Source organism: Abrus precatorius, unplaced genomic scaffold, assembly GCF_003935025.1.
Source record: "Abrus precatorius isolate BTA unplaced genomic scaffold, Abrus_2018 Scaffold10, whole genome shotgun sequence".
NCBI lineage: Eukaryota > Viridiplantae > Streptophyta > Magnoliopsida > Fabales > Fabaceae > Abrus > Abrus precatorius.
The window spans coordinates 2,504,936-2,577,024 of NW_020874292.1; the positions used below are offsets into that span (position 1 = coordinate 2,504,936).

The 72,089-nt window shown below is 30.0% G+C and overlaps 6 protein-coding genes and 1 pseudogene across 7 annotated transcripts; 3 read left to right on the forward strand and 4 right to left on the reverse strand.

Moving 5' to 3' along the window:
* Window positions 1-7,226: 7,226 nt before the first annotated feature.
* On the forward strand, window positions 7,227-8,404 carry LOC113853226. The gene has a single exon (XM_027483727.1). The coding sequence runs from the start codon at window positions 7,410-7,412 to the stop codon at window positions 8,391-8,393; it is 984 nt and encodes a 327-aa protein (XP_027339528.1). The 5' UTR covers window positions 7,227-7,409; the 3' UTR covers window positions 8,394-8,404.
* An 11,843-nt stretch (window positions 8,405-20,247) lies between these two features.
* On the forward strand, window positions 20,248-36,675 carry LOC113847679 (protein POLLEN DEFECTIVE IN GUIDANCE 1-like). 2 transcript variants are annotated; one of them, XM_027476921.1, is made up of 11 exons: window positions 20,248-20,259; window positions 29,941-30,731; window positions 31,305-31,456; window positions 31,726-31,829; window positions 32,309-32,397; window positions 32,512-32,585; window positions 33,267-33,417; window positions 33,536-33,703; window positions 35,076-35,173; window positions 35,270-35,392; window positions 35,879-36,592. In XM_027476921.1, exons 2-11 carry the CDS (start codon window positions 30,146-30,148, stop codon window positions 36,212-36,214), a joined length of 1,881 nt encoding a protein of 626 aa, XP_027332722.1. In that variant the 5' UTR covers window positions 20,248-20,259; window positions 29,941-30,145; the 3' UTR covers window positions 36,215-36,592. The 2 variants fall into 2 exon arrangements, with proteins under 2 accessions (XP_027332722.1, XP_027332730.1); XM_027476929.1 differs by lacking the exon at window positions 20,248-20,259 and having other exon boundaries at window positions 29,902-30,731; window positions 35,879-35,947; window positions 36,048-36,675.
* On the forward strand, window positions 20,417-22,150 carry LOC113847704 (high-affinity nitrate transporter 3.1-like). Its single transcript, XM_027476951.1, has 2 exons — window positions 20,417-20,841; window positions 21,243-22,150. The coding sequence occupies exons 1-2, from the start codon at window positions 20,712-20,714 to the stop codon at window positions 21,740-21,742; spliced, it is 630 nt and encodes a 209-aa protein (XP_027332752.1). The 5' UTR covers window positions 20,417-20,711; the 3' UTR covers window positions 21,743-22,150.
* LOC113847696 (manganese-dependent ADP-ribose/CDP-alcohol diphosphatase-like) lies at window positions 22,836-26,444 on the reverse strand. The gene is made up of 2 exons (XM_027476940.1): window positions 26,222-26,444; window positions 22,836-24,221 (listed from the first exon to the last, which is right to left on the reverse strand). The coding sequence occupies exon 2, from the start codon at window positions 24,198-24,200 to the stop codon at window positions 23,235-23,237; it is 966 nt and encodes a 321-aa protein (XP_027332741.1). The 5' UTR covers window positions 24,201-24,221; window positions 26,222-26,444; the 3' UTR covers window positions 22,836-23,234.
* Window positions 36,676-37,173: 498 nt separating the features above from the next.
* Window positions 37,174-39,256, reverse strand: LOC113867468 (annotated as a pseudogene).
* Window positions 39,257-43,968: 4,712 nt separating this feature from the next.
* On the reverse strand, window positions 43,969-44,706 carry LOC113867477 (putative B3 domain-containing protein At2g27410). The gene has a single exon (XM_027502838.1). It carries the CDS (start codon window positions 44,704-44,706, stop codon window positions 43,969-43,971), a length of 738 nt encoding a protein of 245 aa, XP_027358639.1.
* An 11,820-nt stretch (window positions 44,707-56,526) lies between these two features.
* Window positions 56,527-66,243, reverse strand: LOC113848986 (mediator-associated protein 2). The gene is made up of 5 exons (XM_027478478.1): window positions 65,971-66,243; window positions 65,301-65,438; window positions 64,623-64,707; window positions 64,389-64,472; window positions 56,527-57,102 (listed from the first exon to the last, which is right to left on the reverse strand). The coding sequence occupies exons 2-5, from the start codon at window positions 65,427-65,429 to the stop codon at window positions 56,708-56,710; spliced, it is 693 nt and encodes a 230-aa protein (XP_027334279.1). The 5' UTR covers window positions 65,430-65,438; window positions 65,971-66,243; the 3' UTR covers window positions 56,527-56,707.
* Window positions 66,244-72,089: the final 5,846 nt, after the last annotated feature.

A 72,089-nucleotide genomic window follows, 5' to 3' on the forward strand; every position in this document is an offset into this window, starting at 1 on the left:
TAATTTTGATATAAAAAATTAATTTTATCATTTAAATATATTTTATATTTTATTTTATTATTCTTTATTTATCGCAAAATTTAACAAGATGATATAATATTACATTTTATTATTTTAATATATACTAAATATAAAATAGAATAAGAATTCATCCTACTTTTATCGTATCATATAAGTTTGTATCTCATAGTATTCGTCAATGAATCCTAAAATATAAAGTAATAATGAGAATTGAAAAAATCTTTTAATTTTTAAATAAAATTTTGGTAGATTAAACTTTTTTTTTTCCTAAAAGAGAATGATCTAACTATAATTATTAATGTAAAGTAATTTTACTATTATTTATCTTTTTACAGAACAAATAAAAAAAGAAAATAAAAGTTATTTCTTTTCTTTATGCTCAAACTTCTCTTCTCTCCAATATTTTGTTAATTTTTTCTTAATTTAAACCCAATAATAGATATACATAACTTATACTTAAAATCTTTATCTATTCATTCTTCGACCACCGTCTATGTGTTTTCCCTCTTCCTATACTCAAAGTCCCACATCGCTTCCACCACCTATCCCTTTCTCTATTTCTCTCAACCGTCACCATTTACTCAAGATCTCTGCCATGTCCCACATTGCAACACCAAAATCATCGAACCCCAACAATCTTAACCTTAACCTTCTCCCTCCATGTTGCCACAACTTCACTTCCCCACAATCTCTTCCTGATTGGCTCAAACCTCGTTTACCCTTTTATTCCTTTGCAACAAGGGGAGTCAAACCAAACATAAAAAAGTTCACAACCTCTAGTTAGAGCACTACGAAGTTGAAACCTTCCTTGCCAATTCAAACTACTCAGGTTCTTTCAGTTCGAATAACCGAAAAGGATAGAATATTCGTGGTAGAGTCGCAATAGGAGTTGTCAATGTGAGGAAGTAGGGAAGACCTTTGTCAAAGAAGATGAAGCTCGATGAGGATCCTGAATCTACTATTGTTAGGGCCATTAGGGAAGAACTTAAGTATGTTATTGGGGGCTAAAACAGATTTTGATTTGGGTGACATTGTAACCATTGATCTCAATTTGTATCAAATGAGAATGGATGAGCTAGATTCCACTTCTTATCCAAGCTTGCCCGGTTGTTGCGTTTTGCTCAAGTTGAAAGCCACAGTGCATGTTAGTGGTAATGGTGGATTTTGGCAATAAAAGTGTTAAAAGGAAAAAATGAAGAAGAAGAAGAAAAAAAAATATGGGTAGATGAAATGTTTAAATAATCGGAGATCAAAATAAAGAAAAAACATATATCTGATTATTGATAATGATGTAGTATTTATCATGTAGTTAATTATACACATGACATCTTAGTATTATGTTATTATTTATTAGGCGTAGATAGTTAAAAAGACTTTAATAGATGTAGATAGATTTACTATTGAAAGCATTTTAAGATATAAGGAGTTTAAATGTTTAATACTAATAATTTCAAAAACTAAATAAAAAGTTTAGTTTAAATAAAAAAATTATTTCATATACTAATTATACATTATTTAAATAAATTCAAATTAAAGTTAAAAAAATAAATTAATATTACACAGTATAAAATACTCAATCAATTTAAATATCTTCAAATTTAACATAACGAAATTATATATATATATATATATATATATATATATAATTTATAGAGTTAAAAAAGAATAAATTTGACTTTTTTTGTTTAAACGGGGTAATGGAGAATAATTCTCCATTAAGGGTGATTGGAAAAGATATTTTCTATCACGAATAAAAATAATAAAATATTATAAAATTTACAGTTGACACAATTATTTTTTATTGTTAGTGTTGGCTTAATAAATGATGTAACAAATTTTTAATTATTAAAACAAGAGTGTCAGATAGATAAAAATCGACATTAAATTTGTTATCACGTGTTAATTATGTTGGACAAATAACTTTCCATACTTAAGTGTTGATTGATAAAAGTTTGACACTTATGTATTAATTTATTAATTTTTGACATATTTGTACCGGCATATTAATTTCTGATACCTATGTGTCAATCAATAAAATCCATGCTTTGTACCTTGCAATTAAAAAATGCATACACACCTTTACCCACAGGTTTTTTGCCCAATATGAATTGTACATGTATTTAAATTGAGTGTGCGTTCTCTATAGATTAGGGGAAAAGTTTAATTTGTAGAAGTAACAAAAGAGACTTTTAGGTTAGAAGTTTTAATTTTTTGAATTTTGCAATTAAGATTTGGATTATTATGAATATTTTAAAATAAAAAATATTTATAATTATTATAATATAAAAAATAAATTATATTGTATTTAAATTTGTATTTAGATTAAAAATAATTAATTTTATGTTATTATAATTTTTGAAATTAACAACATTTGTTGTGTTATGAAAATTTATTTAGTATAAGTATAATATTTAAAATGTAAATATAATTCTCTTTTAATTTAATTTATTTTTAATATTTTATTAGTGTTTGTTTAAGTAATTAATCTATTATTATTATTATTGTTATTATTATTAAAATTTTGATATGCAGGATGACTGAATATTGGAATGAATGAAGAAAATAAGGAAATAATATTTGAAAGAAATAAAAGATGATTAAAATAGAATGTGAAATTACCTTCGACGTGTTGAAAAGAAAGATACGTACAAAATTGATATTGTTGTAGTAATGTAATTTCTAGATGAATCCTTAGGTCAAATGATTAGGATATGCATCTTGAAAGTGACTTACAGTAGGACCTTTGGGAAGATCGATTAATGATCCTTTGACATGTATTGTTAATTTCTTTTAGAGTTGTAACGAATTAAAGTACTCCTTCTATTTTAAATTTATTCTTAATAAAATGTTGATATTTAGCAAAAAAAAAAAGAAGAAGTAATTTCTAGACTAATTTCACGAATTTCAATTGATATAAGGAGTGAAAACTACACAGTTTTAAATGTATGTAATAAAGAAGATATTAATTACAAGATAAGTGCATGTTAATAACTATATCAAAAGAAATATAATCGAGTTATATGTAAATACTGTGGTTAGTCAAACTTCTCATGTTTGTTACACAATCATTAGCTTTAAATTTATTATTCTAACTTGACAATGTTATTGACAACAAAGAAGCGCAATTGAAAGAGATAATATATACTATTTTATTAAATAATATTATGTTTAAAATTTATTAATTTATTAATAAATCATGTAAATGTAAAATTTGCATATGTAGAATATCACTATGATTGTTTCTAATAAATGTTTCCTTTAATTGCAGGATGCACTAGGCCGTCTAAAATAATTTCTAATCAAGTAAAATAGCAACGTTTTAGCACACCACCTCTCTTTATATTATTGATAGGGAAGATGCAACTTTTCACTAAGAAACTTAAATACTATGTTAACTCACTTTTAAGACTTATCATTTTTAAGACCAAAGACATCCACCCGTTTCATTCCTTTCATGACTTGCACAAAATTAACCTTTACTCCTGAGTGCTTCCAACTGCTGGTTTCACAAAAAAAGGAATGGAGGCAACATCCCCCAACATGTCACAATAGCTTTATAATCCATTACCATAACAACAAGTGACCTCTTGACCCTTAATGTCCTATATAAATAATACATGTACGAACACACCACAATTTGACACTCAACAACTCCTACCTGCTTTGCATCTGTTTTCCCCTCCCTGTATCTCTCTTTTTCAATCACCATGATTTTGCATTCAACTCTCACTTCTTTTGCTTCCATTTTCTACAACCTTCTTCCCACTCATTCACCATGAAACATGTTTGAATGAAAGCTCCATTAAAAATCAACTACATCAAGAACTGAGCGCAATCATTAAGAACAATGAAAATGCATTGATTCTTCCTCATTTCATCCTTCTTTGAGAACCGTAGATAATCCATTCGTTTCTTGTAAAGCCGTATGCATTAGAACTTTTCCCCTTCTCTATTGTTACACACCTATCTTTTTCAGATTTGTATAGAAACAATTAACAAACACTCAAAGCTTCAAACAAAATTTATTATTTTTAGGTTTTAATATTTAGACGCGTTATCACGTATTTCTAACATATCATGTTACGCATCTTTGCGAACTGTCTAGCTTTTCATTGTCCCAATCAGCAAAATTTTATCAAATTTACTGCTGAGAATTGTGTTAGCTACCATGATGAAAACTTGGTAGTCGAGTGCTTGTCGCCTAGTGAAAAGATATATACTAGTTAAGAGATGTAAGTTTAACCCTTGAAGAGCACCAGCATAGGAGTGTGCTGAGACACTGTGTGAACCATGCATGTGTGGTGGAGGTGAATGAGCCCTGGGCAGACCCAGGCTGAACGTGCAAAATCAAGATGTGGCCCATAACATTAGTGGTCCCAAGTATGGCTTTTTATTTTTGGTCAGATGCCAAGTATGGCTGGAAACCATTTACTATTTCTGAAGTAGTGGGCCTAGATTCGGAGCCTGGGGCAAGAGGATTTAAGGATTTTCTGAGTTAGTACTTACCTCAGAGGTTAGGGCTGGACATTGATTTAATGTGAACTCAATCAAAATGAAAAAGTACGAATTGATTTGAGTACTTAGGTTGGATTGAATTATATACTGTAGCTTGATCATTATCACATTGGATATTAGATTATACATTTTCAAACTTAATGAATTTTAACTAATTCAAATTAGCTTAATATTATTTCTATTATTGTTTTATTTTTTTAAAATCTTTTTACATGTATAATATGAATTGTTCAATTTTAAATGTTATTTTATTATAAATATTTTTTAAAAAATAAATAACGATAGTATATTGACTTAATATTCAATCTAATCCATTTAGTCTAGTTCACAAATATTTTCTATTAAAGAGAGTGAGAAACTTGTTTAAGTGGAATAGTATTATTATAAGCGGCAAAATTTTCACATTAAGTATTTGTAATAATTACATTAATTAAAATTCAAACTTGAAACTAGAAAATCCACCACTTATTTAGTAGTGCCTAATTCAATATATTTGACTAAAATTAGTTTATTTAAGTCGATTTTTTTATTAAACCCAACCCCTAACATAGGCAGATCATTGCCACTAACAGGTTTCATATATCGTTGCATTTGCTTTTCTTAGCCAATTGAATTAAGTAAAGATACAAGGACTAATAAAATAAATGGAAGAATTCTGTGTTTCTGTTTATAATAACACGGTGAATTATTTGTTTAAAAATTAATAATAAATTTTATCAAAATGATAATTAAATTGATGTCATGTTTTTATTTGCTGACATGATATTAATTGTAAATTAAAAATTTAGAATAAAACTATAAAGGTTATATCGGTAAAACTACCAATAAATAATGTTTCGACCATATTAGGTAAGCATTATTGCGGTAGCGACGGGAAAGATTAGACAATGGGAAGCCATTGAAAAGTTTTGGTTAACATAGGCCATCGGTTCTTTCAATGCTGATTTATCTGCACTCTACTTATATGCTGTTCTAAGATCCATTCCAAGGCATAGGGATGTCTTATCTTGTCTGGGACCATGCTTTCAACAATTACTTATGATTTTTTACTTTAATTCCCCCCACAATCCAAAAATCATGTTCAAATTAACGTATATAAATAATTATTATCTCTTACAATTTTCAAATAAAAATAAATTTTTCTATTAAAATAGCCATATGCAAGTGATAGCTGAACTCTTAACATCAAATACAAAAGTTTCTTGAATATAAATACAATTTCAAAACTTTCACAGATGCCCTATTTTTTTTTACTTCTTCTCTTGTGATGTTTTTACACTAGAATATATATATATTTTTTATCTACAGCAACACTGAACAATCATTACCAAAAGTTAGAAATTTGTTACTAAAAAAAGTAATGTTATTCAAATTAAATTCATATTAAATTGACTCACAATTCAGCTCGTTCACGCCATTAGTTGGAACGTTATCCAATTGCATGTGGACGGTTCAGGTTGCTGAATTGCCTAAGCTAAGGCATAAGTCAAATTACGTCACTATAAAGCTCTTGAGGATTGATGGTTTGAAACAAAAACTGTCTTGAAGAAAAATGTTGAATAAATGTAAATTTTTTAAGATCAGATATATGGCATGCAACTATGTCGATAGATTCCTCATATTTTTCTCTCAATTATCATTCTCTTCTTTGAAGTTGAGGTTTTAAAGATCGAATACAAATTAACTTGAGAAAAATGCTAGCTTGGTCACAAACATTAAGTGGGAACAATGCTGAGATAGAATATTTAATGCATTTTTATACGAAGTAATCAAAATTACTGTAACTACCATAAGGTCTTATATATTAAATTATGGGAGATATTTTAAGACAAGGAAGAAAGTGGAAATATCAACAAAGAAAGTTGAAATAGTATCAATGGAAAGCCAACCCTTTAAACATAATTTTTTTTTCTTCCTTATAGTTTTGACGGCTTATTCATGACCCTCTTATAGCCCTGTTTGATGTGCTGTCATGAATAGATTATAGATGATTCCTGTCCTTAGCTTGTTAACATCAAGACACCAAATGCGGTGAAATGGCATCCCTGCTTCTAACTCTGCCTGGAAGTATGCACTTTAGAATATACCCAATCAAAACCACCTAGGATTCAAGAAACCAAGAAAACTAAGATAGTTTATACTTTCAACTTCTTAAGGTAAATTAGCAAAAAAAAAGTAATGGAGGACAAAAAAAAAGTAATAGAATAACCCTTACATATAAAAAATATTAAATAGTGACCCTCTAAATAAGAAAAATAATTAGTTAGTGTACCTTGTAATTTTAGTAAAAATTATTATAAGGTCAGGGATCAACTGTCGATAATGTCGATCATTCATCGGGCGACATGTGATTGAATTTAATAACTTTTGTTAAAATTTGAAAATATTATCATACGATACTAGATAAGTGATCGAGATCATGAACAATGGTAATTTTGGGCCATATAATAATTTCTTGATTTTTGAAAACAAAAGTAAAATTTTGCTATTAAAAACAAATCTGCCATCCATCAAATTTTTCGGAAACAGTTTTGGAGGTTCAATTTAAAATATAAAATCTTGAAAGAGGCTACTGGTAAGAGATTATAGACAGTTGTGTAAAATATTAAAAGGGTTGTTCTTCAGTCTTCACTAACTCTCACTCACTGCCAGTCCATATATGCCAGCCAGTTTGGAAATTAAATATATAATTTTCTTTCCCAAATACCATTAATGCTACCAATAACACTTTCTGGCAGCACCAAGCTTTCAATTCTAGATACAGCTTGTCACTGAGATCTCCATCATTCTTCTCCCACTTTTCCTATCCTTTCTCATCGCATTTTCATCATCCATCATTCATCATATTGTGCACTCAAAGTTCGTCATTGACAATGCAAGACTCAATTGGGATCCCAGCTTGCTTTTCTTCTGCAGTTAAATCAATCGATGATCATCACACAGCAGTGACACGTTCAGGTCAAAGCGTGCACGTGTCTGTATATAGAACAAAGATCGCTGATCACTGCCGCTTGATAACCATCACATGGTGCAAAAACTTGATGCTTCATGGTTTATCAGTGTCAGTGGAAGGCCCAGAAGGAGAAAGCGAAACCCAATATAGCTGCAAGGTTGAGCTAAAGCCGTGGTACTTTTGGAGAAAACATGGTTCTAAGCGCTTCATGGTAGATGGTAACAAAGCGGTTGACATATTCTGGGACCTTAAAGCTGCAAAGTTTAACGGTGAAACAGAACCAACCTCGGAGTACTATGTAGCAGTGGTTTGTGATGAAGAGGTTGTCTTGCTTCTCGGTGATCTAAAGAAAGAAGCCTATAGAAGAACTGGGTGCAGGCCAGCTCTTATAGACCCAATTTTGGTTTCAAAAAAAGAACACATTTTTGGGAAGAGAAAGTTCTCTACTAGAGCCAAGTTCCACGAGAAGGGTAGGTGCCATGAGATCCAAATTGAGTGCAAGAACAAGGGTATTAACGGAGGAGATTCTTCAAGTGAGGTTCAGCCAGAGATGGAGATAAGATTTGATGGGCACTTGGTGATCCACGTCAAGCACTTGCAATGGAAATTCAGAGGGAACGAGTCAATTCATCTCCACAAAATGAGAGTGGAGGTATATTGGGATGTTCATGATTGGCTCTTTAGTCCTGGTTTGAAACATGCTTTGTTCATTTTTAAGCCTAGTTTATCCTGCACCACATCAATGTCATCATATAATTCACTATCATCATCGTCATCACCACCGTTATCATCTTCATCCACACCATTATCAACTCAAACGGGTAGTTCTGGGTCAGTGGAGGGGTTTACTGTCAGTGAGTCCTCGGAATTTTGTTTGTTTCTATACGCTTGGAAGGTTGAATGAAAAAGTATCATATTCATGTCAGCCTAACGGTATTATCATATCATATATCATGAATCATCAAAAATAACTTTGGAAAAAGACTTGGGTAGACCACCAAGTGATTATGGAACTGAATGCAAATACAACGATGATGATGATTATTATTGAGATTGAGATTAATTGGTTTGAGACTTGAAAGAGAGAGAGAGAGATCGAAATTGGTATTTGGAAAGTGGGCCCAGAAAGAAGCGATTTTGTTATATGTTACAGCTGGGTTTGAACAATTGCGCGTAATGGACAAAAGGGATCGAGTCACACACACATGTCCAATAATTCTCCGTCCAGAGGCATCTTCTTCCACATCTATCTACATCTGTCATCTACCACATTCGATTCCAAACCCCCTTTTCTCTCTCTTGATCTCATCTTGAGAAGCGAGCTGTATATGTTTCTTTTAAATTTTATCAACCAAATGTGTATTTTTTTTTAAAGGGAGAAGAATCTACTTATACCAAGATTAAAAATTCTTACGTTAAACTTGAATTTTTTATTTATAATTTTTTATTTTATTAATCATTAAATATAAGTTAAATAAAATATTCAAATTTAATATAAAATTTTTTAAACATATATATCAGTGTAAAAGAATATAAATATAATATATATAGCAGAAATATAGGCAATGGATTGTTGAACTGAATGTCTGTATTTGCCCGTATAAAGCTCTTGCATGTGACTAAAAGGTGGTTTCCCGGGAAGAACGGGTGTTTGGTGGTGATATTGAAATTTAGAAAGATGAGTGCAAAATCCCAATGTAAGGAACGTTTATTAGGGCCGATTAAAATAAAAAAAGGAAGGTTGATTAGGAAGGACAAAAGTCACAAACTTATGACTGTTTTTAGGTTATTTTAATTTTATCTTTTAATTAAAATTAGAATATTATTTTGGTAATTAATCTTGATTGTATATATTAGATTTGAATTGTTCATCTTCGTTATTAATATACGATTCCGTTGAAAAGAAAAAAAAAATTATATTAAATTTAATTAACAAATTTTATAAATAATTATGATGGATCATTGTTACCATATCTTGTTAGTTAATAATATAAGAAAATTCAAATTGATAAATATTAACTTTTATTGCATTGATTATTAAAAAAGTTAATTTAAAAAACATTTAAGAAATTATAGTTAAATTTAATTCAATTAAAAATATAGTAAAAAGTTAACATTTTTATTAATTTTGAAAATTAAATAATTTTTCCAAGACCTTGCAGTAGCTTCCTTCATGCTTAATTGATTATGTATGATAAACTTTTGCAGTAACTTTCCTAACGTTTTATTGCTTTTTTATATAGAAATATATTTTCAACTGCAATTTCACATCTTCTAAAACAGAGATTAGTAGGACTCTTTAAATCACTCTTCTTTCCACTAACATTATCAGGTATGACATTTATAAATCCTTCATCAATAGTAGATTTTCATAATTATCATTATAGTCATCAAAATCACAGCTTGTGATCGTTCTTGATATGGGAAAAAAGAAAAATAGGGAACTTTGTGGAACTATATATCACTCTAATTCTTTAGTATTGAGGAGAACATTCACTCCACATTCATAACGATCAGATTTTACACAAAAGAACATGAATACATGCAGTTGGGTGCCACTTATTTATATAGTGAAAGTCCACCTAATGCTCATGCAAGCTAACAAAATTTGCAGCAGCTTATTTAATAGATTTTAACTTGTTTCTCGGGACTTAGAAGTTGAATTTTCACGGTGTTTTTTTGCAGAGAGACTTACAAATACAATATATTTACGTCCACAAAGTTATATAACTTTTTTTTCAGGAGATAAATTTATTATGAATTTTTAAATTGACAGATTATAAAAAACTAGAGAAAACAGAAAAAGGCACCTTTGTAATAGTCCAGGTTCCTTCTACAATTACTTACATTCAACAAGAGCCCTATCGTTAATGGATACACATCGCCGTTTCTTTTCAATTTTTTTCATAATTTTATTAAAGTTATAAAATTAAAATAAATGCTTCTTTCCTCAATAAATTCTTATTATTAATAATAATATAAACTTAATCTTAAAAATTGAAATTAACTTTTTTAATTTTTTTTATATGTTCACAATTTTTCTTTTTAAGGCCTTTGGAAAACTCCATTTAAATAAATCTTATTTATGAACTATTAAAAATTATTGTAACTTTATTCATCTTTTATTTCAATGTGTTTACTCTAAAATATTTATTAAATAAACTTTATAATTTATCTTACTTTTATATTATACCGTTTAAGTAAATGTTCATATATAAGTGTATTTGTCAAAAAGTAATAAAAGCAAATAAAATATTACTTTTTAGTTAACTTTTGAAAATGTTCGTGAACAAGTGTACCAATCAAGAATTAATAAAGAGTTTTAAAATAATTTTCTAAAATATCGTCCTAGAATAATTATTTTTAAGTACCAAGAATATTTTAATTTAATTGTTTAAACTTAAAAATGTAAAATTAAATTAAATAAGATTCAAATATAAAAGTAATTAAGATGAATTAAGATAACACAATTTATGACAATAAACTAATCTAGATGAATTTTAGGACATATGATTTTATTTTTACACTTTTTTATATTAACTTTAAGATTAATTCTAATTATGAATTTCTTATGGTTACTAACTACTTGTACTAAATTTATTAACACACAATGATCATATAATACTATTAATCTTTTCTCTAAGTTATTATTCCAAATGGTCAAGCAAGGCAAAAGGAAGAGAAAATATGAAAAATTTATGAGCTGTTAATTTAATAACAATTAAAAAAGAAGAACTAAGTTTAGTTTATCTAATCCTTTATTTTGTTTTACCCTATATATTCATTAACTATATGTATATACAGTCACCTACAATATAATTAATTATGGTATATTTAAGAGTGTCACTTTTGAACATACAAATATAGCGTAATAGGATAAACATCATTCAAGAAAGGAAACTGAAACTATTATCAAACATAAAGATCACATAGAGTCATGCAAAGAATCTATCATAACCCTAACTATGTATTTAGCTAGACATAATATAATAAAAAATTAAAACAATAATAAACCAATCAATAGTTATTTGAAAAGTAAATGCAAACTATAAAAGTCTCCACTAAAGAAGAGATGGAGAGAGTTCTTGATCTCAAGACACACTTCTAAAGCTCCAATAGTCATCAACAGCTGGTTAAAATCAAGATATTTAAGTTATAGCCCTCAGGCTTCTTTAAATATGGTTTAAAATGCACAAGTGATGATGGTTGTTGCATCTAAGAGATATGTTTTATCTCTAATAAAAATATGACGTATCAAGAGAGAAAGATATGATTTGCCAAAATTTAAAATTCAAATTATCTTTTTGCAGGTCCCTTAACAATCTCCAAGTTGGATGAGTGTGCTTGCTACTGAAATATAGGCGTACTTGTCCTATTTTTTTTTATCAATTCATGCCCAAAATACTTCAATAATCCACTAAAGCTTTTAACATGCTAAAATGCAATAATCAATAGAATAATTAGTATAAAACTCATTCAAATAAAAATCAAGTATATGAAAATAGGCTATAAAAGCATGTCAAAATAAATACTTATCAATCCCCTCATACTTGACATTTGTTTGCCCTTTAAGCAAAATCTTGGTTAAGAGTAAACAGATAACTTGAAAACATATTATCCTAAAAAGGAATCCGAGATATATGAGATCAGAAGAACAAAAGGAGTAATATCACTGAACATAAACAATCAAAAATTTTCCCAGTTAGAATCTTATAGTTCCTAATTTTTCATTCAAATATTAAACCAGGGTATTCTACTTTTCTCTCTCTCTAAGTGTCTAAAGACAAAAAAGAGATTACACTCAGTTTCTCTATAGAGAAGTGTACTACCATAAACTTGACCATAAACAAACTCTTCACTAATTAGATTGAATGTAAGTAAAAATTATGAAGTCTTTTTCATATTATATTGTGGCTAAAAGGTTATAATAAGCATAGACGAGATAGATGAAAAGGAAGGGTATTCAAAAAGGTAATAAATCATATAATTTACAAACAACTCCTAAGTTTATAAATAAAACTCTTGGAGTAACTTACATACAATCAATTTCTTACTCCTTCTCTCTTTCATTCATTTGTAAACATTTTTTTTTCTTTTTGCTATTTTCATTCTCTTTTATATATGCATATATTTTCTTTCTTTTTGCATATAAGAAAAGAAGTAGAGGAGAATACATACAATAAAAATTTGTTTCTTCTTACACATTTAAACCCAATTACTCCATTCATAAATTTAAGGTTATCAAAATATTTTATATAGTTTGATACAAGGGATCAAAAGAAAATTAATAAAGCTTAAAGTAGGCAATTATGTGTATAAAAAATATGTTGAATGTCAAGAAAAATTAATCCTAATATGCCTTAATCGTATTAAAACATGCAATAAAAAAGAGTAACCTTACGTTGGTTACAAGTTAAGTTCTAAAACAGAAATCCTAATAGGATAATCGCACAAAACAATGAGAAAAGAGGTATCATTAATTGAATTAGGATAAAAATTACTATAAAGACTTACAACTCATGTATGTGAGCTAAGTTTAATGTAAAGTAAAAAATTAGAGAGCTTAGCTAATTATCAGTTTTATAATAAATCTTTAATTCAGAAATAATCAATCAACATGCTCTTATATCTAAAAGAAATTGGATCCTTTGAGGATAAAAATTTTAAATTATCATATAAAAGAAAAAGCATAGGAATTCACTTAAGAGCAAGCAGCAAGAAATATATTTATTAGGAACTTCCTCATATTTAAAGCACAACATTGTCCTCAATGTAAATTTAAATATATGCAAAGAGGTCAATAAAAAATAAAAAAGATAAAACTCTATGTGGTATGTTAGAATTGCCCATTTGAGATACAAGTGGTTGTTCTAAAGGAAGAATCCAAAAAAAGATAGGGTTCCTTGGGCACTATAGTCTTTGGTGATACAACACAACTATGCTATACCTTGTCCACGCCCATGCTTACAATATAGAATCCTAATTTCCCATTGTAGCTGCTTATACGGTCATGCATGTCTCTAAGCACAGTTGTGCATATTGCACAAGTCCAGAACCATTAGCTCACATGCATGGTAATTGATCAACTTAACTTCCTAGGTCATTAGCATGCTTATTCCTTATCCTAAAAAAAAAACAATAAATAAAGTAAATGTAAAAAGGGTGATAAAAACTAAAATAAAAGATACAAGTTATCTTTTGTGAGCACTTGTTTAGCATCATGAGTCTGATAATCTTGTTAAGTTATGGTGGAAAGAAGACATGAATCTCAGATGTTACTCTCTTGATGTGTAGTTGTCCTCCTAACATTAGTTTGGAATGGTTCTTCCCTTAAGTGATTATGATGTGTATATATAGATGGATTAAAGCCCTTGATATCATCAATGTCCACCCAAAGGCTCCTTAGTTCTTCTTAAGGGCTTCCAACAACTTTCTTCCATAATACCTGTCACATAAAAAAGATTAATCATAGGAAGGGAAATGTGAAGATAATTAAATAAAAAGAAATTTAAGTTCTAAATCTGAGAGTTTATTAGTGGGTAGTTTGAGCTTTTACTTTTCTTTATCCTCAAGTTGCTTGTTCTTTAACCTTCTTGAAATTTCATGCTTCAAAGAGTTCAAAGAAGGAAAAATAGTATCTATAGTGCTTACAAAATTGCAGAATTCATGGCTTGAAAGATACTTTAAAGAATTAAAAACTTGAAAAACAACTTTCTTATGATCTAGTCTTAAAGTGAATTTTCCTTCTTGAACATCTATGATGATGATGGAGACTTCATTATCCTTTTCCATATCAAACACAAAGTCCACAACAAATATGAACTCTCCAACCTTCACAAACACATTTTTTACTATACCCTTAGAGTATGTGATCGACCTATTTGCTAGTTGAAGTAACACAATGGCCGACTTAGGTTTATGCATCCCAAAGTTTTTGGAAAAAAAAAAAAGGCGTAAGGTTAATACTTATCCCTAGATCACATAAGGTTTTATCAATAGTTTTTCTAATGGTGAAAGGATCGTAGAACTCCCTAGATCCTTAAGCTTGGGCAGAAGCTTTTAAAGGACTAGATCATTCTAGCTTTGAGCATTTCCTACACCATCTTTTCAATTTCTCCCTTTTGCACATGAGGATACCTATATGGTCGAATATTGGGTGGTATTGATCCTGGCACAAGAGGTATTTTATGGTTGTACTCACTTTGGAGAGATAATTCTTTTGGCTCAGTAAAAATACTCGAGTGTTGCTGCAGTAAGTGAACAAGTTCCTTAGGCTCGCTTTCATCTTCCTCTGTCTTTCCTTTATCTTCTATTCGTATGGAATAGATGTGGATAGCAGATGACTGAGACAAATATTTTAGTTCTTGTTGAATATGAGTTGCAAATATCATTTTAATAGAAGCTGTAGTAGCACTTCTCAACACAAATTTTCTTCCCATAACAGAAAACCCCATTCTTAGACTTTTGAAGTCTCATACCCCAACTCAGCTAGCTAATGAATTCCCAAGACCATATCACAACCACCTAAGGGTAAAAGTCTCAAATTAGCTTGAAACTTTTGTCCCCTGCATAGTCCACTTAAGTTGCCTACAGATTGCATTGCTCACAAATTTGGTTGCATTCGCCATAGCCACTTTCATAGGGCTAATATGTTGGATTGTGCAACCCGTTCTTTTTAGAACAACTGGGTCAAGGAAGTTATGAGTGCTTCCTGAGTCAATTAGTATAATAATGACCTTTTTCTTGATGTTTCCGCAATTTTTGTAGTTTGATCAGAGACTGATCCAAAGATTGTAAGAAGAGAAACAACAAGATCATCACTTTTAGATGTAACCTAATCATCTTCCTTCCCTTTTAAAAGATAAATTTGCTTCTTTTTACATTTGTGGTCAAGCTCATACTTTTCATCACAGTAATAACATAGTTTTTTGTCTCATTTTTCCTGCATTTCAGCGGCAAAAATCCTTGTAATTAGAGGCAAATTATTATCGATCTTCTACTTGTTGATGAATTAGTGATATTGACACCACCTTTATGTACCCCTTTGGCTTCTTTAAAAATAGCCTCCATTGTGTCTTCCTATAGTAGAGCTAACCCAAGGGCCTAGGTTAAGGTTGTTGGTTTGAACATGGTTACCTGATTCTTGATTGCATCCTTCAACCCACTAATAAAATATTGTACAAACAATTCTCTAGATAAACAACTAGTTCTGGTCATTAATGTTTCAAATTGTTCTTGATATGCCTTTACTGCAGAAGTGTGTTTCAGTTTTGTTAGTTGTCCTATGGGCTTTCATATATATTAGGATCGAACTGAGAGACCACATTGACTGAAAATTTTGCCCAGCTAACATTCGGATTAGCCACTTCGTATCCTTGAAAACAATCAAGAGCCTTACCCTTCAAATGAATTGACACTATACTCATTCATTCTTCTCCTTCAACTCCATTAAGGCTAAAGAATCAATTGCATTTGTAGACCTAGCCACTTGGATTCTCACCATCAAATGTTGGAAAATTTAATTTAGAAAATCGAGATTGGACAAAATTACTGATATTCTGTGAATTGTAGCACTTCGACCACCTCGTTACTAACAGTTGAATCGTCATTTTGAGTGATGAATTGATCAAATTTTAGACTAATAATCACCACCATATTTGTTAGATCAAACAAAGTAATAACTTGTTTCTCCTTTGTTTCCTTCAATAACCTCATTGTTTCTTCTAAACATTTATGTTCCTGTATTCTAGTCCTATCTGCCATAAGAAAGTGCTAGGGTCGAGCTTTGATACCAATTCTAATGACCACAAAAGAAGACACAAAAGAAATTCCCCTTTTTGTTTGTAATTGTATTGATAATAATTTTTTTTATGAACCCTAATACAATCACTAAGGTAATTATACGAAAAAGAAACAACAAGCAAATCCTATAAAAAGAAAACAACAATCCTAAAAGAGAAATAGAATAAAATCCTATCAAATAAGAAAATAATAACAGAAATATTATCCTATCAAATAAGGGAAATAATTATTATCACAACATACCATTACCCTCAATGCTCTTAGTATTTCTCATCTATTTTTTTTTTTTGTAGATAATTGTCTGTTATTTATTGAAGTCAAAGCTTTCCAAATAAAACTTGTTAAGGAAGTTCTTGATACATTTTGTCTGGCCTCGGGATTGAAAGTTAATATTCATAAGTTCAGAATTATGACCTCTAAAATTATTTCTAATATGAAGGTGGACAGATTTGTGACTATAGCTCAGTTCTAGCATACTCGCCAAATTGGAAAATACTTGGGCTTCCGCATGCTGTCTAGAAGGGTCCGAAATAGTGATTAAGATTGGTAGGTTAGAGCTGGTAGAGTGACTTTGGCAAAGTCATTCTTGACATCTATACCTATTTACACAATGCATAACCTATGGATACCTGAGGGTGTTTGTGAAAAGGTTGATGCTACTATCCGCAAATTCATTTGGGGGAATGACCCTTGTCAATGGTGATTAAAATACTATTTTTCTACCCAAATCTAATGGAGGGTTGGGCATACGTCCAGCTAGAGACATCAACATTTCTCTCTTGTGGAAACATGCTTGGGATATGTTGCATGAGGAGATAAAAGAAGTGGGTACAAATTTTGGAAACTAAAAACTTGAGGGAGGATACTATCCTTCATGTTTCAGTTATTAATGGAGCTTCCTATACTTGGAGTTCAATTGCTAAAGTTGTTGATTATGGTTTCCATGTTCGAATTGGTGCGGTAGTTATATCGATTTGGCATGATAAATGGTTACAGGATGACTATCTTTGCCACTTAGCATTTTTTGTCAACATTCAAGACATCACCCTTCTCCTATACGTGACATTTTTCATGATGGTAAATGTTTATGATTGGCTGGTCAACAATCTTAAAGGACCAAATGGTGTCCTGTTTGCAACAACCATTTGGATCCTATGCAAAGCTAGAAATGCATCTATATTTCGAGATCAACTTTGGGACCTTTGGCAAACTATTAGTCACATCCACATTCTTTTGGCAGATATCGAAAAGGCGTATAACTGCCTGGGCATCAATGACAAAGTCGTCAAGTTAGATGGAAAGCACATACATCTCCAACGATCAAAATCAACATTGATGGCAGCTCCTTTGGTAACCTAGGGAGAACAGATTTTGGAGGTTTCTTTCGAGATCATATGGAGAACTGAATTACTGGTTTCTTTGGCTTATGTGGAACTTCAACCAGCGTCAAGGCTGAATTGTTTGCTCTATTTCATATATACTCTCAACAAAGCTTGGAATGAAGTTTATCAGACTATTTTGTGTGATACTGATTCTACCATGGCTTTGGAGTTGACTTATAACTACAGGGACCAATTTCATCCTTACTTTCCCTTGGTCATTGCAATTAGAAAACTATTACAGTTATCTTGGAGCGTCACCTTGCAGCACACTCTTCATGAAGCTAATTCGTGTGTCGACTGGCTTACAAAGTATAGTGCTAGTTTCGAGCACTGAAACTATTGCCCACCTCAACTTTCTTCTTGTTATCTGATGCTATAGGGATGTTGCACATGAGGCTCTAATTTCTATTTCTAGCTTTTTTGTAATTTTCACTCAAAAAATTACATACTCTAGTAATTCCATAAATAAAAAATATTATTTCCAAACTAATAAGAATTTGCTTGTTTTTATTTTGATTTTTAATATTTAAAATTATATTTAAAAATAATTTTTAAGAAAAAATGAAAATAGAATTTATATTAACAAATAAATTTTATTTTTTATTTTAAAAATATTTTTAAAAATAAAAAAAAAACAAGTTGCAAGTGTTTTTAAACTTTTTGACTGTTATTAAATCTCAATTAACACGCTAAGTCATAAAATATAGAACATAGTCTAGCATAAGTTTTAAAATGTCATAAGCACTAATGTATCATAACAATACTTCTTAAATTTTATTAATACTCTTTTAAGTGGATATTATTATTTTGGTGCTGGAAGTAATACAAAAACTATGACAAAGTGATAATCAAGATAGTTTGATTCCACAACATAAATTTATTATTATTATGGCGTGTATATCTCTTTGTTTAGTTAGACTAAAGATAGCTTATTAACTAACGATGATTTTGAATTATATTTAAATAAATAATTTAATTGCAATTTTATAGTTCTCATATTTTATTTTATATGTAACTTTATATTTTTATAATTTTTCAATTACTTAAATTAGCTCCTTTACTTAAAAATTTATACAATAGTTAATAAAAATATATGTAAGCTGTGACATAACAATAATTTATAAAAATTTGTAAAATTCTATATTTTTAGTTTTTATTATAATTATATCATATTATTTTATGACTTAAATATGTTTTGTCTTTATATTTTGACAATTTTCTTAATTCTTTTAAATGAATTTTTTTTAGTCCTAATACTGAAATATTACATATATCAGTTTTGTGTTTGATTACATCAACGTTAAAGACAAAAAACAAAAATTAAAAAAAAATCATTTAAAGGAACTAAAATTAAAATTTCATTAAAAAAAACATGTTTAAGCCTTATTTTATTATAAAAGAGAAGGTAAGTAATTCAATTAACAGGTATAGCCGCATCCCAATTCAAGTACATATACCTACTTGTTTGCTTGCCCTTTCAGAGACGCAAGGGACCCAAAATGGGTATTAAAAACTATGCTTTAATTTGTATTGACTTCAGATTGATAAGTGATCAAAAGAGATTTGTTACACTTTTTATAGAAGGATTTATTTTAAAATGAATTTTTTTTTATCTTTTAAAACCTTACAAAACTTAAAAATTATATATATTAATTTTTATTAAAAATCACAAAATTTGATGTAATTTAATAAATTAATATTATTTTATAAGATTTTATTAACTTGAGTCTTTAAATCTAAGTTTAAGCATTTATAGATAAAAAAATATTAAAAAGTGTATATTTAATATATTAAAGTTATAAAATTGTAATAAATATTTTTTAATAAAAAATTACTATTATAAATTATGTATCCTCAGTTCTAAGACTTGAGATTAATGTTTACTTATAATATTATAATTTTTAATAAAAATTTATTATATATAAATTTTTATCATGTATAAAAAGTTAATTTTCAAAAAGTATTATTACTTCTAATAAATAAATATATTTATTAACCTTTTTAAAACCGTATTAGTTTAAATTTAAGCTCTACGACCAAGAAACAAAAGGTAACGTATTTCTATAATGATTAAAATTGCCATATAAATTAATTTTTCATAACTTAAAAACTATAAGATTGCCCATAAGTTATATGATAATAAGCTGTGCCTTAATCCAAGCTATATATTCATTGAAAGAAGAAAAAACAATCTGCTGAAGTTGTTAAGACTCAAGGATTAACACTTTACAGGTCATTTTAATTATTGTTATTAATTCAGTTTCCGTACAGTATTGTACGAATCTCAAGAGTTTACTGCATCCAAAGTATAGTCCACAGAAAAATGTAGTAGTATTTGATTATGGCCTTAAACAAGAACATCAAGGAACCATTATCCTTGAAGTAGGGTCTGTGCAGTTATATTTTGACAAATTTTGGGAATGTTTATAGGTCTCTAATTGAAGAAATGAGAATAAAAATGTTTGATATATTTTAAAATAATTGAAAACATTTGATGTTCATGGATCTATTCCCCTTGAGTATGAGCAGGAAGAGGATGGTGCAGTCTATCATTCGCTTGTGTCACTTGGCGACGAGAATAAAACAGTAAAGGAAGACAAAGTCAACCAATAAAAAAATAATAAAAATCCCGTAAATGGCCAAATAGATCCCTTTCAAATCCTAATCAAACTCCGTCAGCACTGTGCTGTGGCTCTCGTTAGGATGGCCCCTTAACATGCTCAAGAGCAACCTTGACTACTGGATGTTACTATTTTTTATTTTCTTTCCAATCGTAGCAACAATTTGGTTATTGGGGGCCTTTCACTTTGACCTTTCTCTTCTTTTTCTTTTCACCAAAAAGGCAAAATCTTCTTTTAATTATTCTCACGACTTTGAATGGTATACTTAATTAGAATGTGCTTTCTTCAACCTTGCTCCATATAGTACGGGATTGGGCTCTATATAAATGGAATTAAACCCAAGTCCATCTCATTCTATTCCAAATATCACTAAAACTGTCATCAAGTGAGGCTTTTGGAGTTGGAAACTGTGCAGCTATGGCAACACACGGGCTTTTAGTAGCATCACTTGTTCTTTGCAGCATAGCCGGAACTTGTTATGGGAGCGTTCTCTTCTCTTCCTTGAAAAGAACTCTTGATGTCACCGCTTCCCCAAAGCAGGGACAAGGTAAACCTAAACCATGCCTACCTTACACCTCTCTCCATGTGCCACTCATAACTCCTCCGTCTGAGTCAAGATTGTGCAACCTATGATTAGCGATGTCGTAGAAAATCTGCACCAGTCACATATAGTCGGCGATTCAGTAAAATTAAAATTTAGGTGCAATTGTCAAAATATTTTTCGTGATATTTTTAAATTAAGATTAAAGTTTTATTTCTTTGATAAGCAACAACGTTAAATGCTTTTCTTTTATGTAAAGAACTTCAATTTTAATTAAAAAGTAAGACTAAAATTTATTCAGTCTATCAAATTACATAAAATTTTGATTTTAATTTTTATAAAATTAATTTTGTATTAACTGATGTTTAATCAAACTTTGACGTGTAATATACTACTGAATGACGCAGTTCTGAGAGCTGGCGTAGATAAAATCACTGTGACATGGGCTCTAAACAAGACCGTACCAGCTGGTACTGACTCCACCTACAAAACCATCGAGGTGAAGCTATGCTACGCGCCCGTGAGCCAACACGACCGCGCTTGGAGAAAGACCGAGGACAACCTCTCTAGAGACAAGACTTGCCAGTACAAGATCGTTGCCAGACCCTACGATGCTCTCAACAAAACGGTTCAAGGCTTCGGGTGGGTGATTGAGAGAGACGTGCCCACTGCCACGTTCTTCGTACGCGCATACGCGCACGATTCCAACGACGTGGAAATGGGTTATGGCCAAACCACCGATGCAAAGAAGACTACCAACTTCTTCCAGATTCACTCAATCAGTGGACGCCACGCGTCCCTGGATATCTGCTCCGTTTGCTTCAGCGTTTTCTCGGTGGTGTCCCTCTTCGTGTTCTTCTACATTGAGAAGAGAAAGGGAAAAGCTTCTTCCACGCAGAACAAGTGAGTGCGTGACATGGCATAGAAAGGTTGACATATAACAAAACAACGTAGCAATGGCATTCGCGGGTTTACTATTTATAGTGTTTCCAGTTAGGTAAAAGTTCAAGGACATTTTGTATTGTTTCGTGACTTGGATGCTATGGCATCACTATAAACCAAGTAGCTGAAAAAATGCACAAGTCTAGTATGTTGTTCATGAGAGGAATCTATCTTATAATAGAGAAATGTTAAGAGATGACGGAAGAAAAAGAATGATGTGGACTTTGGTTGTTTCAACTCCGAACAGCGTCAGCATTGTAGTAATATGTTGTAATTGTAAAATTCCAATGAATGTCACTGCTTGCTTTAGGTTCTTTACTTCTCCGTGATAAATGACGAAATAACTCCTCATCTTTATTTTTACAATTTTTTTTCATCTTGTTTTCATCCTTACTTTGAGTTCTATATCCTTATATATTCTGCTTAATCCGACTTATTTTTATTATTTTTCTACTAAATCCTATATTGTTAATTAATAAATAATCTTGTTAGCACTCATTTTGAGTCTCAACTAGCCCTCATTTAAGGTGTTTCCCTTCCTCATCGTTAGTGTGATAAATATGTTAGCACTATACCTATATGACGAAGAATACTAGCAACACAATGTTTCATGCACTCTTTTTAACATATTCTTTACGCTAAAATTTAGTGAAAACTAAAAATTTTGAAATAAACATTAATTTATAAGTGAAAAAGAGTGAAACTCACATAGTTTTTATAATTTTTAATAAATTTTATCTAATAATAAAAGATGTATTACAGAAAGTATGTTGCTAGCATTTTTTTTGTATGATAGATTACTTCACTAGCAGGGTGAGCTATAAGGAGCCATTTATTTACACTCTCAATTATCTGTAGCAATTCAGTATTACTTTACCCATCTAATGCTGAAGCATGATCTCATGCGAACTTAGTAAGACACAAGCTAATACGCTAATAAAATCACTCGAGGCCTATCATTACATCTATGAGATGAGTTCAAGAACATAAAATTCTCGAAATACTTGGTCAGGGGCTAGCATTTTAACTTGCGAAGAGTTGAGCCACCTGCTATGAATTCAGGTTGAAAGCCAAAGTAGAATGCAGTGAAATATGCAATTTCAGTATGAAAAATAGTAATAAGAGTAGTCACATGGTCAGGATCACAAGAATGTTTTTCAATGAATATAATCATATATGAATGACAGCAAATAGTTTTACACGACCAATCACAATGCACATGCAAAGCATTTTAAGTAATGCTCCATGCTGCATCCTTGCCTCTCTCAAAAGGAAGGAACATGTTGAGCAGAGATGGGTTGATTCATGAACTTGCAAATTACCGGTACCAGCTCAACTGAGTTATTCTAACTTAAATAGAAACCTTCCCTTAAGTAGGGCTAGAACACGATCATAGTTACTCTATCTATTATTAATAAAAGATAATAGGTATTCTTCCAAACATCAACCCATCCTGTCTAAAAATTAACTTCGGGATTAAAATACATGTCTGTACTTTTCATTCGGTCAGTTCCAACAAGCCATATTCTGTCATCGTAGACATCAATGCTTCCAAATGCATCCGTACCAGGAGGACATTCCAGAGCAGCTTCAAGAACTCTATGGTGTATCCCATGAGAATCAATGCAGTATCCGCCTGTGTGATTATGTCCAGCAAGACAAACCTTAACGCAATTGTATCGGTGTATCAAATTCATCACTTCATCATAATTCCACAACAGTGACCCCTTGGAAGCTGCACCGGGATCTAGAGGCATATGGCAACAGACAACAACCTTCTGTTTCAATGTTGTTGCCTCCTGCAGAACACCATCCAACCAGTCCATCTGTTCCTTTCCAACAGCACCATTAAACATGAGAAACCTTCTTTCAACCCCCACCAAATTTGTTGGACTGTTCTTATCTTCATTTGGATTCTTCTCACGTAGGCATTTCAAGGCCCCGATTGTTTTTGGATGATCTTGAGGCCAACCTATGGCACTGATGTCATAGCCATCCAGAACTACAAATCTATATTCAGGCACTGGTGAGAAATCATAGTAAGCATGATCATCAAGAGTTTGGATCTTCAATAACGGAAGTAACTTGCTGCGAGGAAGATTGTACAGGCAATGATTTCCAATCATATGATACACGGGTCCCCTGAACTTCTCAAATTCATCCACTACTTTCTTCACAGTATCAAGAGATTGATCTTTGGGACAATATCCATCAACAATATCTCCAAAATTAATCACAAACTTATGCTTCTGATGAGTATTCCATTCTTTTATTGCTCTCTGCAACACAAGAATACTATGCCTATAATACCGTGGAACACCAAGGAATGAATGACCATCAGGAATGTCAGCATATTGGACATCAGAAATCAATCCAAAAGAAAAAAGAGGCTGCTTAGTAGCTAATCCATTAGAAGAAACCATGGTGTCTCTCTCTTGGAGCCCCTATCATACATTCAACATTTATAAAGTCATCAAAGTAGTACTTTCCAAGAGCAATCCTATCTAAAATAACACAGACAGAAACCAATCATCTCATTCTCAACCTCTGAGCAATTCAGAGAAGAAAAAGGGGAAAAATACACAGCACAAATAAAACAAACAGAACGTTAAGTTGCTAATTTGATTTGTGTTTAATTATCTGACTCCTGACATTTTTCTTATCAAAGCAGAATCATCACACACCCCCCCCCCCCCCGCCCCATCAATCTGAGATTAGTAAATGCAATTTCCATTCCTCATGTTAATAAATAAGAACACATTCCAACCAATTCCCAAAAAATATAAGTTTGTATCAAATTCAAGCTAGTAACTAAACCTAACATTGAAATGTTAAAAAAAGTAATATAAGCAAAAAATCTCAAATATCCTTGATCATGAGACATATAATTAACACTATAAATAAGAACCAGAATGCCAACAGTTTTTCCAAATTGCACAAATCAAACATAAGTAATAGATAGAACATTAGATATGTTAGATAATACACTTACGAGAAGGAATTTCCTGATTCATGTGTGAGGACAATATAACAACTATAAAAACATAGGCATTGGGTGAATTATAACACTACATATTTTCAGGAGTTAAGAATTTAATAGTAATTATAATTATAACAATTATCTGACATTTAGACACTGTAAATAGATTAGAGTAATTCAGTAAATTTAAATTAAATTAATATTCTTTCCACTAACTAAAATTCTAAATTCTCTAGATCTAAATATCACAGCCACACAATTTAAAATATGCTATAACAATGTATAAAAAGAAAAAATCTTGTAGTATCTACTACCATCACTAGTCACAACCACAATTTCAAATTAATTGCAGCAACGTAACACTTGACAATATTAAAAGAAATGAAAAGAATAATATATGTTAAGAGCAATTCACCTAGGACAAGAAAACCAGATGATGAGCAAACTCAAATTTTGTGGTGTTGAAAATTCTGATGTGAATTCTAATCACACAGATGAGTTAAAAAGAGTCACTAGTTGAAAAAGAAAGAACATAGCGAGTAAGTAGAATGACCTATATTCAGTTTATAGTTGTCTTGAGGATTTTGGTTTTTCCATGATACTAGATTCATTTTTGTGGTTTTTCTTCAAGTCAATTAGAAGAAAACTAATGAGACAATTTGGACTCCCAAACTCCAATTGTTTTGGCTGTGCTCAGCTTTTGGGACAGATTATTAGGAATTCAGATGTGGAGAAGGAAAGTCTTATATTAAAAACAGAAAAGAGAAGTGAGTAGTTTATAATTGGAAGGACATTAACGTGTTGGACAAGTTTCGTGTAGAAAACCATTCTGGTCCATGGCACCCAACTTGTGTCAGTCAGTTTCTTGGTAAAGTTGTGAATATTGCCCTATGACCATGATGTGTTTATTCAATAAATTCTAATGCTAAGTTTGCATCTATTTATTCAATATTTTTTTAAAATGATAATTTATGTTATAAATTTAATCATAAAATTTATTAATATAAACTAAAAATAACTTACTTTGTTAAGTTATACCCAGAAACCTGTTAAAATAAGCTAAAAAGAGTTATAAGAATTATAAGTTGACCATTAAATTTATTGAAATAAGGTGAAAAGAAGTTATTTTGGTAAGTTATATCGAAAAACAAATTGAAATAAACTGAAAAGAGCATTGATCCTATCTATCTAAATTGGACCCTCAATTTATTTGGTATCACATCACAAATGAAGTTTTCCGGAAGGCCCAAATTGGATGGATGTAACCGTGAATTAATTTTAAAAAATTGCAGTGTGGCTATCTAGGTGCATTTCAAAGGGATATATAGATATTATAACAGCAGGGAAAATGAGATACCCAGTGACCTAGCTATGGCGAAAGAGAATAGGTAAATTTTGCAAAGAAAGAAAAAAAACAAATGGTTTCAGTTCAGAGCAGCTGAAGGAGAATAAAGAGGGATTTACCAGTATAATTTGAAAATTGGAACGGCGAAGTGTGGTGAAAACAGAGAAGCATCAGAATGAAAAGTAGAATGGAATTGAATAAGGTGGTAGTCGATCAAAATTGAGGCGTTGAAGGGTAGTTGTCGGAGACACGGTACTGACACTGAGCCACTAGATAGGTTACGCGTGTACAATAACACCTCTGTCTTCCCTCTCCCGGATTCCTTAAAGCCAGCTTCCTCGCCACATTTTGCCCACTTAAAGGGGAATTTTAAACTCCTAAAAATTCAAATTAGATTGTAATGTTATTAGAGTGGTTTGTTAAAAAAATGTTAGTGATTATTAAAAGGTTATTGATATAATATTTTATTAATTAATTTTTTTATATTTTAATTAAAATTAAAATTAAAAATATTGGCTAATAAAATACTAAACTAAACTAGTTTTTCAAATTAAAATAAATTTTTTGACGTTTTGTTAATAATATTTTTAAGGTATTGGTTAAATAATTGACAATAAATTTTTTTAAAAAATTTTGCTATGATTGTATTAAAAATTAGGGTACAATACAGTGATATAATTATTTTTTAACTTTTTCTTTAACTAATAAGAGAGGCTAAAAGTCTAAACAACAGAAATTGTTTTATTTTTAACTTTTAAAGTATACTTAAATACAAGTTGGTATTTTATTTTAAAGTTAATATTCAATTTAGGGTACAAGGTATTATGTATGTATCATTGTAGATATTTCAAATGCATTCACAATTGGGAGATAATGTCATTACTGCAATGTGGCAATTTTTTAGTGTTTCAAGTAGTCTCATAACAGGGTACGTGAACTCAATTCCTAGGTCATTATAACGATTTTTTTTAAAGCTTACTTACCATATAAATAACTTGTGTGTAATTTGTAATATGTGATTTTTACTTTTTAATAATAAATATAAAACTTTCTTTCTTTCTTTTTATTAACTCTCTTGTCTTTTTGATACTGAGTTGTGATACTTTTTAAGTTTCTTTCTTAACAAAACTAATATCGAAGAGAGGTCAATTATAACGGGCTCCAATGAAAATCTACTTGATAATTTACCAGTCCTTAATGCAAAAAATTGGGACAAGTGGTCCAAATGAAGGTAATTTGTTCTAAAGGTAATGCAGAGTGGTGTTCCGAAGCTTGAGAAGAATCAACCGATGCATAAAGGGAAACATATAAGAAGCCAAGAAAAGAGATTTGTAAGGCAATGTTCTTGAGTCACCAATTTATGGATGTGGCTCACTTCAAAAAAATGGCCTCTGCAAAGAGTGGAAAGGAGGCAAGGAAAAATCTTGAAAAGTATCATGTGGGATCGAGAAACTTAAGAAGGTAAGGCTCCAAACATTACAAAAACAACTTGAGCTTATGCAAATAGAGCAATATGAGACAGTAATAGATTACTTTACTCGGATCTTGAGCCTTATTAATAAGATGAAAGGGTGTGGTGAAAATCTCTCAGACAAAATGATTGTTTAAAAGGTGATGTGTACTGTATCTCCATGATTTCATTGTAGTTGCAATAGAGGAATAAAAAAACTTGGAAAATCATGAAAATTGAGGAACTTCAAGGTTCCTTAGAAGCATGTGAAGTGAGGCTTAATGAGAGAGGTGCAGACGCTCTTGAACAAGTTTTGCAAGCAAAGGTAACCAAGAAAAAGTGTAAATGGTGGAAGAGAAAAGAAAAGAAGACAAATTCTCATGAATAACTAAGTTCTAAATCAAAACAAGCAGAAAACTCTTCAAGAGGAGGTGGAGGGAATGAGAAGAATAAATGGGGCAAAATGAAGTTCAATAAAAGCAAATTTGTTTGTTACAATTGTCAAAAGAAATGTCACTTTGTGGACTGTTAGCAAGGAAGGAAAAAAAAGAAAAGAAAAATGATGATGAATCTTACATGACTCAAGATGATTCTAATACAGAACCTATACCGGTAATGACTATCAGCAGTGAAGCTATCAACCTAGAGTCATGGTATACTGATATAGGATGTAGCATTTACATGACAAGTTGTAGAGAATAGTTTGATGCAAGTAAAAAGAGCGAGATACGTTTTGGCAATAACAAATTAGTGAATGTTGAAGACGCAAAAAATGTGACCTTTAAAAGAAAAGATGGGAGGACTGCTCTAATTATTGAAAGTGTTTTGTATGTGTCAAATATGAAGTGCAATATACTCAGTTTAGGCTAGTATGTGTGAGAGATGAAGTGCAATATACTCAGTTTAGGCTAACTAAAGGAGAAGGGTTTAGGTGTGAACATGAAAAATAAGTTTTTTGAAATATTTGCTATACTTCTACATAATCATCAAACCTCTAAATATGCACACATGACTTCGTTTCTCTCTGGCTGTTCATTTTAAACTAGTATTACCCTTTTTTGGGTGACACTTCTGCAGCACAAACACATAACATACACTGCATGAATTGATGCGATATTATTTTTAATTTATTATTTAATCATTTCTAACCTATATTTTGTTGATTTATGAATGACCATGCGTTAAACTATGTGCTGGTATGAATCTAAATGGGGAGATATTACATAAAATAAAATAAAAAAATACTATCATTTATGATAGTGAGACACTGTTTGAGGTGGCAAAATAATGCAACATGCAGAAAATTTGTTTTAATAATATTATATGTTTCATTTTTTAATCAATGCTTTAATTTTTTGATTAAAATTATTTGGTAAAATTAATTTTAAATTAGCTGATTAGTATAAAAATGACATAAAATATATATTGAATTAATTTTTCATAACATCAATTTTCTAAACTATAGTTATTTTTAAATTATGTCATTTTTAATTTTTAATTTATTTTAAATAATTTATCATATCAAAGTTAGTTTTAAATACTTTATCATTTTAAAAAAATTAGGGATTATTATTTTTAGTTTTATTCTTATTTTAAAATATTTTATTACTAAAATGAGACGATATAATCAGGTTTATATGATATTTTTAATGATTTTATTTTGTAAAAAATTCTATTTGATGATTTTGCTGAATCTTCTTGAAGAGCATAAAAAAATATTGCTATCAAATTCATAAGTGACGGATGTTCCAGAAATTATTTAGCATTTCGTTTGCATTTGATGATGTGTTTTTCACTTTTTGAAAAATACATCATAATGTAATTAAATAAATTATATTTCCTTAAAATTAAAAATATTTATCTTATAATTTCGATACCAGAGAAGCTTAATTTTGACTGATTATTTGCGATGAATTTGAATGAAATGTAATTTTTTATTGCTATTCAAAGAAATAATTTAATTTTGATATACAGAATTTAATGATTGAATGATAGAATAAAAAAACTGTTTTTTTAAATTTTTTAAACAAATAAACTTTTGAAATTATAGGACAATTGAGTTATTTTTTGGTCTAACTCAAAATTTTGTGAAGAAGCAAGTATTTATCAGTTGAATTACTTTTCACATATTTTCAGGTTAATTGAGTGAATAACACAATATAATGATAGTATAAACAATTATAACCAAAATAAAATTTTGTTAAAAAATATACTTTTCAAGTAATTAATATAATTATTATTAGTTAACGCGATGTCAACATAAATTAGAATCAGATTAAATGATTTTACCAAAATGATTAGAAGGCAACATTTAATCTATAAAGGAATAAAAATTAAAATCAATAAATTAATGATAGAAAAATAATAAGTAATAGTGACTAGTGATAGAGGGGATGAGAGCGCGAATGAAAGCAGGACTTGTGCAAGAAACAAACAGAGACAGTGCTTCTCACTTTTCACACAGACGAAGCAATCACTCCACGCCAAAAGCGCAATTCAATTACCCAATTCACGACGACATGTAATACAACAATCGCTTATTTAAATTTTGACATTCAAAATAATCGGTTTCTGAATTCCGTTCCGCTTGGCCATGGCGTTGAGAAACGGCGGAAGAAAACTTTCCTTCGAGGTTCTTAGCCGAAGCGTTTCCCCTGAAGACGAATCGGATCCATCTCAAGCCAACCGCAAGAAGCGCAAGCACCGAGCCTCCAAGAAGAAAAAGAAGCTTCTCGATCGCGCCGATTCCATCGATCCACTGCATTCGAAGACGGACGCGCCGTTTGAGAACGGCTTAGCCTGCAACGGTTTCGAGCTTGACGCGCATAGGTGCTTCGCTGTCGGCGGAAGCGTCGTCGTCTGCGAGGAGGTGCGTGAAGCGAGCGTGTGTGATGTTGCGGAGGCGCGTGAGGACGGGACTGATATTCCGACGAGTGTGCGCGGTGGCATAGAAGGGTTTAATTTTGGGGAATTGCGGCAGAGAAACGTGAATTGCGGAAGTTCTGAGGATTTAGTGGCTCCGGTGACGCGCGATGAGAGTGCTATTGGGAAGGACGATGGTGAAGTGAAGGTGAGTCCGGTGGAGAAACCGACGAACGAGCCTGACAGGAATGTTGTTACGAAGTTGGAGACGGTGGAATCGTTGGATTGGAAGCGTATCATGGCAGAAGATCCGAATTGTAAGTGGCGCAATTGTTCCTGCTCTGCATCTGCATGCATCACATTGCATATCATAATTGTTTTTTTGGTTATGGTTTCTCGGAAACTATATGCATGTTTGGCAGCACTAATATTTTGTGAAATAATCACTTATTGCTCATATGTTTTATAAAGTAAGCAGTTGTTTCTTGAAAAAAAGTTAGTTCAGTTTTGTTGTTAATTTTTGTCACAACAAAGTTGTACATTGTCTTCGTTTTGGTAAGGTCTGGAAAAATGAAAATTGGGTTGGTCCTTCTTCCTTGTGAATGATGTGATTGGTTACATGGCCTACTACAGATATTGACTGAAACTGAACAATGGTTGGCAGTGGAAATTAATGTTTTGACAGGGATAAAAGCTTTTGCATGTGTTCTTATTATGCTTCAGCTGCTCATTTATGAATAAAAACTAGTCGAATGGTATGTGCGGTCATTTTTGCGTGGAGCAATTTGTTGCCTAATTTTGTTACCCTGTCATTTATTTTTACCAGTGCAATGTGTTCTATTTTTTTATTTTTCTGCTGAATTGACCTTGTGGTGATGTTTTGATGTCAGGTGTGTTTTCAGTGGAGAAGTCTCCTGTGAGGTACTTTTTGGAGGAAATGTACAATGGAAATTCTCTACGGAGCACAACAATTCTTGGCAATGAGAAAGAACGAGAGAGAGTTTATGACACTATCTTCCGCTTGCCCTGGAGATGTGAATTGGTATACTTTTTTTTTTCTCAATTGAAAAGGAATAAGAAATAAAAAATAACTCTGGTTACTGTTTTGTTATGTTATCTGTGGATCTTTTGTCCTGGTTGAGCTGCCTGAATTTTTCCACAGTAATCAAAACAAGTTCACAGGTTTTGGGGGAAAGAAGTAGACTAAGCTTTCCACCTAATGCATATTATTTAACCTATAGTAGCATATGTTTCTCTTAAGGCGTTCTACATTTTGTGTTGTGGTATCTTAAACATGGAGTGCAATTGCAGCTTATAGATGTTGGCTTCTTTGTCTGCTTCGATTCATTTCTTTCATTATTAACTATTATGCCAACAAGGATCATGATGACCATTTGGAGGCTTCTAAAGACAAGGTTTGCTACCTTTCCTTAAAATATTTTCCCTTTGTAATAAAATGTTTGATGACCATGCATGTGAGGATTTAGGTGATAGATTAATCCTATATCATCCGTTTCCATAATTTAGATTTCTAATGTAATCTGTGTCTTATCCAGTTCTACAATCCTACAAGTGCTTCAGATATCATCATAAATCTTTGAATGACAGAACAAAGTGATTTTTCTTGAACCATTCATCCAAATAAGCAGTTAGTTCAATTAGAAATTCTATATGATACAGGACTTAGTTGTTAATTTATGTCTAGACTCATATCAGTCCCTGCTTCTCTGTTAGATGAATAAATTAGACGAAACTCTCCTTAATACAAAATCTACATATTCTTGTGCTTTGATTTGTATTCTCTTTTTGGTCGAACTCTTGTTCTGTTTTGAATTTTGTCCTAGTCCTTCATTGTTTGCAGCTTTACAATATGACCTAATCATGCTCATGACAGGCAGTTCAAGAGGCTGTCTACAGTGGAGTATTCAGATTTTGGCTGTTTCCTTATTATGTGTTGTGGAGTGGTTCTTTTGCAGCGAACAGGTGTAGTGATTCTCTGGTTGCATGATTATCTGTTATATCATTCCTTTTTATATCGATCAAGTTTAATATTATACTAATTTTGTTTTATTTTATCTTTCAAACATGCTGTGGCAGATATCAGCTTAATATATCATATGATACGTGGTCAAGGAACCATAAAATTATATGTGGTCTATAATGTTTTAGAGGTGAGCATAAATCTAATAGTCTGGATTGTGTTGAATAATTATCTCTCCACATTGCCAAATTTCCATAAAAAAATGCATATTTATATTATTTAGAGTTCATGTGAGCAAGATCTTGCAGCAGCAAAGTAAGAGAATTTTACAGAATATGGAAGAATATAATTTTGCTTTGTAATTAATTTGTATACCATAGAACTCTGACACCTGATGAAATAAAATATTGCTGTATTTGAAATTATTAGTATCAATATGCTATCTCCTTTTATTTTGCCATAGCACCCATTTTAATGCTGTGTCCCTGTATGCTTTGTGTTTGATCGTATGGAGTAGTAAATCTGAATTAGTGACAATTGGCATGAAGTTCAAAATTAAGAAAAAAAAGTGATAACAAAGTTGTATTGGCTTAGGTGTGATTTGGGACACCCAAAATTAAAATGTGACAAAAGGAGCAGGATGTATAATATAGTGTAAATGATTTTGTTATAATTGTTTGAAACATGCATATAGGTATTTATTTGCCTTTTGGTAGTTAAACAGTTCAGTTCACAAATACTGAAATTCTAATTGCAGCAGCCATAGCTTTTACTTTTAGTTGCCTCTTGATTGCGGAAGTGTGGTAAATTGTTGTGATCCAAAATGAAACTTATACTGTAACTTTGTTACTGATCTTTCAACTTCTTGCAGATATTTGATAAATTATGTCAAAGTTTTAATGGAGATGTGTTGCAAACATTATTTCTTTCTGCTGAAGGACTTGCAAGTTGCCCCCCTGAAAGCATGAGATTCTGGATATGGAGATTTGTTTCTGACCAAGCTTTAGCTGTGGCTGCTTCAAATATCCTTCTCTGGGATGAATTTGCCCCCCCTACCCCCCTTGTTTAGTTAACTATTTTCTTCTGTGAAGGCAAAAGAAAACAACAGGGTTGGTGGTTTGATTCCTTAACCAGTCTTACTTGCTCATTCTTTTATCTTATTAGCCCAGGCAATCACTTTATCAACCTGTATAGTTGCTCACAACAATGCGTTGTTAGCTTTACTGGTGTCCAATAATTTTGCTGAGATCAAAAGCAATGTGTTTAAGCGATACAGCAGGGATAACGTTCACAGTTTGGTTTACTTTGGTAAGTTATCTTTCCTACAATGGTCTTTTTTCTTTCAGCTTATTTGATCTTCATTCAAATATGGAAGGGGCCTTAATTTAATTTCTTATGGCCTCATTTTCTCGATATTATTTGAGCTAGGTTCGGCAATAGTTGATTTGTTAGGTTGTATGCTTTATCAATAGTATCAACCCAAGTAAATATGTTTCAACGTTTGTAGTTCAAAGCTTGAGCATTTTTTTATTTCAAATGCTATTATTTGAATCTTGAATTGCTTTCTTTGGCACTTACCTGTGTGATATGATCAGAAGAAAGCTTTTGCTTTTAATGGTCGGACTCAATTGATATGCATTTTTAAATACACAGAATAAAAATAGGTCTTTGATTTAAAATGAAAAATTTGTTTCAATTTTTGGATACTCAAGAATAATATTTTATTTGTTCCATATAATTTATAGATTTGGAACATGGAATGAATATAACTTATAAGTAATGAAGATAAAAGAGGAACAAACATCAGTTAATTCTTGTTTGCTAGAGATGTGGATGTCTTAAGTCTTCTGCATGATCATGATTTGAAATGCAGTTTTTCATTCCCCTATACCAAACATAATCAGGGTATAAACTTGTTTGTCTGCCTTTGTTGAGAAAGAGACAAATGAAGTGAATTGATTTAGAAATGGATTAACATTTGATACACTATCTATCTCTTTGGTCAAATTTTCACACTAGTAGTGTTAAAATCATAGTTGGACATAAAAAAAATAATGGATGTATGAAAATATTTTTAAAATGTGATATAACTAACACATTTTAAATATTTTTTATCTGTTATTAAAAAGATGAAAAATAACTATAATATCGAAATTCATAATTTTAAGGCATCTGGTTGGCTAAAATTCGAATTTATATTAAAAGTTAGTGCATTCTAAGTTGCATATTCATATTATTTGTAGACATAGGTCTTGCAAAAATTTTTAGTTACTGATTGATTGGACAAGAAAAAGGGGCGGGGGGAGCGTAGAGAGATTTTGATAAAACCCCCTTATTTGGTTCAGAAGTTTGGGGGGCAAGTGACCGGAATTAAAAAGGTTAAAATCTCTCTGTTCCATCTTTTACCTTCTCTCCAGTATTGGGGCAATTCTATTTTCCCTCTCCTCTCCTCTCCTCTTTTGTACCAAATAGTTTGTTAGTAAAATAATTGGTTAAAAATTATGAGCGTAAACTTCTATACAATGCACGTGTATGTAAAATTAACTTATTTTTTAGTTGAAATCCGCTAAACGTGCAAGAATTCAATAGGATTTTTGTTCTTTAAAGTTTTTTTTTTTTTCTCTTTTGTTATGATTTTTTTTTTTTTTTAATTTTCCCCTTTACATGTGCTGACAAACAGATTCTGTAGAAAGATTCCACATTTCTGCATTTATCTTATTCGTTTTGGCTCAAAATATTCTGGAGGCAGAAGGTCCCTGGTTTGAAAGTTTTCTTAATGTAAGATATGGAAATATTTTAGCTCCTAATATTTATTGAAGTTTAGTTTATTATGTGGGCTTCAATTTCCCCTGACACATATTTTGGATGGTGCAGAATATCCTCTTGGTTTATGTATGTGAAATGATCATTGATATTATCAAGCATTCATTCATTGCTAAATTCAACGACATTAAGCCCATTACATACTCTGAGTTCCTTGAAGATCTATGTAAACAGGTATTATAATCTGATTTAATGTGGATAACACACCTGAATGCACCAAGACTCTCCATGATTCAATTGCAAATGCTTTAAAAATCATTTGCTGCAATATGCTTTAATGAGAAAAAGGTTTATATGGCAATATGGTTCAATTTCTTTAAATTAAACAAATTTTTTCAATTTTTTTTTTCTTTTCAATTCATTAAGTATACTCGATTTCATTTTTGGTGTTACTTATGTTTATTGTTTAATTCCATTGTGAATTCATTTTAACTGGGTAGCAGTTTCTTCTGCATTTTTCATAGAAGCGTAATTTGTGTCAGAAAGGAACAACAGGGTGTTTAGCTGATACTTGAGAACGATTATTATTTTGTTAAGAATAATTTACAATTCTGGACTTCTATATTATGGCAATCAAATTGCATTAGCATTTTGTCCCTTTTCTTTGATAAAACTTTTCTCAAGAATATACACCTGACCTTTCACTTTTCCATTCTGTAGACTCTAAATATGCAAACTGAAGGTGCTAAGAAAAACCTGACTTTTGTCCCCCTTGCTCCAGCATGCGTGGTAAGCATATACAATTTAAAATGTTCATTCGGTTTATCTGTTTTTTTTTTGTTGTCAATTCAGCTTGTGTGCGCCTTTTCCTTTCATTACTCGTTTTTAGGTTATTCGAGTTCTCACTCCAGTATATTCTGCAAACCTTCCTCACAATCCCCTTCCATGGAGAATTTTCTGGATTCTTCTATTTTCAGCAATGACCTATGTTATGCTCACAAGCCTCAAGGTTCTCATTGGCATGGGCCTACAGAAACACGCCACTTGGTATGTTGATCGCTGCAGAAGGAGAAAACACCATCTTCATGCAGATTAATTTTGAAGGGAAAATATTGCTGTCTTGAGTTAATGTTCTCTACTGCCCAAGGATTCCTCCGCTTATGCCCCGAGTGCATTTATTGAAAGAGCCCAGGGAGATAATGATGCCTTGAGTCTTGAATCATCATCGGTGAGTATAACATACGAGAAAAACTTTTTGGTTTATAACTTGAAGGTGAACCTATAGATGGTTTCTCCTTTCAATTTTGATGGCAAGATATAGTTTGATGATTACAGACAGAATAAGAATAGGATTATAGGCTGCATAGTTGCGATGGATAGTAATCACTTCTCTTTTCCTTTCCCTTGTAATCAAGTTAGGCCAACTCAATAAAAAATTACATTTTTTTTTCACTTTTTTTAAAACAACTTTTAATATCGGCACTTCTCTACATTCTTCCTCAAGTCGTGTTGATTCCGAGAAATATTGCTATGGAAGTCGTGCTAGTTCCATCTGTGCTCAATGGTTCTATATTCAAGAATCGATTCAAATCATTCTGAATAATAACTTAAAAAAAAAAATTCAAAATGAACAAACTGTGTACAAAATTGAAAATCCCAAAAGTTACTTTTTCTTCATTTCAGTTCAGTTTAATTTTTCGAAGATATGTTTAAAATCAAATAGAATCGCTGTATAGAGAGGAAAAAAATCTATACAATTTTGAAAGTGGAAGATTTAATTTGTTCGAAAAATATTAGGGAAATTAAAGTAGTTCGACGGTTAAATTAAAAGAATAAAAAATTCAGTTAAATCTTTATTATTCCACAGTGGCTAAACATATTTGATTCATTCTTCGTGTTCATCCTACCCTACACTAATTATCCTGTTTCTCTTATTTATTAGCAAACAACTCATCACACTTATTGATTGTAAGAACAAATAAAGCATAAAATAAAGTTGGATGGATAATCATTGTTTAGAGATTGGAATATGGTATTGGTTCGAGATGTAGGGGCACTTTCTTGTTGACAGTGAGGCCATATTTCTCACTCATGTCAAGGTCTTGACCAGGTTCACCGCTTTTATATAGCTTCCCATCGAACCAATATAAAAGATTAGCAAGCATATATTCGACTGATGCAAGTCCAAACGCCATTCCCGGACATTTCTTCTCCCCGAACCGAATGGGATAAATTGAAAGTCATGACCATTGAAATTCAATTCATTGTTTTCAAATCTCTCCGGTAAGAATTCTTCTGCCCTTTCCCAAAATTCAGGGTCCCTCTGAATTGACCAAGCGTTGACATATACCATTGTTTTATCAGGAATATCATACCCTCCAAGTTTGACATTGGATGTTGTTACTCGAGGAACTAAAAGTGGAGCAGGGAGGTGTAACCTCAATGCTTCTTTGACTACGCATTTCAAATAGTCCATTTGATTGATATCATCATCTTCTAATTTTGATTTATTTCCTGCCACTTTTCTTACCTCCTCTTGGACTTTCTTCATCGTGCCTGGATTTCTTACAAGTTCTGCCATAGCCCATTCTATTGTTGTTGAAGTTGTGTCACTTCCTCCCAAAAACATATCCTGAATTATAAAAATAAAAAAAATTCAGTTTACAAGTAATGCCTCTGAGTATGTTGCATATTTAATTTTAAAATTTTGATTTTTTTAGCAATGTTGATATTCTCCCTCACACCTTACCTTTTATGATAAAAGAAGATAAAATTATTTTTTTAAATGATCATTTAACACTCTTTCACTCTGTTTCAGATGAAATAAAATAATTAAAATAAAATAAAAAAAGAAAAAACCTTGTTTCTTAAAGTTCACTTTTATCTTCTTTTTATTATTAAATAAAAAATAAATTATCATCAAAATTTCTTCTCTCTATTTTGTTTTCTTCCATTTAAAGAAAAGATTAGTGTATATACATCATAATATAAAAAAAATAAAAAAAATAATAAGTGATATAATAAAATAAATATGAAAATATCAAATTATTCACAAAATGAGGTTTGCATAAAAAAGTGTCACTTTCATAGATTTATGTCACTCCTATTTCATAAAAGAATATTAGTATGATTATAAGAGTAGACAAAAATATTTAACAATAAATATTTAAGAATGATAATAGATGAAACTTGACAGACAGAGAGAGAGAGAGAGAGAGAGACCATGACGATTGCTTTTAGGTCATCCTTTGTGAGCTCGAAGTCTAGCATACCACTCTCTTGAAGTTGAAGGAGTGTGTCAAGGAAGTCTTCCTTCATGTAGTCCCTACTTCCCATATTCGTACGCTCTGCAATTACCTGATCATAGAGAGCATCCAAAGCTTTAAAAGTTGCCTTATACTTATTTGTTTGCCCAGTGAGAACCCCAATCCAACCCAACAAAGGAAACATATCTCCCAAACTGAAATCCGAAACTTGAGTCATCACCTCCCTCGCAAGCTCACCAAATCTACAATTATCATCATATTTCGTTCCGAATAAACATCTACAGATTATGTTGTTTGTGGTCGCAATTAGCATCTCACTAAGGTTTACTGAGGGTTCATTACTCTTGCACGATTTACGAATCTTATCAACCACTGCCTCAACTTCTTCTTCCCTAATGAACCCAATTGATTGCACCCTTTTGAGGCTCAGCAATTCAATCGCACAGAGTTTCTTTTTCTGTCTCCATATGTCACTGTATGATGAAAACGCAATGCCCTAAACCACGTCATGCGTTTGCAAAACTTCTTTGGCTAAATCTGCTGAGGAAACCACCAAAACGGAAAGCTGACCCAGTTTCAACCACAATAGAGGACCGTACTTTTGTGAGAGGGCATGAAAAGAGCGAGGTGGGAGTGTTCCTAGCTGATGGTAATTGCCAATTATCAGTAGTTTTGGTGGGGATGGTGGCAGATTCTGTTTCTTTTTTCTTGTGAGTTTAAACACCAGCACCATGCTGATGAAGAAGGAAAGTAACATGAAAAAGGTAGCATTTAGGTCACGTGGCACTTGCTTCAGAAATGTTGCTAGATGTGAAGCCATGTTTCCTTCCATCGTCTCACTCTGCTGATGCATTGGTAGAGCTTACAGCAAATGTATTTATATCCTGTCCTAGTTTTTTTTTTTACCTATATAATTTTAGATAATGAACTACTGGACTTATCTTTATTTTTGTAGTATAATGCTTTTAAGATATGTATACATAAAAATAATAAAACATAAATAAAAGATAAAAATAAATATACAGTGTTAATTTTTTAGTTTTTAAACAATAAAATTTAGATGCATTATAGAAGGTATTGAAGTGAAATTTTAATTTTAATTTTAATTAAAAAATGATATATAAAATACTTCCAGTAATTAACTTTTGTCATTCTTTAAACAACAAAACTGTAAATTAGGCTAATGATATTTAATGTGTTTCGGTGCATCGGCAAGTAGATATTTTCTCCCTCGAAGAAGAGTGAGTTTAGCTTAACTTGCCCGTTTATCTAAAACATTTTAGATAGTTTAGAATCTTACTGGTGTATTTAAGCACACAGAAAGCAGCGTGTTGATATGAAGCTACGACAGACAAATATTGCATTTGGCTGGTTGGGACTGCACAAGGCTTCAGAAGTACAGGTAGCAGCTAAAGGCACCGTTTTTAATCTGATATATTAACACTTATCATCTTTGATGTCGCTATCATTATATAATATCAAATGAAGCAGAGAAGAAATGGATCGAAGCTTGTGATTACGTTTTGCGTCATCCTAGAACAATCGTATAATCAAACCAAAAGGAAAATGAAATGTAGATCGGTGAGTCCATAGATTTCTCCCATCCCAATCATTTTTTATTAGTAAAAATTATTTATAATAAAAAATATTAGATATATTAATTAATGTAACAAAATAAAAGAAATATTATATAAATAATATAATTTTGAAGTATATGTATATGTATACCAGCAAACTATATATTTACATTGAAATATTATTTATTCAGAATGGATGTTAGAATTTATGTAAAAAAATATTATTTATTAACTTTTTAGCATTGAAATAATTTTTGTTAGGATATATTTTTTTAATAAAATTAAATTATTAATAAATATTATATGAGATTAATCAACCTATTAATTTAATTTTTTATTAAATATATCAACTTTATAAAATTTTAAGAAGAAAAAAATTATAAGTACTTTCTTACATTACTTATTTTTATGGATAATATAATTTTAAAATAAAAGTAAATATTCTTGGATGAGATACTTACAAACCTTTAGAATTATATAAAATTTGATATTCATGATAAAAAATAATAAAAATAATTCAATGGTTGAATTAATTAATTTTGTATTATATAAAAAGTTATCAAATTATGTAAATATTTAAGTTTAATACTTGATATTAATAAATGCTCTTCTATTTATTTTTTGTTAATAAATGTGTTTATATTATTTATATTTAATATCTTAAATGAGTAAGGATCTATTGACACTAAGTGTTAAACACTTGCATAACTTAATAACTTTTTATAAAATGTAAAATTTATTAATCTTACCATTGAATCATTTTATATTGTAATTTTGATTATGTATATCAAATTTAATGTAATTTAAACATTTGTAAGTATGTTATCTGAAATTTGATACTTATTTAAATTTTAAAAAACATGTTATTCATTAAAATAAAGTTATAATTTTATTTTTCATAAAACATTATACAATTGGTTTACTTAATAAGAACTTTTAAATTAATGGTTGCATTAATTAATCTCACATTCTATAAAAAGTTATTAAGTGATATAAGTGTAAAAGTTTAACATTTGATATCAACAAATTCTAACTCATCATAAATAGTGGGTGACATATAGTAATACATTGTTATTATTTAAATATCAAGAATATCCTTAAATCAAATATAAGGTAAGAAATATGTCACCTTAGAAAGTCTAATTATTATTTTTTGATACTCAAATAGACTTTCCTAAAGTAAATAAATCATATTTATTTTATTGAGCATGACAATGCAATTTATAGTTGAACTTTATTAAGTAGACTTATAAACATTATTCTTGTTACACAAAAGAGACAAATCATGTATAGATCACGCACATTCTTCCACATGATTTATTTTTTGTTAGCAAAATTAGTATTTTTATCATATACTTTTAAGGTGAGTTTCAATTTTGTCTTACAACTTTTTTTTTATTCATTTTAATTTTATAACTTTTAAAAATATTTTAAAGAGGTCATTTTTTTTGTTAAAAATATTAAATGCTAAATGTTTTTGTCTTTTTCTATTAAAAGTATTGTTCATCACCATCCTTAGATCTTTGATCTGCATCTCTTCTACTTTTTTCTCTTCCTTCTCCCTTACATCTTTTTCGTATATAATTTTTATTTTTCTTCCTCCTTTCTTATTTGCCTTCAAACCTCACACAATGTAGGATGATGTCTGCCACCACTTAGAAAAATAATGTTGTTGCTATCCCTTACATTAATACTTCCTAAAAGAGGTGCAACAAGTGACGATGAAGATCTTTAGAAGTTAGGGTGAGTTTGAAATGAGAGATTGAGTGAGTTAATCATGTAGAGATAGAAGGTCATTAATAAAAATAATAATAAAGAGGAAGAGGAAGCAAAAAAAGATAAGAAGACACAAATCAGAGATCTAAAGAAAGATTTTGAAGACAAAAAAGAAAAGGCATAAAAAGATGAAGGAGAAGGGGAGACACGATCGAAAATGTTAAGAAAATGGTAAACAATATAAAAATAGTACATGAGGTAAAAAAGATAACAACTTTGGATAACTACTTTTAACAAAGTTGACATTCTTAACAGAGGAGGACATATTTGAAATATTTCTAAAATTTAGAGACTAAAATGAATCATAAAAAAGTTAGAGAATAAAATTAAAACTTATTTTAAAAGTTAAGAATAAAAACACTAATTTTGCCATCTTTGTCTAACTTCTAACTCTAAGATTACCTTGTAACAAGTGATGCTTAGTGAAATTAAAATATATAACTTTTCGTGTAAGAAACATAATAACTTTCAATCAATTAGTCACATATATCATTATTATATTAAAAATTGTTTAAGACACTTATGCAACCATCTATGATAGATCAGTATAAAACATAATTATTACTAATAAAATTATATGTCAATTCACACTCTAGTCTCCACATATTATATTATCTTCAAAATAAAATTTGATTAGAAAAATTTTAAAAATAATACTAAGTAAAATTTTATGATTAAATCATTTATTTGATATTATTCAAAACTGTATTTATTATTCTAAAGACATTACTATATTCCTTTTTGAACATAAAGGTTTCCGGTGCTGCGGTGCATATACTAATAAATTATTGGCATGATATTTGTTGTGTTTTCAATCGTTATAAGACTTTCTTGGACTTTTTAATATAAAGTGGATTTCATTTTTTGCCATATTTAGAATTAATTTAAATTTATAATAATATTATTACTTTATTAAAAGTAAAGTATTTATTATATTTTTATATTTCTAATGTAATGAATGATTTTTAATAAAATTTTATTATTTTTTAATGTTTAAAATCAACCTTAAAAGATAAGATTAACAAATATATTATTAACAAAAATATTTCTTTTTATGTAAACTAAAAGACTTATTTTTCCTGTAATTCATCTTCTTTGACTTCTTTAATTTTTTTCTTTTCAAGAAAATTTATCTTTCTTCGTACAAGAACTAATGAACCATAGCAGTTGATTATTTGCAGTTCCATTTTCTTGTAGAAAAATCATATTCTTCTTAACTCAAGAATCAACAGAAAATGCTTATGCGTTAGAAATCTTAAGAGAACATTTCAAACAATAAATTTTCAAAAAGGTTTATCTTAGCATCTAATATTAAAAATTTAATTTCAAACTGTATGTTTTTCAAAAATTCAATTTTAAAAATGTGTATCAATAATTTTTTATAAGTAAATTATGGATTTAACTTAAAATTATTTCCGAAAATTTGTGTCTAAAAAACTGATAAACACTTGTTCAAATACAAAAAAAAAAAAAAGGAAATTGAAAGTGACGAGTAATATGAGTTATATGACTCATAAATAAGTTTAGAAAGTTATAATATTTACAATCTAATTCTTAATAAATTTTGCAGATTAAGAATTTATAAATATTAAATGTGTGAAAAAGAATTATAATAATGGCATGGATGTGTTAAAGGTGTTAAAAAAAAGTTATAAAAACTAAAAGTGAATTTTAATAATTTTATAGGAACTAAAAATATATTTAACTCTTAACACAAGAAAACTTATTAAATCAACTTAAAATATTTTTTGTTAATTTTATTCTCATATAAAGAAATCTATACGAACAGTTAATTTTCGTTAAAAGAAATCTGTACGAACAATGGTTGATCTAAAAGAAAAACTATTAATAAATGATATTTCGTTTTTACGGTGATCCATGCATAACGCTAGTAGAAAAGTGAATCAAACCTTCTATCAAAGCGAAAATTAATTATACAAAAAGCAAGAAAATGTAAAATTTGAATTAACAAAAAAGAAACAGCATGCAAAGTAAAAAAATTGACGTTAACAAATGAGTCTTGGCCACAGCAGGTGGCGGCATAAAATCCAACACACAAAAGAATAATAGAAATACTGCGAACCTTAATTCACAGCCTAAGAACAAGAATCAAGAACACGATGGTACGAGATATATAGTTGTGATGCGATGAACATGGAACAGCTCTGTCGTTGCCGTTGATCTTGTACTTTCAAAGTTTGTTCAGCAGAAAATATAACTTGCTTTGGACCCTAAAAGACCATATTTGGAGTTCATCGTCTTCTTTCAACTTATTAACAGATACAACATCTTTCCAATTCTTTACTAGATTGTAAATGCTTGTTGTCTTCATTGTCCATTTTTTCAATAATAAAGTAAATTCTCTAAGACATGGGTCCAACACAGTCACTTCCAAACCACGAATTCGTCCCTTTCTACCTTCTCTTTCACCCAATGTTGACTTCTCATCTTCTGTGAGAAAATCGCACATAAATTCCGTCAGCGGCATTGACAAACGATTACTATTTGAACTCAAATCTGACAGGAAGAGCTTCTTGTGCATGAGAAACTTAATATCATATCCATTCAACTCAATGATTCCATTCTTGAAATTTTCAGGCAAGTTGGGTGAGGGTCCATGATGTGGAATGATTGTATCTTTTGGTTTTTTCGTAACTCTCTTCTCTTCAGCCACGTCTTCATTTTTTCTGCACCTTTTCTTAGTCGTCTTCTTGGTATTCACTGTCTCTGACCTTGTTCTAACCCTTGGAAGGAATTTATACAACTTCATTACTTGAATCATCTCTTCTTCGTTGTATAATTGTGGTGAATCTTGTGATATTATCACATCTAAAAAAGAAGGGGTAAAAGGTTTATGAGACATCTTTTGACGTGTCTCTGAATCTGAAATATTTGCCACTAATTCTTTGAGAACTTTAATATCTTTCATGATGGTAAAGGGAGCAGAGCGTAAGAGTTGAGAAATTAACAGAAGTGGAAGTATATTTTACTCTTTCGGCACAAAAAGGTGTTTCTTGATTGAGCTAATTTATATAGCAAACTTTAAACGCGTTTGTTTTGTTGTTGATGTCCCATTAAAATCTGTTTTATCTTCTTTCATATCATATCGTAAATACCAAATCCAGATATATCTTATGTATCTCTTTTAAATTTTTAAAATACTTTGAGCATTCACTTCTTTAATTTCAAAACAGTAATCAAGATAGAGTGGTTACTCGACAGGCTTGCCAAATTTCAAAAACGATTTTGCTTAATCTTCTACATCTGAGGGATGCATCATCATGATCTATTTACTTAAATATCATGCAATTACTAGAGTAAACGGCTACACACTAATTAATTTAGTTAATCTGAATTTATCATCTTTCATCTTACTATATTGGATATCTAAAGTTATCTTTGAAAGTATTTTGATTAGATTCTTTAAAATTGTGATGGAGTTCCCGATTCTATAGCAGATTTTGCTTTACACTGGGAGTTGTGTCTTGATTGAGGATAGACATTTTATCCCACCTTTGATTCGTAGTTGGATATTTCTTATTAATACTTTTTTAAAATATTAATAAAATCAGTTATCATATATGTGTTTTACAGATATATAAAACTAAAGATTAATTATGATTTAATGATAAACTGATAATTATAAGTGACTAATGAAACAAAAAGTCAAATATTGACTTAGTTAAACAGGTTTAGAATCCCTCACATATAATTAAAATCTGCTAGAATTGTTAGAGTAAAATACACTTTAAAATACTTAAATTAAAATAGATTTTTTTCACTCATTTTAAAATATAACCTCTCATTCTTCAAAGATAAATAATAACTATTTTTTAGTCTATTTTTAATGTAAATGAATTTTTAGAGTTTATATTTTCAGTAGACGGTTATGTCAGGTAATATGAAACATATCGTCCATGTTAATTATCAAATATTTATAATTTAAGTAAATGCAACTAATTAATGAGATAAAATAAACAAATATAAAATGGATGACAAGAGGTAATTAAATAAGATAACTAATTAAAAAGTATGAATTCAGATTTTTAACAAACTTTTAAAATTAATTTCATCACAAATTAGAATCAATAAATTTAAGCAAAATAGTTTTTATGTTAATTTTTAATTTACCTTGGAGGAAATATATTCTAGGATACACTATTGTTGTTTTCTTTCAAAATATAATAATGTATTTAATTAGAGTAACTTTTAATTTCAAATTAAATAATTCTAACAAATTAAACAGATTAAATTTTATTACAATTTGATGAATTTTAAAAAGGCTAACTTATTTTCATGGTGTAGAATTTTAAATTCATTTGGGATTTTCGTAAAATTATTTTTTTCAGTCTAACATATCAAATTATACAAATAAGGTCCCATCAAAGTCATAGGCATTAGAAATAACAGTGATTGACTTTAAAAAGTTTAGATTAACATAATGTTGGAGCCAAGACATTCGACAATTCAAACTTTAATATATGAAAAATATTAACATATGAATAGACAAGTTTGCTGAGTTTTTCAACCTTAACTTAAAATATAAGTTCATGGCATCATATGATAAAAGAAAGACCAAATTAGGCAAACTGATCTAAGAACTGATGACATAAATGAGACATCGATTGCTCTCACCTATCAACAATCTGTAAAGTGAAGATCGTCAAGCAAATTTAAATGTAAACCAAAAGATAGAGATCTCAGTTGATGAGAAAAAACAATTATTACTTGAAGAAAAAAGTATTTTTCTTGTCATTCTAACACGCTAAATAAAATTTTGGCAAAGAAACAAAAAAGAAAAAGTGTTTAAAACAATTTTTTTTTTATGTGGAAGTACTGTTAAGGTCAAAAGGATTTTCAGGAATAGAATACCTTGTATCCAATAGATGTACTTGATGCCTTTGACATTTACTGGAGTTTGTAACTGTAATGAAAAATGGTAGTCGTAAGATCAGCAGCGACATAAATGGAATATATATATATATATATATACCAGATCACATCAGATGAAAACTCTAATGTGTGTAATTTCTTGAATTGTAAACTTTTTTTTAATAACGCGAAGATTCAACGTGTATTCACACCGAAACTAATGCTCTTGCATTAGCTCGTAAAATCATTACCAACATATGTGAAAGAGAGAAAATAAACTCTATTGATCACTTTTGTTTTCCAATTGCTTAACATATAGCACTTTGCTTAAAGTATCAAGAAATATAATTTTTGACGATTTACTAACCTGCAACAGTTTAACAATCCAATCGCTTATCAAACAACATTATTATATTACGTTGTTGTCATATTAATAATTATTAATATTTTTTGTGCTAACAAAGAATATAATAATATTTTATTTAAAAGAAATATTTTTTATTTGATAAAATAAATTTTTAAAATTTTAATTATCAAATAAAAAAATTCTCTTTGCAAAGATTAGAACACTCTTCTTATGTGTGATTCTATAAGTTCAATACTAAATCGGTAATAAGTTAATAATCATTAATTTATTAATCAAGTTTAGCGTCTAACAATATTCTTTAATTGTTTGGTACTTTCAAAAACCATTAGAAAATAATATAACAATTCTTTCTATCCTTACAACTTTGAATTAACTCTAGAATATGGTATAATTTGTCAAAACTCTAACAAGTTAATTTATCATGAATGACTTTAGAAATCATTTCCTGTTTCATTCAATTACTTTGTCTTAATTTTAATACAGCTCAAACTCATTGTATACAGTTGATGAATTTCTCTTGCATTATCATTAATCTTACAAGTATTTAATTATATCCAATAACTATTCAATCATAGGTACTTGTGCTCTAAAGTAATAGATATTCAGGATTAAAATATAACAAATGACTTGTTGATTGCCATAATAATATTAGGTTAAAGAAAAATTTATATTGTTTTTGAAAATTTTCTATTGACAATATAAGTAAATTAACCATAAAATTTCTCAATTTGAGTCAATTTAATGATCACACCCATACATATGTTATCTATATAAGTAAATTAATAAATGAAATCTATTACACTAGTACATATATATTGATCTATCCATATTATTAATATCCTATCCATAATAATCATATGATTAAGAGCAATTTAGATTAAATTATAAGAGGCATAATTTTCATTTTCATAATCTCTATTATGATAACAAGTCTTTAATTTTAATCAAGAACTTTTTTTAAATAAACTATTATATCAAAACAGTGTACATAAGATAAAGAAAGAAAATAATACTTTATTATTATGATTGGAATGGAGTACATGATAAATTGAGTAATAAATTTGTAATTAGACCTTCTTTTACGGTTCATATATTTATTTTTTGCCTTTATTTTAATTGATTTTTACATTAATTTATATATTAATTATGTAGTTTAGTATAGAGACCACAAATGAATTTTAGGTGCATTTTGAGCCCAAACTGATGGAAAATCAGGGCTTCACAACAGTCAGCAAGCACGGAAGTGCTTCGAGCCTAATTAATAAAGAACTTTTAAGGTTTTCAAATTCTATAAAAGAGAGACCTCAGACACCAAGTTTTACATCTGGTATTTTACGATTATTTTAGTTCTTCTCTTTAACATGAGTAACTAAGTCCATAATTAGGGCTATGAGAACTATTGTTCATAAATTTATGAAATTTTAAAGTTTGAATATATATTTAGTTTTCGTTCGTGATTAGCTTTTATCCTATTGTGCATAATTATAATCTTAATTAATTATATCGTTAAGCGACCATACCTCGATTAGTTAATAGATCTATAGGATAAAACGAGACAAATGATTAGGTGAACCAAACTAATTTCTTTTCTTCTAATTGTTATTAAATTAACATGTTCATAGGTGTTTTATGCTTTCTTTAATTGATGTATTGCATGATCATTGAGAATATTAATTTAAAAAAAAGAATATTAGTATTGCATGATCATTGTGTATCAATAGTATTTGTATGAATGATTGGTGATCACAGAAAAATCAAATTTAGAGTTAAATGGAAAAATAACATAAAAGATTGAATGAGAAAACTCATATGTCCTAAGTTCCTCTCCTATAAATTCAACCAAGACGTGTATTATGTTATTTGCTTTCATTCATAATTAACTTTATAATTAAATTATGGTTTTTACTTAATTTTACATCTTTTAGACTCAAATAATTGAATTAAGAAATTCTTAGTAATTGAAAATTAATTTTTGTGGGACGATATTTCAGAAACTTATTTTAGAACCTTTTATTACTTATCGACAGGTACACTTGCCCTCTAAACATTGAGTTTTTAGCATAAACATTTATTTCTAATAGTAACTCTATAAATAAAAATACACACACATGAATCAAGATGCTATCCAATACATTATTGCAAAGTCATATTTTTATGAAAATTTCATTCCTCTAAAATAAAATAGTTCTGAAAATTTCACCTCATGAGATTTAAAATAAACTAAATTATTGAAATGCTTTGAATTGTATTCAATTTTTTTTTATTAAATTTTAACCATTATTATTTTAAAAAGCTAAAGAGACATTTTTCTCATACATACAAGTATTAAGAATTGTTGATGGATCAATGTAAAGGAATCATTATATCAAAATTCTTCCTAATAATGTGGAGGCTAGGCGGTGTGTCCCAGTAATAGAGCTAATAGTTGTAGTGCAGAATTGAAGGAAGGTTAACAATGTGAAATACTACACCCTTTCACATCTTTTGAAGCAGTCATTTATAGAACGAAATAATATAACCACTTAGCATAAATAAATTTAGAGAGAGATTAGTAAGTAACTCTGAAAATGACTTTAGATAGTAGTTAGTATATAATCATTTTCTAAAGTCGCACTATAAAGAGTGGTTACATACTAACCACTCTCACAAATTAAAATCTTAAAAAAATAGTAACATTTGGCTTATAAAACCACATAAAGATGGAACGTCACTGAACTCACACTCATTCTTTATTTATTTTTTTATCTTCTTTACGTTAACAAAGTTGACCAATTCTACAACTGTAAATACCTTTCTCACACTACTCTTCTCTGTTTACCAATGCTTGGTTGATTTAGATGTTTATTATTTGGTTAACACAACATACAAACTTGAGTTTCAATAAGACAATAAATTAATTTTAGTTTGTGATAAAAAAAAAAAACTCAAAAGAAGAATTTTGAATTTTAGACATACAAACTCAAGTTTAAACATGACAATAAATTAAGTTTGTAATAGAAAATTCATAAGAAAAGAAATTTCAAATTTCAATTCAATTCATACTTTGGAGAAATCATTCTCTAAATGACGATTTAGAGAGCAATTCATATGGCTCTTCATATACATCCATTTTACATAGGATTGTTTGTTAGAGTGGTTTAAACAGCTCCTTAAAATGACATGGAACCACTCTTTGCTGTATTTTCTGTTGTAGTGAAAGACGGTATGCAAAATTAAAGAGAAAAGTTTAGGGTTCTTTGGTAGATGATGGATGTTTGACAATTAATGATGAAGAATAATATGTAATACAGAAAATCGATCCAAGAGAAGAATCTCTGGTTCTTAGGTAGATAATGCAAATCTAACGGTTAATAACATGAAAGACGATAAACAATCTAAACAACTGAAACGAAAAAGTCTTTCGTTGTAATGAAAATGATACAAGTCTGATATAAGCATGAGAAAATAGTAATAAGGTGAAATTTGTTATTGTAAGGAAAGTTATTTTTAGTTACCAGTGATTTGAAAAATTCAATGTAAGTTGAAGAATTGTTTAGATGTCTTAAATTTGAATATAACCCATTTTTTATGTTGTCTCTTAAATTTCACTCATTATTATTTTAATAAGTTATAATGAAAAGTTATGAGTTGTTATGGTGTGATAAATCATTATATACATGAACTTTAAAAAGATAAAAATTTTCCCTTATATAAAATATGGTACCCAATATTTATAAATTACAATAATAGAAATTTTTTTAATTTATCTATAAATGTAAGTTATATTGACTAAACCACGGTAATTAGAGAAGATAACTTGCAATAACAATATAATAGATATATGAAATGAAAGAACAAAATTAATAATTATTAAATGCAACTATTCAGTCATAGGTTGAAGTAAATAAACTCTAGATAAGTTTTTTTTTTCTTCCTAAAGGTATGTTTGGAGAATAAATAAAATAAAGAGAAAAATAGGAAGATAAAAAATAATTATTTGCTAAAATATGATTTAAAATAAAAAGTTCTGACATATAAAAACTAAAAATATATTTAAATCTTTTCTAAATTATTGACATGAAATGTAAAACTGTGAGTTCTGAAATTTTATATTGCGCAAGGCCTTTCTTACTTCAAGATTAGAGCATTATTGCCTCTTCTTAAAATTTCTTCCAAAATAAAAAGACAAAAAAAATATTTTATAAATTAATAAAATCTAAGGATATTGAAGACTTGTAATTAAACTTTACCAATAAAATATTGTTTTGGCTGATAAAAATATTTTTATATTATAAAATAGATATAATAATATAAAATTAATAATCACCATCTCTTTAACCAAATAATCACTCTTCATTATTTCTTTTTTATACACTTTTTATACACTATCATTTTAGGCAAAACACACAAAGTATTTTTTTCAAACTTACCTCTTCGGGTAAATAGCTCTTAATGTTTTTTTTTTCATGCACAGTCTCTCTAGACAAACAGTCCTTTTTATACAAGAAAGAAAATTATATACAAAAGAAGAATGAATGATATTACTTTACATTGTGATTGTTTCTTGCTTCTTTCTGTATTGAAGTGTCTTTAATTTATAGTAAATTCATCCAAAGTTGACACTACCATATGTTTGTTAGAGACTTCACAAATTTTTAGTTGAAAAGTTATCTAATATGTGCAACACCTTTTCTGTGTCAAGTTCGATTTGTGTAATTTACTTTAGTTTTTTTGCAACTTTTACTCTTTCCAATGATAGAGTTCTTTGTTTAAGGTCAATTTAGCTTTAGTGCTCCTTGAGTTTGAAATTTTTTAGCTTTGCACTCGCAAGTTTTTGCTTGAACGGACTTGCTTCTTAATTAGTCTTGATAGATGGACTATCTTTTTAAGTAATTTGATCTGGCATCATCTTACAAATGTTGTGGTGTTCACCTACTGCTTGAACGATCTATTTTTATATGGTCTTCCTAATGTTACTGAAACACAAATAAATTGATTAGTATTTTAGTGATAGGTTCTCACTCCGATACCGACACTGGTGTGATGCAGTGTTTCACACGGTTGTGCAGGTGTCCAAAAATTTCAAATAATTTTTGCGGCTCTGATATGGCTAGACATGGGAAACACAGTTCCGACACCAGAAAATTTATTTAAAAAAAAAAAAAAAAAAAGTTAAAAAATTTTAAAAACCTTTCATCTGTCCAAAAACTCTCTCATTTCTTCCTTCCTCTACGCGTTTCCCTTTCTATTCTGCAGTTGCGTTTTCTCTGTGCATTTCCTTGTCGTTCACCTTTTACCAGTCACCACCAGTAGTTCCCTGGCAACTTTCATCTCTGTTTCCTGTCACCCTTTTCCTCCTTTATTTTTCTGTTTTTGTTTTTATTTTTGTTTTTGTTTCATCTCTAGTTCTCTGCACATGTATGTTTCATTTGTTTCACTATTTGTTGAATGTTTGTTCTATTTATCTTTGTTTCATTTTTACTCTGCACATGTATGTTTGCTCTATTCATATTTATTTACTTGCATATGTTTTATCTTTGTTTTGTTGTTAAAGAATGTTTACTTTGTTCATCTCTCTTTTTTGTTTTTGTATTAACGTGCTCTTTTTCCATTTGAAAATAAATAAGAACTAAATTAGTTGTCTCTAATTCTTGTAAAAATGAGTACTTCTACTCAACCCTTACAAAATGATGACACCAAACACCTATAACATTATATTTTAAAAATAAAAAGTGTCAGTGGAAGTGGTAGAAATTATGAAGTCAAATACAATTTTTGTAACTTAACTTTCAAGGGATCTTATACTAGAGTAAGGGCACACATTTGTTGAAGATTATTGAAAAAGGAGTTAGAGGATGTCAAAAGGTAACACCTTCAAAGCTTGTTGATTTAAAAAAGATAAACAATGAGACTATATTAAAGATAGAAAAGTCAAAAGCAAAATTTGTCCTTTTACCTCCGATTTCTAATGACTCACCCATAGACACTAATGATGGTGTTGATCTCAAAAAGAAAAACATTTGGACCACTAGAAAAATCTTTCAATATATAAGCTAGAGAGACATTAGATTACAAAATTGCTAGGATGTTTTACTCATTAAGATTGTCTTTTTATTTAGCAAGAAATCCTTATTATAAGAGAGTTTTTTTTTTTTGCTACCAATAATTATATAAGTCGATATTAACCTTTGGGCTATAATAAGTTAAGAACAAGCTTACTTCAAAATGAAAAAAGACATGTAGAGAGAGAGAGGCTATTGGAGCTAATAAAAAATACATGGAGTCAAAAAGGTGTTAGCATTGTTAATGATGTATGGAGTGATCTCTAAAGAAGGCCTCTCATTAATTTCATGGCTATAATAGATAGTGGACCCATGTTTCTAAAGGCTATAGAATGCTCAAATGATATTAAAAATAAAGATTTTATAGCCAAACAAATGAAAGATATAATTATGGAGGTGGGACCCTCAAATGTTGTGCAAATTGTGATTGATAATGCACTTGTACTTAAGGCAGTAGATTTAATGATTGAGGCTAATTTTTCTTCTATTTATTGGACTCCTTGTGTTGTACACACTCTAAACCTTGTTTTGAAAAATATATGTGCAGCTAAGAATACAAAAAATAAAATAAAATATTATTGCTTATCAAGAATGTTCTTGGATCACTACAATAGCAGAAGATGTTGTGTTTATAAAAATCTTTATCATAGGTTGCACTATGAGGTTGTCCATTTTCAACTCATTGAAATTGCTTTCCATTGCTCCAACAAGTTTTTCCTCTACTATAGTAATGCTTAAAAGATTTAAGTAATTGAAGTAACTCCAAGAGATACTTATTAGTGATGAATGGTCTCCTTTACAAGGGAGATGATGTTAAAAAAGTTAAATTTGCTAAAGATACATTATTGGATGATGTTTGGTGGGACAAGTTTGATTATATATTATTTTTTACTAGTCCCATCTATGATATTCTTAGAAAAACGGACACGGAAGCTTCATCTTTCCATCTAGTGTATGAAATGTGAGACTCAATAATTGAAAAGGTAAGAAAAGTCATATATCAATATGAAAGAAAGGCGAAAAGTGAAGAATCGAGTTTTTATAATGTTGTGCACTCCATATTAATTGAACATTGAACAAAGAGTAGCACGCCTCTCCGTTGTTTAGCTCATTCTTTAAACCTAAGATAATAAATTATATTACTAAATAATATTTTCAATACTTAAAATTTTTAGTTACATTTCTATAGGTTATTATAACTATTTTTTTATAATGTAGATATTATAGCCATGAATGACTAAGTGAAGATTCTAATATAGTTCTTCCATATCAAGATATGAAACTTACTCGTGAAAAGATAAAATGCTTCAAAAGATACTTTGTTGATATGGATGTGAAAAGACAAGTAAATGTAGAGTTTGTAAATTTTTCAAATGGAAAAGAAGGTTTTGATAACATTGATTCTTAAGTGATAGGGACAAGATGGATGTAAAATCTTGGTGGCTTGTTCATGGTGCTCATACTCCAATACTTCAAAAGGTTACCGTTAAACTACTTGGACAACCATGTTCTTCTTCAAGTTGTAAAAGAAATTAATGGAACATACTCTTTTATTCATTCTATAAAGAGAAATAAAATGGCACTATATAGTGGTAGATCTAGTATTTATTCATAGCAACTTTTGTCTTCTTTCAAAAAATTATCCAAGAAACAAAAATATGGGACATAGCAAAAGATGCATTTGGATCACTAAATGAAAGTGAAATGCTTGAAGTTGCTAATTTGTCACTTAATGACTTTCTTTTTGTAAAGAGAATTTTTTTATTATAAAATGATGTTGTCCGGTAATTTTTTGTTAGAGTATTATATGAAAATCGTAAAGTCTAACAACTTTGTTTTGAAAAGATAAATGAACAAATCTTAATTTTTAATTTAGATTTTTGTCATGTTAATCATATCTAATTTTTTTATATATATTTATACATAGGTGATATTCCGGTATCCTATATTTTAGACATCAAAAGAATTAATGTTTCATAGGTTATCAGCTACATAAAAGACAATATAAATCGGTATTATAAGTACCTTAAGCAAATTATGAGTTTGGTGCAATACATAAGTAAGGTGAATTAAGAGGATATTTCATTAATGTATCAAATAAATATACATAAATCACTGTCAAAGAGAAAAAAATACATCAAAGAAGAAAAGAAAATTTTTCATTTATTCTCCATTTTTATCATGATAAAAAGGAAGAGTTTTCCCCTAAGGATATGTAATCACTGTCTACTTAAGAAACTCGATCTTCAAAACTCGAGCATATAGGTCTCCAATGACAGTCAGTTGGCTGCGAGAAAGTTACTCTAGATGGTCAATCCTAACTTCCAAAGGCTACAGACAGTCGGAGGTTGAGGGATTATAAGGATCAGTGGGAGGAAATAGGAACAAGCAGACATATTTTCTACATACAATTCGTAGAAGCAAAATAATAACCCAAAAAAAGGTCAAATAAGTCTTAAAGAACAGAAAGTATAGTCGATAGAAGAAATAGGATAGATAAATTGTACAGTGAGAAGAGAAAGATGTTATAGTTAATTTATTTGCACAAGATAAGACAGAAAAAAAGGCGCTTCCACCATTACCCGAGCCATGTAATCAGCTATGATGATATTGACATTGGCTTCATTAGAGTCTTAGCTTGGACCAAAGTTGCTGTCTTTATTCATACGTCAGCAAGAAAGGTGTGATCTTAGATGGTTGGGGGCGTGGCTTGCGTCTTATGAATTTACCTTTATTAGGATTCAGAGGAGACGACGTGGAGTGAGACAATTTGGGGCTAATGGCTATGAAGATGCGTGTAGACACTTCAAAATAATATATCTTCGTACCAGATACTTCCAACCAGACACTTCATATAAAAAATTTAGACTATACACTTTACAGTAATATATCTTTAGACCAGATGTTTAATTCTAGTCTCGCCTAGTCCAAGTGCAAAACTACACTAAATTTTGACATGTGACAACATCCTTAGGCCCTAGCGACAAAAGTTTGTCGCACCTACCAGATGTAATTTTTAAAAGAAAATATTTATTAAAAACTCTGTTGTTCAATCATTTTAAAACAAATATTATAATTTTGGAACGCAATGCTAGATAATATAAACCTAATTAATATTATAATTAATAAATTTTGAATGATATCATTAGAAAAAAAAAACATACATACCCATGCAACGCATGGTACGAAGTGCAGTGTAGTATAAAATCTGGAAATAAACAAGGCTAATGACAATTGAATTTGCTAAAATCGTCAACAAGTAAAATCATCAAACCTTAGATGGTATTCTGGCCATAAAATAGATAGAACCTGAAGATGCGGTGCCAGCATGGTTTCAAAAGCATCATTTGGTGTCCGAAAAGCAAACCGCAAGAGAAACACAAGAAAATTAATACTGGCCTTCGTTACGCAAGAGGGACAAGAAAGAAAAGGATCCTTACATCAGTGAACATTGTCCAACTTGACCAAATGAAATTTTATTAAAAAAAAATGAAAGAAAGAAAAATTTGTAGACAGCTAGAATGCAAACATTTAAATTTATCATCCTTTTGCAGCATAAAAGTCATGCGCCATTCTTTCCATACGTTTGAAAGGAATGTAAACTTAAAAATATTAAACTATAAATAGGCCAATGGCGAGTAAAGGAAACATTATTCCTTATGTTTTCTTCTCTTTGATTTTCCTCCATCAGAATGATCTGAGGACATGGAAGAAATGCCAGTGCTGTGACCACGGGATGACTCAGATACATGTCTTCTTCCACTAGATGGGGACGGGACCTCAGGTACCATAGATTTGGATTTAGACACACGTTTCTTTTTTGAAGTACTTGATGGCTCGGTAACTTCAGATATAGAGCTTTTCTGTCTGCTACCTTTTGATGAAGCCGCAAGTCCACCACTTTGCATAGGAAAATATCGAGATGAAGTTGTCACCGTGACTCCAGAAGAATTTCGATGTGCATGTCTTGCACTGGTTGAATTGAGTTTTTCAAGTTCTTTAGGATTGGGGAAATGGACAGTGGAAACTCGCTTTGAAATTTTTCCTGCAATAAAGAGGAAGAGGTCATTTCTCTTATGTGAGGCATTTGATACGGGAAATCTTGTATTCTCAACTAAACTATTCTGTAAAAGAGATTCCCAAAATTAGGAGGGTTCTTGAAAATGTGTTTGGTTATTATTTAAATTTCTTAGAAATGGTATATTTGTCAATAATTACCATTGATAAAGTTTAGTAACTTTACATTCAATTACTACGAAAAAGTTTTATTCCAACTAATGAAAGTAGGAAAGTTCTATATCCACTTATTCTTTAATTAACAATCCCAAGGATCATTTATTCCCGGGAAATGCTGTCATAGAGCAAGAGCAAATCCAATGCAATATATCCTAAAAGATGGGGGAGAGAAACCAAAACTAAAAGCGAGATACATATGAATCCAAACTTAGTATTCCTGAAAAACATAATTAAAGAAAAATATATAGGTTAATTACTCGGGTAAAACCATTCGCTACTCCACACATAATAGAACTTACAATCTTCCATGAATGATTTTGGACCTAGTCTTTATACACATACTTTGTAAATACCAGCTATGAAGCACTATCAAGTTTCTGTCTCAAACCAATTTTTCAGCAAGACACGAAAACCATTCATTAAGAGGAAGGCATTTTCTATTGGTTTCTCCTAAAGGTTTTACTTGGGTCCTCCCGTCCATCTTAATCAAACTTTTTCATTTGACCTACTTTTCCCATTGGATACTCCATTAATTCATCCCAATTGTCCCGAGTCAAATCACCATAGACAAATTTCCATTATCATCTCAATAAATGATACTCCATTGCATTTTAGGTTAATCTTATCTATACTTGTATGACCACAAATTATCCTCAACATAATCTACTGCCCTGCACTTTTTGCTCTTGTCACTTCCAGGCCCAATATTCACATTCATAGTATCGTCTTGCAAAGGATGAATCAGAACCATATAGATTATCTGTAACAAAATTTTGCATCTCAAGTGAGGCAGACAAACTGCTCCTACCTGAACACCAGATTGCAGTGCATGTGTGGAGGCCAAGGCTACTCCAGTGACAGAGATGAAAGCAGATCAAGTCATCATTCCACAATTTCATGGTCAATGCATAACTAGTGAGCAGAAGGGAGCATGGACAAGATTGGATATTCTTAGGACAGGTGGAATTCATATGAGGTTGAGGGTTAGCAGCCATGTCACAACTGAAATCCAGATCAAGAATTCAAGCATTGCTTATTTTGTGTTCTTGTTGGGATGTGTAAAACTGGTAGATGAAATATAGAAGCAAAATGAAGGTCCAATTAGTACAACAGCAGCAAGAGCAGGAAGGGAGTAAAATATAGTTGCTAAGTTTGGCTGTACAATTGATGATTTTGAAGAAATTATAGGGATGAGGCAATTTTCAAAAGGTGTCACTTCACTAGATTTTGGGCCACAGCTCATTTTTGTGCTTCATGGGGAAACTTGTGCTACTGTTGCATCTGTAGTTATGGGGAAGAGACAGACAATTTTTATGCTTTAGACAGTGGGACCCTGGTGGAGTAGTAGTCCTTCACCTTGAGGACAAGATGAAGCTTTAGGGAAGGAAGTATTGTTAGGTAAACCCCATTAGTAGTTTGCTTAAATAGATTACTTAGTTATCCATCGGTTAGTTATATTAGTGGGTTAACTAGTTAGTTAGGTGAGTTAGTTTGAATATGGCATGTTGCCTATAAATAATAAAAAGGGTTGAGAGGAAGATATTATCTGCTGATTTAAGAGGAAATACAAATTGTTGTGGGAGAGTCCAGGCCTCTTGAAAGTCCTGGTAATCATTTGCATTCTTTTCATTTAATAGAAACCTTTTTCTCTACAATTCTGAGCCAGTTCTATCACTAAGGACAAAGACCACCACATACTGATAGTGGTGGATATATGCATTAAATAAGCACATTTTATACCCCTTAGTCACCCATTCACAGCATGAAATGGAGCAGAAGTTTTCCTCAAAGACGTGGTATGATTGCACAGGTTTCCAGCCCTTATTGTTTTTGATAGGGACAAGATCTTTTAGCCATTTCTACACTAAGTTGTTTTGCTAGGCTGGAACCAAACTCTAGTTCAATTATGCTTACTGTCCCTAGATGGCCAAACTGAGGCTGTCAACTGGTGTTTAGAGACCTATTTGCATTGTCTAACATGGATTTAGTTGGGCTAAGGAGTTTAGACCCAAGCAGTGGCCTAGGAGGTGGGTTAAGTTGGTCATAATTTTGGTTTAATACTAAGGACCAACTATACTCTACACAATTTGCTCAGTGCAAGGCATTGTCAAGACTGCCCAATCCTCAAAAGTATGATTGTTGCCTTTGCTGTGGAGAAGGCTAATCAGCCCATGGCTGAATCAGATGCCATAACAGCTGACCTCAAGCTAATATCCCTAAGGCTCAAGACCAAATTGAGTACAAGCTGATAAACATGAGGGCGTTGCAGTATCAGATTGGAGATTGGTTTTCTTCTCAAGCTACAGACCTATAGACTCAAGTCTTTGTCTACTCTCAATGAGAAACTGAGCCCATATTTTATGGTGCTTTATGAATTGTCCAAAAGGTAGGGGCACAGGCATGAGAACTTAAGCTTTCTTCAAGTTGTCATATTCATCTAGTCTTCCATGTCTCCCTTTTGAAGAAAGCAGTTGCCTCATGTGACCTCTAAATCCTTGCCTCCTATGCTGTCTGAAGAATTGGAATTAAGGGTGAACCTGCTTGCTTTTTTGGCTCTTTGTGATCACCCTTCTGGAGTTGCTGAAGTCCTTATCCAGGAGCAATTCCTAGAATTGTCAGAAGGTGAAACTTTAGGGACAGAGTATTACTAGTGACCTGATTTTGAGAACTCTTATGAATCAATGACCTATTATTCAGGAGCAATTCCTAGAATTTTCACCTTGAGGACAAGGTGAAACTTTTGGGACAGAGTATTATTAGTAGCAGCCCCCAATTTAAAAAATGGAAAAGAGGATGGATCAATGGGCCAGTCCCTCATTAGTTAAAAGGACTTAAGTCAAGCCCCCAATTTGAAAAATGGAAAAGAGGATGGATCAATGGGCCAGTCAATCATTAGTTAAAAGAACTTAAGTCCATTGAAATAGTTAGAGTTAATTGATATTGAGAAATATTTCTGCGACTGAATTGTCACAAGTAGGATATAAGGAAGGAGAGAAGAGCGCATTTGGTAGTGACAGTTAACTGAGTAGACAAGATCAGGCTTGCATTCTCAAACTCCTGAAGGGTAAACAACTCTGCAATTACTCTATCTCTTCACAATCTGGTTACTGCTGATCCAAGGCTAAGATCACATCAATAGAGCACTACCTTTTTCTCTGTCATTCTTCCTCTAGTCTCTGGATTAGTTCCATCAATCTGACAAGTACATCTGACAAATTGTGGCTGAAGCATTTCTCCATTTTAACAACACAAGTACCCAACTTGAATACATCTAATATCCACTCACTTCTTAAGACAAATCCAAAGTATTAAAAAATCTGGCAATCTGGCAATGTATGATAACAGGGTTTTCAACAGAAACTTTATCAAAATTCAGAATACGTAAACACACAAATCTGGTAGATAAATTTCACTACCAGCGTTGGAGCCAAGGCTCTCCTCTGAGAAACAGTTCTCAGCCTTACAAAACATGAAAAACACTGTACAGAAGAAACTACCCATACCCATGCCAATAACTACACATCATACAATTATACAACTCTTACATAACTTCCCTATTAGGCTACTACAAGTAAATAATTGCTGCACCACCAATAACCACCTAATTGCACAAGTATATAACTGCCGCACAACTGCCCTACCATATAACTACTCTATTATTAATTTCTGGCATGCTATTTTCTTATTTTTCCTAGAGTAAGAAACCCCATTTTTTGTTTATTCTCTGGATAGTTAAGAATTTGAGTCAAATCTTGATTCTGGGTTCTAATGTATGATGTGATCCTCATGTTTCACATCCAAAACATTGTTATCTTGCACCATACTGAACTTGCACTGAATTATTGCACAGACTTCACTCTAATCTTATTTAGCCCAAAACTCTTTGATTCCAAAAGACCCTCTCCACAACTTATGTTTAGAATTTAGGGCTTGTTTGTTCAAAGTTTACAAAAAAGTGATTTTATGAATATATTAAGAAGTTATGCATATTTTAGAGATCTGAAGTAAAGTAGAAGCTATTTCTTGTTTGGTTACAATGATAAAAAGAACTTTTTATTATAAAAGGTAGTTATAATTACAACTTCCAAAAGCTACTCAAAGTAGCTTCTAAAAAAAAATCAGAAATCTAATCATTTCTGACCAAGGTAGTTAAATTAGGATTCTAGTTGTGAATTGTAAAACCTATTTTTTGAATCGTGAATCGAATCGTATCTTGAATCTAAAAGCATTGTAACATCAGCGTTGTTATATGGCAGCCATGACAGAATTCAGTGACGGTTTTTAACCTCACCATTGCAGCATTGCTGTTTTTTGGAGGTTTTTGGTGGCGGCGCCATGGCGGCTGTTATGTGCATGGCGGTAACAGCGGCCATGGCAGAAATTGTTGAAAAATGGCATTTTGATGGGTTGAGCCACGAACCCGACCCGGTCCAGAGGTTGACCCGCACCAAAAAACCCTAAAGTTACATCTCTTTTGCCCTCTTCAGGAGTCAAAACCACTTCCCTCTCATCTCCGATCTCTCTCTCCCCTATGATCTAGTTCTGCATCTTGCTGGGTTGTCTCTCTCTGTCACTATTGTGCCGCTGTGGAGCAGTGGTCGGCCACATGATGCTTGTTGTGGTCAAGTATTTCTTTATTCGCAGAAGTTAAGCCATAATTCATTGTAGACAGTATCTTGGTGTGGGTGTGCACTTTTGAAGTGTAATGGAGAAAGGGAGCAAAAGTCCAATCTTGCCCTTGCTATAGTGTTGTTTAGGGTTTTTTTAAGGGCAAAATGGACTTTTTCCACTTAAAATTTTTCTCAAGCGGTAAAATTTTTAGGGTTCTCTCTGCTTTGTTTTTCTTCCTTCTTCTCTAAAGCCAACTTCCCCCTCATCTCCTTCACCATTTTCACCAAAGAAGACATCTTTCCGGCTGTTTTCCGGCAACTGAGTGGAAGGCTCTGTTTTTCGACATCCATTTTCCATTTTGCTTCCTTGGGCTCTGTCCCTCTTCTTTAGTTTTTCCCTCTCCTATTATATTTTTTTTTTTCAATTCTGTTTTTCCCTCTCCCATTTTTTTTCATTTTTCTTTATTATTTTGTTTTCATGATTTATTTTTCTGTTTTCACTTCCAAGTTTCCTTCTCCATATTTATTTTTAATTCTCCACTTTTCTGTTATAACTTCAGCTTTTTTTCACTATTTTACAACCATTTTATTCCTTTTTTTCCTCAAAACCTTCCTTCTTTTATATGTAGTTAGTTTTCCAGTTTTATATTACATTTTGCAATATATATATATATATATATATATATATATATATATATATATATATATATATATATATATATATATATATATATATATATATATATATATATAATTTTATTATGACCGCCATACTTTTGCCATAACCCGCCATGGCATCCGCCATAATTTTATGGCAATTTTTTTGCTTTCTGCCATGACCAGCGATCCACCATTGATAAGATTGTGTAACATTAAAAAAACAACAAAATATCTAATATATTAATATTTGTAGTCAAATAGTATATAGCTAACAATGTGATATATAGTTGTAAGCAAGTTAAGATTCAAACCGTAACAGTTAGTCACATTAAATTAAAAAAAAGTAACTACTCAAATTCAACATGTAACCTTTCAAAAAGATAAATAAAAAATGACAGCAAGTCATTATGGCAAAAGTTGAGAGAACCATTGCAGAGGCAGAACCACCAAAAATCTTGAATAGAGAGTGACAAGTTGAGAGAACCACAATAATGCACTAGGAGACAAAGGAAATAGCATCAAACAGTGTGCAGAAGAGGAGCAGAGCACGGGAATGAGAAAACAAGACTTTTCTCTGAATATAAAACAGTGGGTTGACCAGCAGAGGGAGTGTCAAGTGGAAACCTACCTTTTTGCATAAATTTTAAAAAAAAAAATACAATTTTTTAGGGTTTTTAGTGAACCGAGTCACGCTGACCCGACCTAATTTGCACACGACCGGTTCGTGGTGGAATCGTGTCCCCCCATCTTAAATTGCGATTCAGCCCTGATTCGTGTGATTCCAGCAACGATTCTAGACAAAATCAATGCTCCTCTACAATCCATATCCTCAGGAGTTGAATCGAATCAGTTGTATCATATTGCGAATCGGGCAATACTACCATGTTTCAAACTATGATTCTTTTTAAAGGCTAAACAAACACATCATAAGCTTTTAAAAGTGATTCAAAAAAATAAAGTGATCTTTTATGAGAAAAAACTTAAGTAAATGAGCTCTTACTCTCATAATTCATTAAATTAATGACATTAAGAATACAAAGCATACATGTTGAGGCAATATCTCTGGGATGCTTGGATGCTTGCAACAACTGCATCCAAAACCAATGTACTCAGTCTAATCCATAGTTATCAATCTCAGATAGCAACACATAACGGCTAACACTAAAGATACTATGGCAAGATAGTGCGTAGCAATGACTGCTATTTAGAAATTTTATGTACAAATTAAATTGTTTATACGAAATGCTAAAAAAATAGAAAGAAAAAGTCAAAATTCATGACATATTCAAATTAAATATAAAAAATCATAGCTTATAAGCAAAACATACAAGTAAAAAAAACCCCAAAACAGTGCTATTTTAGGGCAAAAATGAGGTTGTCTAGAAAAGTTTGACTATAGCACCACTACGGCCTCTATTTAAAAATCCTCTGCTATTCAAATTTTGTAGTGGCCTAGGGCTGCTCTCCTCCGCTATTCTGCTATAGTCCGCTATTGATAATTATGGTTATGGTCTACTCTAGGTGCAAAATTTTTATCAAAACATTTGTTAAACGTAAGTTTGCAACATTTTATATGTCATTATAACTTAAGTTTCTACCTCAGACAATAGTAACAACAAAGTTCTCCCTCTGTGAGCTAGAATAATTCTGAAAAAATTCATATATTGAGCTTGAAATGAACAAACAACAAAGATTGATTGAAACAATTTGTTGGCATCATATGTACTTCATTGTAGTTGTCATACTTCATGAGTACCAGGAGATTTGAACAAAACAAAATGAAAAAAGTCAAAAAACAAGAAAAATAAAAACTATGGATGCATACCAATTTTAGGTTCTGTAGCTGAGGAAACAAAAACTGTTTCATCTGGCTCCTGGGCAGCAAAGCTGACAAATTCATATACGTTACCTGCCAACAAAAATTGAAAATTAAGGCACTAGCAAAGCAATCATATTCATATCACACCAACATAAAAAAATTTGTATTCCCTCAGGAGATCAATGTGCAAAAATAGAGAATATAGCATCAATAATTTCACAGTTAATTCATTTTATTTACCAGACGAACCCTCGAAGCTGGCTAGTTTACCATCATTATGAAGTGTAAGGGACAATTTCTGCCCATGTATCTCAGATAACAAATCCTGGCCAACATCATGCAAACATAGAGTTAGAAAATAATGGCAATGATTAACATAACATCAAACAATGGTTCTTAACACCATCAATACAGATACTAGTTCATTTCAATGAATGAAACCATAAAAAATTAAAGAAACTGACTAGTCTCCTATAATAAAGTAAGAGGGGATAAACCATCAGCAAATGGAAAGAGGTAATCCACAGCAATGTGTTTTTCCACACTCCTTAATGAAATCTAAGAAACTTTCAGAAAACTATTAATCAGTAATTAAGAAAAGAACATAAAACATGCACATCAATTTTTAAACCCTAAATGTAATCTAATGCAAGAAAAAATAAGCTTAGTAGAGAGGCTCGATCAAAAAGAAGTATTATTGGTTGATACAAGTGACTAAAGTCAAAAGCAAAAGGGGTACCCAAACAAGTTCTAATTTTTACTTTTAACTTTGCTTGGTACCCTACATTCCCACTTAATATTCATTTTTGCAACAATAATGCTGATGATATAAAACTTTTTTTTGTCATTTAGTGACAACAGTCGTTGGGATTCAGTTCAGAAGAAATAAGCAAACCATAAGCACAAAGACAAACTTACATTGGTAAAAGGCAACCTAAGAAACAAAAGCTCACTGGAGTCGGTCAAGTTAATCAGCGCTTCATTGCTGTCTTCCACATATTCTGCAGAAGGCCTGTAACAAACACCCTCCAAATCTACCATTGACATTTACAGAGCCTAAGCAAACAGACAGAGTAAGAGAGAAAAACAGAAGAAAAAGAACACAAAATCAAAAACTGAAAAATAGTAAGCAATTATTCAGTTCAAATGTAGATAAACATAGTAATGGTGAAAATTTAATCCTACTGCAATCCCTAACACATCCATTCCAAAATGAATAGTTAAATTTGGGATTTTACCCACCTTAAATCATAAAGGGGAATGGAAATCGTATATCATAAAATCATAAGTTGAATCGTAAGAATTTACAAAATTCATTTACATCCATGTAAAATGACATAAATTAGAAAAAATAAAATAAAACAAACTCGCACTCATAAATCATAATCCATATTCCACAAGAATACGATGCATAAGGCTGGGAATAATCAAGTCATGAAGTGTTGAAAAACTTAACTAAAAACACAAATAATCAAGCCATTAACAAGTTACAAGGCATAAAACTTAAGCAGCAAAGCTAAATAGTGAAACAGTGGAGCTGGGAAGCGCAGTTTGGCGAGACCGAGTACCAGTAGCCAGTGGCACTAACCTCAAAAGCAGAAGGAGGTTGCACACAGCCACACACTCAGAACCACGTCTTAGACTTAAGGTTCAACCAAGAACAGAGAGGAAGGAGGTTCGACTCGGTAAGTGATTTAGGGTTCTAAGTTCTACCCAACTGGTTTTTTTTTTTTTTTAAGCAAACCGGTTTAAATCTAACAGATCATAGGGATCATAAAGTCCTACAATTCTAAGGGTTTTCACAATTTAAAACCCCATTTCACAACAATTTCATCCGGCTTGTATCCTTCAAACCTTCCCCAATCAAAAAATCCCACCGTCCCACTCTTCTTTATTATAATTCAAATTCCAATTTCAACTACCATGTAGTCTAGTAATTGACGAGGAAAAAAAAAAGTAATTAATTGTGATATAATGTATAATTAATATATACAATTATTAAGTTGAATATATAAAAAAAAAATTGTCTCATGAAAAAATTCTAATTAATTTAGCTTTAATTTACGTAAATTAAAATCAACAAAATTAATTTAAAATTTACACATAAGTCAATTATCTTTAAAAAAATTATTTTATATAATATATTTTTTATTATAAATTTATAATAAAATAAAATTATTTAAAAATAAAAAATAACTAAATTTTTAGAATATTAAATATTTAGAATTGTTATTAAATAAAATATAGTATTTTATTATCAAATTAAAATACATATTTTTTATTTTTTATAATTATTAAATCATAATAATATTTTTTATTCATATAATTTCATAAAAAATTTCGTAGAATATATTTTATACTTTTATTTAATTATTAGCTACAAAATTTTTTACGTTCTATTATTTTTATTTATTTATTTTATAAAATTAGTTTAGAAATATCACATATTCAATAAATATTTTTAAAGTTATAATAGAAATATAAATTTGATAATAAAAAATATTTTAACTAAATTATTAAGTTATATATTATCAAAATATTTAAAATAATTTATTTTTTTAGGGTTTAGGGTTTAACACAATTAAATCTAACACAATTTCATCGTGAAAATTATAAATATATGATATTTAATATTATAAAATTTATAAATCTAAAAATGTAACTTCTGAAATTATCAAAATTTGATGAATATATGTAAATTTAAAATTTAACGCATTTTAAATTAATAAAATTTATTCTTAAAGTCAAATAACTTAATTTGATAAAATTGATCGAATTTTTATTTTAAAAAATATTTTTTATATTTAAAATATAATTTTATTTAAATTTAAATAAAATATATAAATAAAAATGATAAATAAATAAATATATACTTCTTTGTTATTTTATAAGTGCTTTAAATTTATATTTATGTGTTTTACTTTTTTTAAGTATTTATCATTCTTAAAGAAGAAAAATATTACAAAATTATTACAATATATTTTTAGCAATTTTTCTATATAGTCAAAAATTTTAAATTTTAAGACAATTTCACAACCGCAATGCATAAATAGTCATCTCAAAGTATGTCACAAATTCCACTTCACTCCATGGTAAATGTACTAATAATAGACTTCTTTTCATTTTTTTATGAAATTGCATCTCCAACTAGTAAGAAAATGTAACCAAAAATAGATTTTTTGAGTCTACATACTTAGCATAGTTTGAATCTAAGTAATCAATCATTTCAAAGTAATTAGATCTTTTGTACACAAGCATGTGATTCTTGGTATCTTGTACATATTTAAAAACTTTCTTTGTAATTTTTCAATGGTCTATCCTAGGATTACTTTGATATTGACCTAACATTCTAACAGCAAAATGAACATTTAGTTGAGTATAGGTCTGACCATACATGAAACTCTCAACCAATAATGTATAAGGAATATATTCCATTAATTTTTGTTCCAACTTATTCTTGGAACATTTCATTTTATTAAATTTGTTTCCCTTTTGAATTGAAAATACCTTTGATGAGCATTTTTTCATTCTGAATATTTTAAAGACTTTGTTAATGATACTTTTTTGAGATAATTCTAATAATCCTTATGATATATTATGTTACGATCTATTATGGAATATTTCTATTTCAATCACATAGAATGCCTTACTCATGTCTTTCATCTAAGAGTTGTTGAAGAGAAATTTCTTTACATCATGCAACAAGTCAATATCATTAATAATAAGAAGAATGTCATCAACATATAAGACCAAAATAATAAACTTGCTCCCACTAATCTTCATATAGATACATTGATTAACAGTGTTATCTAAAAACCTATATAATGTGATCATATCATTATCTGAAAAGTTGTTTCAACCTATATATTGACTTCTTTAACTTATACACCAAAATTTCTACTCATGTGGTCAAGAAACTATTTAGTTTATCCATATAAACTTCTTCTTCTAAGTCACCATTAAAAAAGGTAATCTTTACATCTTGGTGAAGCTCCAGGTCATAATGAATTACCAAAGACATAATAGTTCTTAAAGAAATCTTGTTTGAAATTGGAGGGAATGTTTCTTTATAGTCAAGGTCATCTTTGTGAGTGCATAATTTAGCAAAAAGTATAGCCTTATATCTTTCAATATTGTCTTTTGAGTCTTATTTGGTCTTAAAGATCCATTTAAAAATAAATCGTTTTGAACATTTAGGCAACTTGACTAGCTCCTATATATTGTTTTAATTCATTGATTTTAACTATTTTTTCATAACATTCAACAATTTTTCAGAATTGTTATATTCAACTTGCTCGTTTGTGACTTGTACATTATTAGTTGGCTTATCATCTATACATTGTTCTTGTAGGTTTTGAACATTAATTTGTTGTCTTGACATGTTGTGTAACAGTGATACAACAAAAGGGACAACAACTAGAGAAGAGACACTAGGTATATGTGTTTTCATGTGTGTCTCTTTTATTTTTTATTTTCTTGATTCATCACTCCTATTGAACTGATTATTTTCAATGAACCTAGTTATATCAAACTCATCTATTATCATACTATGGTTAGGATAATGAGTTATTAATGCAATAAAAATTGGAAGAGAAGAACTAACTTGGTCCAAATAATCTTTTGTCTCGTTTTACTTTATAGATCCATTAACTATACGTCATACAATCGCCTACAATATGATTAATTATGGTATGTTTAAGAGTTGTTAATTCTGAACATATAAATATAGCGTAATAAGATAAACACCAATTAAGAAAAGAAACATGAAATTATCATTAATCACAAATATATCATAAGGTCATGCAAAAAATTCACTATAACCCTAATAATGAATTTAGCTAGACATAATATAATAGAAAACCAAAACAATACTAAACCAATCCATAGTTATTCAAAGAGTAAATGCAAACTAAGAGAGTCTTTAATGGAGAAGAGATGAAAAAAGTTATTGATCCCAAGACGTGCTTCCAAAGCTCCAATAATCGTCAACAGTTGGCCAAAACCCAAGATATTAGGATGTCAAAATGATGTTTAAGTGGTTGCCCCTGAGGTTCCTTAAATAGGGTTTAGAGTCTACAAGAGATTATAATTGTTGTCTCTAAGAGATATGTTTTATCTCTAATAAGAATATGGCATATTAAGAGAGATATAATTTGTCAAATTTAAAATTCAAATTCTCTCTTCATAAGTTCTTTAAAAAATCTCCAAGTGTAATCTTCCTAAAGCAAGCATGACCGTGCTACCCATTATGCATGGTCCACGAAGCATTCTCATTCTTCCTCATAAGTAAGGTCGTGCTAGCTGCTCAGTGAGGCTCATTCATGCCCAAAATACCTCAAAAATTCATTAGTGATCTTAATATGCTAAATTGCAATAAATAATATAATAATCAGTACGAAGTCCATTTAATTAAGGATCAAGTACATAAAAATAGGCTACCAAAGTATACTAAAATATAAACTTATCAATAAGTAAAGAAAAAAAGGGTAAAACGCGTAAGCATGAGCCACACCATTACAATTATAACAATGTCGATGAAGATTTGAATTCAATATAGTGTTTTTAAGAAACTAAACATTTCCTTTAATCTTGAAATAGGCATAGTCAGTCAAATAAATTTTTAAAATTATAAATTTTAGAATTTAGTCTCTAAAATTAACAAACGTTTATTATTTTTATCTTTATTATTAAAAAATATTAAAAATAAATAATAGTATTAATTTGTTAAATTAAGTGATATGTAAATATTTATATGAATCCAAATGATGTCATTTTTGTGCATTGATATAAAAGTTAAATTTTCTCCTTCATCACATTCATGGCTTCATGTGCCTTAACTTTCTAGGTCAATAACATTGAAAACTTACAACTTTTTTTATCACGTAAGTATTGAAAGTTGTTGACACTATAAGATTCCAAGAGTTCATTCATGCTCATCACATCATTGTAGGGTACAAGCAAGAGAATACTCTCAAGTGAGATGTTTTGTGGAAATACTTTCCAAGTTACAACTAAAAGTAAGTTTATTGGATTTTCTCTTTCTATTTTGACACATTAATATTCTTACTCAATTTTAGAAATTAGATTTCTTATTTTTCATATAAGAAGAGGGTTTGTTGAATTTAATAAAGTTATATCAAATAAAAAATGTATATTTATTATTTTAAAACATAAAATATGTTAAATAATTCTACATTTAATTATTATAAAAATTCTTTTGAGTTTTTTTAGCACAATGAAGAAGATTTACACAAATAAAAGGGTAGAATAGTTTAAATTAAAATATAATTTTAATGTACTTTCAGTGTAAACATTGATAATCATTAGAATTCATCATAAATATAATTTTTATATTGATTGATAGAAAAATTAATAATTATTATTAATATGATAATTTAAAATTGAGTGAGAGTATAATTTTTTTATTAACATATATTTTTAACATTATACGATTATTATTTAATTAAAAAATTATATTTGAAATTATATTCTATATTTAATGAAATTTATAAATACTTATATATTCACTCTTTTACAATAAGTTATAAAAATATTTTTATTTAAAAACTAGGATTCATAATTTATAAAGAATGATATATTGACAAATCTAAATTTAGTAAAATACTCACTGTATATTTTTGTTTTCTCCGGAATCATATTCGTTTAGGCAACAATATTAGAATATAAATTCACAGTCAACTAAAAATATATAAGTGCATATAATATTGATATATCACGTATGTCTCATGGAAGATGGAACTATAATTTTTTCTTCTAAAATTTAACATATCAAATAAGAACAGCAAAGTGGGTCAAACTTGGTTTCAATATGCTCCATGGAAATAGGCCAATAATGCCAACTTAACCTACTTCATACTTGTTAACCTGTCAAATGTTCACTACTTTGCAAATTGGTTGCACCATTTCTACGTGACCTTTTAGAGTCTTTGCTCCTTTGATAGCTTATGTTTCTCGTGTAGTTGTTTGTTTAAATAAATTATTTAGCTATTCATTAATAAGTTATATATATTAGTGAGTTAATTAGTTTCAATATGGCATGTTGCCTATAAACAATAAAAAGGGTTGAGAGAAAAATATTATCTATTGATTTAAGAGGAAATATAAATTTTTAAGAGAGAGAGAGTTTAGCTTCTCAAAAGTCCTGCTAATCATTTGTATTCTTTTTATTTTATAAAATTTATTTTCTTTATAATTTTGATCTATAGTTCTATCACAACCACGTCATGTAAGAAGAAAAAAAAACAAATCAAAGGAAAAAAATTTCTAATTAAATAAAAATACATCATTAATTATATATTTTTATTAATTTCATTCGTATAAATCATAAGAGATTATGGCATAGATAAAACGACAGGCATAAGAGTTTCTTTCTTCAGAATCAATTCTTTTCGTATATTACAAATTTTAATATAAAATTTATAATTAATACTAAATTAAAAAATAATTTAATTATATTTAATAATTAAATTTTTTTATTAAAATTAATTTAAAATTTAAAAATATTTAAATAAAAAATAAAAATTAACATAACATTTAATTGATGTTTAATTTTTTATTCATCTTTTCTATTATTTATATATATGCATTAGGGGTGTTCATGACGCTCTTCTCATTAACTACTCAGCCTAAAGTTAATTTTGACAAGTTCAAATTTAAACAATTAACTAAAATATTTTAAAGATATAT

What these genes read in the sequence shown, in the direction of transcription:
- LOC113867477 (XM_027502838.1), bottom strand. Translation starts at nt 44,706, where the DNA reads ATGAAAGATATTAAAGTTCTCAAAGAATTAGTGGCAAATATTTCAGAT.
- LOC113853226 (XM_027483727.1), top strand. Translation starts at nt 7,410, where the DNA reads ATGCAAGACTCAATTGGGATCCCAGCTTGCTTTTCTTCTGCAGTTAAA.
- LOC113847696 (XM_027476940.1), bottom strand. Translation starts at nt 24,200, where the DNA reads ATGGTTTCTTCTAATGGATTAGCTACTAAGCAGCCTCTTTTTTCTTTT.
- LOC113847679 (XM_027476921.1), top strand. Translation starts at nt 30,146, where the DNA reads ATGGCGTTGAGAAACGGCGGAAGAAAACTTTCCTTCGAGGTTCTTAGC. An exon ending in TGGAGGCTTCTAAAGACAAG is followed by an intron (nt 31,830 to 32,308) that starts GTTTGCTACCTT and finishes TGCTCATGACAG; the next exon opens with GCAGTTCAAGAGGCTGTCTA. An exon ending in TTTAGCTGTGGCTGCTTCAA is followed by an intron (nt 33,418 to 33,535) that starts ATATCCTTCTCT and finishes AACCAGTCTTAC; the next exon opens with TTGCTCATTCTTTTATCTTA.
- LOC113847704 (XM_027476951.1), top strand. Translation starts at nt 20,712, where the DNA reads ATGGCAACACACGGGCTTTTAGTAGCATCACTTGTTCTTTGCAGCATA. An exon ending in TTCCCCAAAGCAGGGACAAG is followed by an intron (nt 20,842 to 21,242) that starts GTAAACCTAAAC and finishes TGAATGACGCAG; the next exon opens with TTCTGAGAGCTGGCGTAGAT.
- LOC113848986 (XM_027478478.1), bottom strand. Translation starts at nt 65,429, where the DNA reads ATGTCAATGGTAGATTTGGAGGGTGTTTGTTACAGGCCTTCTGCAGAA. An exon ending in TTAGGTTGCCTTTTACCAAT is followed by an intron (nt 64,708 to 65,300) that starts GTAAGTTTGTCT and finishes GATGTTGGCCAG; the next exon opens with GATTTGTTATCTGAGATACA. An exon ending in CAGCTTCGAGGGTTCGTCTG is followed by an intron (nt 64,473 to 64,622) that starts GTAAATAAAATG and finishes TTTTGTTGGCAG; the next exon opens with GTAACGTATATGAATTTGTC.